The sequence below is a fragment of the Salvelinus alpinus genome, chromosome 26 (genome assembly GCF_045679555.1).
Source record: "Salvelinus alpinus chromosome 26, SLU_Salpinus.1, whole genome shotgun sequence".
In the NCBI taxonomy this organism is placed as follows: domain Eukaryota; kingdom Metazoa; phylum Chordata; class Actinopteri; order Salmoniformes; family Salmonidae; genus Salvelinus; species Salvelinus alpinus.
This window is the reverse complement of record NC_092111.1, coordinates 46209169-46281257: the sequence shown is the minus strand read 5'-3', so window position 1 is coordinate 46281257 and position 72089 is coordinate 46209169. Positions and strand designations below refer to the sequence as shown.

Genomic DNA, 72089 nt, shown 5'->3' with positions numbered 1-72089 from the left:
GGACCCTGGTAGTGCACTACTTTAGACCCTGGTAGTGCACTACTTTAGACCATGGACCCTGGTAGTGCACTACTTTAGACCAGGGACCCTGGTAGTACACTACTTTAGACCAGGGACCCTGGTAGTACACTACTTTAGACCAGGGACCCTGGTAGTACACTACTTTAGACCAGGGACCCTGGTAGTGCACTACTTTAGACCATGGACCCTGGTAGTACACTACTTTAGACCCTGGACCCTGGTAGTACACTACTTTAGACCCTGGTAGTGCACTACTTTAGACCAGGGACCCTGGTAGTACACTACTTTAGACCCTGGACCCTGGTAGTACACTACTTTAGACCAGGGACCCTGGTAGTGCACTACTTTAGACCATGGACCCTGGTAGTACACTACTTTAGACCAGGGACCCTGGTAGTGCACTACTTTAGACCATGGACCCTAGTAGTGCACTACTTTAGACCAGGGACCCTGGTAGTACACTACTTTAGACCAGGGACCCTGGTAGTGCACTACTTTAGACCATGGACCCTGGTAGTACACTACTTTAGACCCTGGTAGTACACTACTTTAGACCCTGGTAGTGCACTACTTTAGACCCTGGTAGTGCACTACTTTAGACCAGGGACCCTGGTAGTACACTACTTTAGACCAGGGACCCTGGTAGTGCACTACTTTAGACCATGGACCCTGGTAGTACACTACTTTAGACCAGGGACCCTGGTAGTGCACTACTTTAGACCATGGACCCTGGTAGTGCACTACTTTAGACCATGGACCCTGGTAGTACACTACTTTAGACCAGGGACCCTGGTAGTACACTACTTTAGACCATGGACCCTGGTAGTACACTACTTTAGACCCTGGTAGTGCACTACTTTAGACCATGGACCCTGGTAGTGCACTATTTTAGACCAGGGACCCTGGTAGTGCACTATTTTAGACCAAGGACCCTGGTAGTACACTACTTTAGACCAGGGACCCTGGTAGTGCACTACTTTAGACCATGGACCCTGGTAGTGCACTACTTTAGACCAGGGACCCTGGTAGTGCACTACTTTAGACCATGGACCCTGGTAGTACACTACTTTAGACCAGGGACCCTGGTAGTACACTACTTTAGACCATGGACCCTGGTAGTACACTACTTTAGACCATGGTAGTGCACTACTTTAGACCAGGGACCCTGGTAGTGCACTACTTTAGACCATGGACCCTGGTAGTGCACTACTTTAGACCAGGGACCCTGGTAGTACACTACTTTAGACCAGGGACCCTGGTAGTACACTACTTTAGAGCAGGGACCCTGTTAGTACACTACTTTAGACCAGGGACCCTGGTAGTGCACTACTTTAGACCAGGAACCCTGGTAGTGCACTACTTTAGACCAGGGACCCTGGTAGTACACTACTTTAGACCAGGGACCCTGGTAGTGCACTACTTTAGACCAGGGACCCTGGTAGTGCACTACTTTAGACCAGGGACCCTGGTAGTGCACTACTTTAGACCAGGGACCCTGGTAGTACACTACTTTGGACCCTGGTAGTGCACTACTTTAGACCAGGGACCCTGGTAGTACACTACTTTAGACCAGAGACCCTGGTAGTACACTACTTTAGACCAGGGACCCTGGTAGTGCATTACTTTAGACCAGGGACCCTGGTAGTGCACTACTTTAGACCAGGGACCCTGGTAGTGCACTACTTTAGACCATGGACCCTGGTAGTACACTACTTTAGACCAGGGACCCTGGTAGTACACTACTTTAGACCATGGTAGTACACTACTTTAGACCATGGACCCTGGTAGTGCACTACTTTAGACCAGGGACCCTGGTAGTACACTACTTTAGACCCTGGTAGTACACTACTTTAGACCATGGACCCTGGTTGTACACTACTTTAGACCCTGGTAGTACACTACTTTAGACCAGGGACCCTGGTAGTACACTACTTTAGACCCTGGTAGTGCACTACTTTAGACCATGGACCCTGGTAGTGCACTACTTTAGACCATGGACCCTGGTAGTGCACTACTTTAGACCATGGACCCTGGTTGTACACTACTTTTGACCCTGGTAGTACACTACTTTTGACCCTGGTAGTACACTACTTTAGACCATGGACCCTGGTAGTACACTACTTTAGACCAGGGACCCTGGTAGTGCACTAATTTAGACCATGGACCCTGGTAGTGCACTACTTTAGACCAGAGACCCTGGTAGTACACTACTTTAGACCAGGGACCCTGGTAGTACACTACTTTAGACCAGGGACCATGGTAGTACACTACTTTAGACCAGGGACCCTGGTAGTGCACTACTTTAGACCCTGGTAGTGTACTACTTTAGACCATGGACCCTGGTAGTACACTACTTTAGACCAGGGACCCTGGTAGTGCACTACTTTAGACCAGGGACCCTGGTAGTACACTACTTTAGACCATGGACCCTGGTAGTACACTACTTTAGACCCTGGTAGTGCACTACTTTAGACCCTGGTAGTGTACTACTTTAGACCAGGGACCCTGGTAGTACACTACTTTAGACCATGGACCCTGGTAGTGTACTACTTTAGACCATGGACCCTGGTAGTGTACTACTTTAGACTAGGGACCCTGGTAGTGCACTACTTTAGACCATGGACCCTGGTAGTGTACTACTTTAGACCATGGACCCTGGTAGTGTACTACTTTAGACCATGGACCCTGGTAGTGCACTACTTTAGACCCTGGTAGTGCACTACTTTAGACCATGGACCCTGGTAGTGCACTACTTTAGACCAGGGACCCTGGTAGTACACTACTTTAGACCAGGGACCCTGGTAGTACACTACTTTAGACCAGGGACCCTGGTAGTACACTACTTTAGACCAGGGACCCTGGTAGTGCACTACTTTAGACCATGGACCCTGGTAGTACACTACTTTAGACCCTGGACCCTGGTAGTACACTACTTTAGACCCTGGTAGTGCACTACTTTAGACCAGGGACCCTGGTAGTACACTACTTTAGACCCTGGACCCTGGTAGTACACTACTTTAGACCAGGGACCCTGGTAGTGCACTACTTTAGACCATGGACCCTGGTAGTACACTACTTTAGACCAGGGACCCTGGTAGTGCACTACTTTAGACCATGGACCCTAGTAGTGCACTACTTTAGACCAGGGACCCTGGTAGTACACTACTTTAGACCAGGGACCCTGGTAGTGCACTACTTTAGACCATGGACCCTGGTAGTACACTACTTTAGACCCTGGTAGTACACTACTTTAGACCCTGGTAGTGCACTACTTTAGACCCTGGTAGTGCACTACTTTAGACCAGGGACCCTGGTAGTACACTACTTTAGACCAGGGACCCTGGTAGTGCACTACTTTAGACCATGGACCCTGGTAGTACACTACTTTAGACCAGGGACCCTGGTAGTGCACTACTTTAGACCATGGACCCTGGTAGTGCACTACTTTAGACCATGGACCCTGGTAGTACACTACTTTAGACCAGGGACCCTGGTAGTGCACTACTTTAGACCATGGACCCTGGTAGTACACTACTTTAGACCCTGGTAGTGCACTACTTTAGACCATGGACCCTGGTAGTGCACTATTTTAGACCAGGGACCCTGGTAGTGCACTATTTTAGACCAAGGACCCTGGTAGTACACTATTTTAGACCAGGGACCCTGGTAGTGCACTACTTTAGACCATGGACCCTGGTAGTGCACTACTTTAGACCAGGGACCCTGGTAGTGCACTACTTTAGACCATGGACCCTGGTAGTACACTACTTTAGACCAGGGACCCTGGTAGTACACTACTTTAGACCATGGACCCTGGTAGTACACTACTTTAGACCATGGTAGTGCACTACTTTAGACCAGGGACCCTGGTAGTGCACTACTTTAGACCATGGACCCTGGTAGTGCACTACTTTAGACCAGGGACCCTGGTAGTACACTACTTTAGACCAGGGACCCTGGTAGTACACTACTTTAGAGCAGGGACCCTGTTAGTACACTACTTTAGACCAGGGACCCTGGTAGTGCACTACTTTAGACCAGGAACCCTGGTAGTGCACTACTTTAGACCAGGGACCCTGGTAGTACACTACTTTAGACCAGGGACCCTGGTAGTGCACTACTTTAGACCAGGGACCCTGGTAGTGCACTACTTTAGACCAGGGACCCTGGTAGTGCACTACTTTAGACCAGGGACCCTGGTAGTACACTACTTTGGACCCTGGTAGTGCACTACTTTAGACCAGGGACCCTGGTAGTACACTACTTTAGACCAGAGACCCTGGTAGTACACTACTTTAGACCAGGGACCCTGGTAGTGCACTACTTTAGACCAGGGACCCTGGTAGTGCACTACTTTAGACCAGGGACCCTGGTAGTGCACTACTTTAGACCATGGACCCTGGTAGTACACTACTTTAGACCAGGGACCCTGGTAGTACACTACTTTAGACCATGGTAGTACACTACTTTAGACCATGGACCCTGGTAGTGCACTACATTAGACCATGGACCCTGGTAGTGCACTACTTTAGACCAGGGACCCTGGTAGTACACTACTTTAGACCCTGGTAGTACACTACTTTAGACCATGGACCCTGGTTGTACACTACTTTAGACCCTGGTAGTACACTACTTTAGACCAGGGACCCTGGTAGTACACTACTTTAGACCCTGGTAGTGCACTACTTTAGACCATGGACCCTGGTAGTGCACTACTTTAGACCAGGGACCCTGGTAGTACACTACTTTAGACTATGGACCCTGGTAGTGCACTACTTTAGACCATGGACCCTGGTAGTGCACAACTTTAGACCATGGACCCTGGTAGTACACTACTTTAGACCCTGGTAGTACACTACTTTAGACCAGGGACCCTGGTAGTGCACTACTTTAGACCATGGACCCTGGTAGTGCACTACTTTAGACCAGGGACCCTGGTAGTACACTACTTTAGACCAGGGACCCTGGTAGTACACTACTTTAGACCATGGACCCTGGTAGTGCACTACTTTAGACCAGGGACCCTGGTAGTGCACTACTTTAGACCAGGGACCCTGGTAGTACACTACTTTAGACCATGGACCCTGGTAGTACACTACTTTAGACCAGGGACCCTGGTAGTGCACTACTTTAGACCCTGGTAGTACACTACTTTAGACCATGGACCCTGGTAGTGCACTACTTTAGACCAGGGACCCTGGTAGTACACTACTTTAGACCAGGGACCCTGGTAGTGCACTACTTTAGACCAGGGACCCTGGTAGTGCACTACTTTAGACCATGGACCCTGGTAGTACACTACTTTAGACCCTGGTAGTGCACTACTTTAGACCAGAGACCCTGGTAGTGCACTACTTTAGACCAGGGACCCTGGTAGTACACTACTTTAGACCATGGACCCTGGTAGTACACTACTTTAGACCATGGACCCTGGTAGTACACTACTTTAGACCAGGGACCCTGGTAGTGCACTACTTTAGACCAGGGACCCTGGTAGTGCACTACTTTAGACCAGGGACCCTGGTAGTACACTACTTTAGACCAGAGACCCTGGTAGTACACTACTTTAGACCAGGGACCCTGGTAGTACACTACTTTAGACCAGGGACCCTGGTAGTACACTACTTTAGACCAGGGACCCTGGTAGTGCACTACTTTAGACCATGGACCCTGGTAGTACACTACTTTAGACCCTAGTAGTGCACTACTTTAGACCAGGGACCCTGGTAGTGCACTACTTTAAACCATTGACCCTGGTAGTACACTACTTTATGGAATGGACCCTGGTAGTGCACTACTTTAGACCATGGACCCTGGTAGTGCACTACTTTAAACCCTGGTAGTACACTACTTTAGACCAGGGACCCTGGTAGTGCACTACTTTAAACCATTGACCCTGGTAGTACACTACTTTATGGAATGGACCCTGGTAGTGCACTACTTTAGACCATGGACCCTGGTAGTGCACTACTTTAGACCCTAGTAGTGCACTACTTTAGACCAGGGACCCTGGTAGTGCACTACTTTAAACCATTGACCCTGGTAGTACACTACTTTATGGAATGGACCCTGGTAGTGCACTACTTTAGACCATGGACCCTGGTAGTGCACTACTTTAAACCCTGGTAGTACACTACTTTAGACCAGGGACCCTGGTAGTGCACTACTTTAGACCATGGACCCTGGTAGTGCACTACTTTAGACCAGGGACCCTAGTAGTACACTACTTTAGACCATGGACCCTGGTAGTGCACTACTTTAGACCATGGACCCTGGTAGTGCACTACTTTAGACCAGAGACCCTGGTAGTGCACTACTTTAGACCATGGACCCTGGTAGTGCACTACTTTAGACCCTGGACCCTGGTAGTACACTACTTTAGACCCTAGTAGTGCACTACTTTAGACCATGGACCCTGGTAGTACACTACTTTAGACCCTGGTAGTGCACTACTTTAGACCATGGACCCTGGTAGTGCACTACTTTTGACCCTGGTAGTACACTACTTTAGACCATGGACCCTGGTAGTACACTACTTTAGACCATGGACCCTGGTAGTACACTACTTTAGACCCTGGTAGTGCACTACTTAAGACCAGGGACCCTGGTAGTGCACTAATTTAGACCATGGACCCTGGTAGTGCACTACTTTAGACCAGAGACCCTGGTAGTACACTACTTTAGACCAGGGACCCTGGTAGTACACTACTTTAGACCAGGGACCCTGGTAGTACACTACTTTAGACCAGGGACCCTGGTAGTACACTACTTTAGACCAGGGACCCTGGTAGTGCACTACTTTAGACCATGGACCCTGGTAGTACACTACTTTAGACCATGGACCCTGGTAGTACACTACTTTAGACCCTGGTAGTGCACTACTTTAGACCCTGGTAGTGTACTACTTTAGACCAGGGACCCTGGTAGTACACTACTTTAGACCATGGACCCTGGTAGTGTACTACTTTAGACCATGGACCCTGGTAGTGTACTACTTTAGACTAGGGACCCTGGTAGTGCACTACTTTAGACCATGGACCCTGGTAGTGTACTACTTTAGACCATGGACCCTGGTAGTGTACTACTTTAGACCATGGACCCTGGTAGTGCACTACTTTAGACCCTGGTAGTGCACTACTTTAGACCATGGACCCTGGTAGTGCACTACTTTAGACCAGGGACCCTGGTAGTACACTACTTTAGACCAGGGACCCTGGTAGTACACTACTTTAGACCAGGGACCCTGGTAGTGCACTACTTTAGCCCATGGACCCTGGTAGTACACTACTTTAGACCCTGGACCCTGGTAGTACACTACTTTAGACCCTGGTAGTGCACTACTTTAGACCAGGGACCCTGGTAGTACACTACTTTAGACCATGGACCCTGGTAGTACACTACTTTAGACCAGGGACCCTGGTAGTACACTACTTTAGACCATGGACCCTGGTAGTACACTACTTTAGACCAGGGACCCTGGTAGTGCACTACTTTAGACCATGGACCCTAGTAGTGCACTACTTTAGACCAGGGACCCTGGTAGTACACTACTTTAAACCCTGGTAGTGCACTACTTTAGACCCTGGTAGTACACTACTTTAGACCATGGACCCTGGTAGTACACTACTTTAGACCAGGGACCCTGGTAGTGCACTACTTTAGACCATGGACCCTGGTAGTACACTACTTTAGACCCTAGTAGTGCACTACTTTAGACCAGGGACCCTGGTAGTGCACTACTTTAAACCATTGACCCTGGTAGTACACTACTTTATGGAATGGACCCTGGTAGTGCACTACTTTAGACCATGGACCCTGGTAGTGCACTACTTTAAACCCTGGTAGTACACTACTTTAGACCAGGGACCCTGGTAGTGCACTACTTTAAACCATTGACCCTGGTAGTACACTACTTTATGGAATGGACCCTGGTAGTGCACTACTTTAGACCATGGACCCTGGTAGTGCACTACTTTAGACCCTAGTAGTGCACTACTTTAGACCAGGGACCCTGGTAGTGCACTACTTTAAACCATTGACCCTGGTAGTACACTACTTTATGGAATGGACCCTGGTAGTGCACTACTTTAGACCATGGACCCTGGTAGTGCACTACTTTAAACCCTGGTAGTACACTACTTTAGACCAGGGACCCTGGTAGTGCACTACTTTAGACCATGGACCCTGGTAGTGCACTACTTTAGACCATGGACCCTGGTAGTGCACTACTTTAGACCAGAGACCCTGGTAGTGCACTACTTTAGACCATGGACCCTGGTAGTGCACTACTTTAGACCCTGGACCCTGGTAGTACACTACTTTAGACCCTAGTAGTGCACTACTTTAGACCATGGACCCTGGTAGTACACTACTTTAGACCCTGGTAGTACACTACTTTAGACCAGGGACCCTGGTAATACACTACTTTAGACCATGGACCCTGGTAGTACACTACTTTTGACCCTGGTAGTACACTACTTTAGACCATGGACCCTGGTAGTACACTACTTTAGACCATGGACCCTGGTAGTACACTACTTTAGACCAGGGACCCTGGTAGTGCACTAATTTAGACCATGGACCCTGGTAGTGCACTACTTTAGACCAGAGACCCTGGTAGTACACTACTTTAGACCAGGGACCCTGGTAGTACACTACTTTAGACCAGGGACCCTGGTAGTACACTACTTTAGACCAGGGACCCTGGTAGTACACTACTTTAGACCAGGGACCCTGGTAGTACACTACTTTAGACCAGGGACCCTGGTAGTGCACTACTTTAGACCATGGACCCTGGTAGTACACTACTTTAGACCATGGACCCTGGTAGTACACTACTTTAGACCCTGGTAGTGCACTACTTTAGACCCTGGTAGTGTACTACTTTAGACCAGGGACCCTGGTAGTACACTACTTTAGACCATGGACCCTGGTAGTGTACTACTTTAGACCATGGACCCTGGTAGTGTACTACTTTAGACTAGGGACCCTGGTAGTGCACTACTTTAGACCATGGACCCTGGTAGTGTACTACTTTAGACCATGGACCCTGGTAGTGTACTACTTTAGACCATGGACCCTGGTAGTGCACTACTTTAGACCCTGGTAGTGCACTACTTTAGACCATGGACCCTGGTAGTACACTACTTTAGACCATGGACCCTGGTAGTACACTACTTTAGACCAGGGACCCTGGTAGTACACTACTTTAGACCATGGACCCTGGTAGTACACTACTTTAGACCAGGGACCCTGGTAGTGCACTACTTTAGACCATGGACCCTAGTAGTGCACTACTTTAGACCAGGGACCCTGGTAGTACACTACTTTAAACCATTGACCCTGGTAGTACACTACTTTAGACCCTGGTAGTGCACTACTTTAGACCCTGGTAGTGCACTACTTTAGACCAGGGACCCTGGTAGTGCACTACTTTAGACCATGGACCCTGGTAGTACACTACTTTAGACCAGGGACCCTGGTAGTGCACTACTTTAGACCATGGACCCTGGTAGTACACTACTTTAGACCAGGGACCCTGGTAGTGCACTACTTTAGACCATGGACCCTGGTAGTACACTACTTTAGACCAGGGACCCTGGTAGTGCACTACTTTAGACCATGGACCCTGGTAGTACACTACTTTAGACCAGGGACCCTGGTAGTGCACTACTTTAGACCATGGACCCTGGTAGTACACTACTTTAGACCCTGGTAGTGCACTACTTTAGACCATGGACCCTGGTAGTGCACTATTTTAGACCAGGGACCCTGGTAGTGCACTATTTTAGACCAAGGACCCTGGTAGTACACTACTTTAGACCAGGGACCCTGGTAGTGCACTACTTTAGACCATGGACCCTGGTAGTGCACTACTTTAGACCAGGGACCCTGGTAGTGCACTACTTTAGACCATGGACCCTGGTAGTACACTACTTTAGACCAGGGACCCTGGTAGTACACTACTTTAGACCATGGACCCTGGTAGTACACTACTTTAGACCATGGTAGTGCACTACTTTAGACCAGGGACCCTGGTAGTGCACTACTTTAGACCATGGACCCTGGTAGTGCACTACTTTAGACCAGGGACCCTGGTAGTACACTACTTTAGACCAGGGACCCTGGTAGTACACTACTTTAGACCAGGGACCCTGGTAGTACACTACTTTAGACCAGGGACCCTGGTAGTGCACTACTTTAGACCAGGAACCCTGGTAGTGCACTACTTTAGACCAGGGACCCTGGTAGTACACTACTTTAGACCAGGGACCCTGGTAGTGCACTACTTTAGACCAGGGACCCTGGTAGTGCACTACTTTAGACCAGGGACCCTGGTAGTGCACTACTTTAGAACAGGGACCCTGGTAGTACACTACTTTGGACCCTGGTAGTGCACTACTTTAGACCAGGGACCCTGGTAGTACACTACTTTAGACCAGAGACCCTGGTAGTACACTACTTTAGACCAGGGACCCTGGTAGTGCACTACTTTAGACCATGGACCCTGGTAGTACACTACTTTAGACCAGGGACCCTGGTAGTGCACTACTTTAGACCCTGGTAGTGCACTACTTTAGACCAGGGACCCTGGTAGTGCACTACTTTAGACCAGGGACCCTGGTAGTGCACTACTTTAGACCAGGGACCCTGGTAGTGCACTACTTTAGACCAGGGACCCTGGTAGTGCACTACTTTAGACCATGGACCCTGGTAGTACACTACTTTAGACCAGGGACCCTGGTAGTACACTACTTTAGACCATGGTAGTACACTACTTTAGACCATGGACCCTGGTAGTGCACTACTTTAGACCAGGGACCCTGGTAGTACACTACTTTAGACCAGGGACCCTGGTAGTACACTACTTTAGACCCTGGTAGTACACTACTTTAGACCATGGACCCTGGTTGTACACTACTTTAGACCCTGGTAGTGCACTACTTTAGACCAGGGACCCTGGTAGTACACTACTTTAGACCCTGGTAGTGCACTACTTTAGACCAGGGACCCTGGTAGTGCACTACTTTAGACCAGGGACCCTGGTAGTACACTACTTTAGACCATGGACCCTGGTAGTGCACTACTTTAGACCATGGACCCTGGTAGTGCACTACTTTAGACCAGGGACCCTGGTAGTGCACTACTTTAGACCATGGACCCTGGTAGTGCACTACTTTAGACCAGGGACCCTGGTAGTACACTACTTTAGACCAGGGACCCTGGTAGTGCACTACTTTAGACCATGGACCCTGGTAGTACACTACTTTAGACCATGGACCCTGGTAGTGCACTACTTTAGACCCTGGTAGTACACTACTTTAGACCAGGGACCCTGGTAGTGCACTACTTTAGACCATGGACCCTGGTAGTGCACTACTTTAGACCAGGGACCCTGGTAGTACACTACTTTAGACCAGGGACCCTGGTAGTACACTACTTTAGACCATGGACCCTGGTAGTGCACTACTTTAGACCAGGGACCCTGGTAGTACACTACTTTAGACCATGGACCCTGGTAGTGCACTATTTTAGACCAGGGACCCTGGTAGTGCACTATTTTAGACCAAGGACCCTGGTAGTACACTACTTTAGACCAGGGACCCTGGTAGTGCACTACTTTAGACCATGGACCCTGGTAGTGCACTACTTTAGACCATGGACCCTGGTAGTGCACTACTTTAGACCATGGACCCTGGTAGTGCACTACTTTAGACCCTAGTAGTGCACTACTTTAGACCATGGACCCTGGTAGTACACTACTTTAGACCAGGGACCCTGGTAGTGCACTACTTTAGACCAGGGACCCTGGTAGTGCACTACTTTAGACCAGGGACCCTGGTAGTGCACTACTTTAGACCATGGACCCTGGTAGTACACTACTTTAGACCCTAGTAGTGCACTACTTTAGACCAGAGACCCTGGTAGTGCACTACTTTAGACCAGGGACCCTGGTAGTACACTACTTTAGACCAGGGACCCTGGTAGTACACTACTTTAGACCATGGACCCTGGTAGTGCACTACTTTAGACCAGAGACCCTGGTAGTGCACTACTTTAGACCATGGACCCTGGTAGTACACTACTTTAGACCAGGGACCCTGGTAGTGCACTACTTTAGACCAGGGACCCTGGTAGTGCACTACTTTAGACCAGGGACCCTGGTAGTACACTACTTTAGACCAGAGACCCTGGTAGTACACTACTTTAGACCAGGGACCCTGGTAGTACACTACTTTAGACCAGGGACCCTGGTAGTACACTACTTTAGACCAGGGACCCTGGTAGTGCACTACTTTAGACCATGGACCCTGGTAGTACACTACTTTAGACCCTAGCAGTGCACTACTTTAGACCAGGGACCCTGGTAGTGCACTACTTTAAACCATTGACCCTGGTAGTACACTACTTTATGGAATGGACCCTGGTAGTGCACTACTTTAGACCATGGACCCTGGTAGTGCACTACTTTAAACCCTGGTAGTACACTACTTTAGACCAGGGACCCTGGTAGTGCACTACTTTAAACCATTGACCCTGGTAGTACACTACTTTATGGAATGGACCCTGGTAGTGCACTACTTTAGACCATGGACCCTGGTAGTGCACTACTTTAGACCCTAGTAGTGCACTACTTTAGACCAGGGACCCTGGTAGTGCACTACTTTAAACCATTGACCCTGGTAGTACACTACTTTATGGAATGGACCCTGGTAGTGCACTACTTTAGACCATGGACCCTGGTAGTGCACTACTTTAAACCCTGGTAGTACACTACTTTAGACCAGGGACCCTGGTAGTGCACTACTTTAGACCATGGACCCTGGTAGTGCACTACTTTAGACCAGGGACCCTAGTAGTACACTACTTTAGACCATGGACCCTGGTAGTGCACTACTTTAGACCATGGACCCTGGTAGTGCACTACTTTAGACCAGAGACCCTGGTAGTGCACTACTTTAGACCATGGACCCTGGTAGTGCACTACTTTAGACCAGAGACCCTGGTAGTGCACTACTTTAGACCATGGACCCTGGTAGTTCACTACTTTAGACCAGGGACCCTGGTAGTACACTACTTTAGACCAGGGACCCTGGTAGTGCACTACTTTAGACCATGGATCCTGGTAGTACACTACTTTAGACCAGGGACCCTGGTAGTACACTACTTTAGACCAGGGACCCTGGTAGTACACTACTTTAGACCAGGGACCCTGGTAGTGCACTACTTTAGACCAGAGACCCTGGTAGTGCACTACTTTAGACCAGGGACCCTGGTAGTGCACTACTTTAGACCCTGGTAGTGCACTACTTTAGACCAGGGACCCTGGTAGTGCACTACTTTAGACCATGGACCCTGGTAGTACACTACTTTAGACCAGGGACCCTGGTAGTGCACTACTTTAGACCATGGACCCTGGTAGTACACTACTTTAGACCATGGACCCTGGTAGTACACTACTTTAGACCAGGGACCCTGGTAGTACACTACTTTAGACCAGGGACCCTGGTAGTGCACTACTTTAGACCAGGGACCCTGGTAGTGCACTACTTTAAACCATTGACCCTGGTAGTGCACTACTTTAGACCAGGGACCCTGGTAGTACACTACTTTAGACCATGGACCCTGGTAGTACACTACTTTAGACCCTAGTAGTGCACTACTTTAGACCAGGGACCCTGGTAGTACACTACTTTAGACCAAGGACCCTGGTAGTGCACTACTTTAGACCATGGACCCTGGTAGTACACTACTTTAGACCAGGGACCCTGATAGTACACTACTTTAGACCATGGACCCTGGTAGTACACTACTTTAGACCAGGGACCCTGGTTGTACACTACTTTAGACCAGGGACCCTGGTTGTACACTACTTTAGACCAGGGACCCTGGTAGTGCACTACTTTAAACCATGGACCCTGGTAGTGCACTACTTTAGACCAGGGACCCTGGTAGTACACTACTTTAGACCAGGGACCCTGGTAGTACACTACTTTAGACCAGGGACCCTGGTTGTACACTACTTTAGACCAGGGACCCTGGTAGTACACTACTTTAGACCAGGGACCCTGGTTGTACACTACTTTAGACCAGGGACCCTGGTAGTACACTACTTTAGACCAGGGACCCTGGTAGTGCACTACTTTAGACCAGGGACCCTGGTAGTACACTACTTTAGACCAGGGACCCTGGTTGTACACTACTTTAGACCAGGGACCCTGGTAGTACACTACTTTAGACCAGGGACCCTGGTTGTACACTACTTTAGACCAGGGACCCTGGTAGTGCACTACTTTAAACCATGGACCCTGGTAGTGCACTACTTTAGACCAGGGACCCTGGTAGTACACTACTTTAGACCAGGGACCCTGGTAGTGCACTACTTTAGACCATGGACCCTGGTAGTACACTACTTTAGACCAGGGACCCTGGTTGTACACTACTTTAGACCAGGGACCCTGGTAGTGCACTACTTTAAACCATGGACCCTGGTAGTGCACTACTTTAGACCAGGGACCCTGGTAGTACACTACTTTAGACCAGGGACCCTGGTAGTACACTACTTTAGACCAGGGACCCTGGTTGTACACTACTTTAGACCAGGGACCCTGGTAGTACACTACTTTAGACCAGGGACCCTGGTTGTACACTACTTTAGACCAGGGACCCTGGTAGTACACTACTTTAGACCAGGGACCCTGGTAGTGCACTACTTTAGACCATGGACCCTGGTAGTACACTACTTTAGACCATGGACCCTGGTAGTACACTACTTTAGACCAGGGACCCTGGTAGTACACTACTTTAGACCAGGGACCCTGGTAGTGCACTACTTTAGACCAGGGACCCTGGTAGTGCACTACTTTAAACCATTGACCCTGGTAGTGCACTACTTTAGACCAGGGACCCTGGTAGTACACTACTTTAGACCATGGACCCTGGTAGTACACTACTTTAGACCCTAGTAGTGCACTACTTTAGACCAGGGACCCTGGTAGTACACTACTTTAGACCAAGGACCCTGGTAGTGCACTACTTTAGACCATGGACCCTGGTAGTACACTACTTTAGACCAGGGACCCTGATAGTACACTACTTTAGACCATGGACCCTGGTAGTACACTACTTTAGACCAGGGACCCTGGTTGTACACTACTTTAGACCAGGGACCCTGGTTGTACACTACTTTAGACCAGGGACCCTGGTAGTGCACTACTTTAAACCATGGACCCTGGTAGTGCACTACTTTAGACCAGGGACCCTGGTAGTACACTACTTTAGACCAGGGACCCTGGTAGTACACTACTTTAGACCAGGGACCCTGGTTGTACACTACTTTAGACCAGGGACCCTGGTAGTACACTACTTTAGACCAGGGACCCTGGTTGTACACTACTTTAGACCAGGGACCCTGGTAGTACACTACTTTAGACCAGGGACCCTGGTAGTACACTACTTTAGACCAGGGACCCTGGTAGTACACTACTTTAGACCAGGGACCCTGGTTGTACACTACTTTAGACCAGGGACCCTGGTAGTACACTACTTTAGACCAGGGACCCTGGTTGTACACTACTTTAGACCAGGGACCCTGGTAGTGCACTACTTTAAACCAAGGACCCTGGTAGTGCACTACTTTAGACCAGGGACCCTGGTAGTACACTACTTTAGACCAGGGACCCTGGTAGTACACTACTTTAGACCAGGGACCCTGGTAGTACACTACTTTAGACCAGGGACCCTGGTTCTACACTACTTTAGACCAGGGACCCTGGTAGTGCACTACTTTAGACCAGGGACCCTGGTAGTACACTACTTTAGACCAGGGACCCTGGTAGTACACTACTTTAGACCCTGGTAGTACACTACTTTAGACCAGGGACCCTGGTAGTGCAGTACTTTAGACCAGGGACCCTGGTAGTACACTACTTTAGACCAGGGACCCTGGTAGTACACTACTTTAGACCAGGGACCCTGGTAGTGCACTACTTTAGACCAGGGACCCTGGTAGTGCACTACTTTAGACCATGGACCCTGGTAGTACACTACTTTAGACCAGGGACCCTGGTAGTGCACTACTTTAGACCATGGACCCTGGTAGTACACTACTTTAGACCATGGACCCTGGTAGTACACTACTTTAGACCAGGGACCCTGGTAGTACACTACTTTAGACCAGGGACCCTGGTAGTGCACTACTTTAGACCAGGGACCCTGGTAGTGCACTACTTTAAACCATTGACCCTGGTAGTGCACTACTTTAGACCAGGGACCCTGGTAGTACACTACTTTAGACCATGGACCCTGGTAGTACACTACTTTAGACCCTAGTAGTGCACTACTTTAGACCAGGGACCCTGGTAGTACACTACTTTAGACCAAGGACCCTGGTAGTGCACTACTTTAGACCATGGACCCTGGTAGTACACTACTTTAGACCAGGGACCCTGATAGTACACTACTTTAGACCATGGACCCTGGTAGTACACTACTTTAGACCAGGGACCCTGGTTGTACACTACTTTAGACCAGGGACCCTGGTTGTACACTACTTTAGACCAGGGACCCTGGTAGTGCACTACTTTAAACCATGGACCCTGGTAGTGCACTACTTTAGACCAGGGACCCTGGTAGTACACTACTTTAGACCAGGGACCCTGGTAGTACACTACTTTAGACCAGGGACCCTGGTAGTACACTACTTTAGACCAGGGACCCTGGTTGTACACTACTTTAGACCAGGGACCCTGGTAGTACACTACTTTAGACCAGGGACCCTGGTAGTACACTACTTTAGACCAGGGACCCTGGTAGTACACTACTTTAGACCAGGGACCCTGGTTGTACACTACTTTAGACCAGGGACCCTGGTAGTACACTACTTTAGACCAGGGACCCTGGTTGTACACTACTTTAGACCAGGGACCCTGGTTGTACACTACTTTAGACCAGGGACCCTGGTAGTACACTACTTTAGACCAGGGACCCTGGTAGTGCACTACTTTAGACCAGGGACCCTGGTAGTGCACTACTTTAAACCATTGACCCTGGTAGTGCACTACTTTAGACCAGGGACCCTGGTAGTACACTACTTTAGACCATGGACCCTGGTAGTACACTACTTTAGACCCTAGTAGTGCACTACTTTAGACCAGGGACCCTGGTAGTACACTACTTTAGACCAAGGACCCTGGTAGTGCACTACTTTAGACCATGGACCCTGGTAGTACACTACTTTAGACCAGGGACCCTGATAGTACACTACTTTAGACCATGGACCCTGGTAGTACACTACTTTAGACCAGGGACCCTGGTTGTACACTACTTTAGACCAGGGACCCTGGTTGTACACTACTTTAGACCAGGGACCCTGGTAGTGCACTACTTTAAACCATGGACCCTGGTAGTGCACTACTTTAGACCAGGGACCCTGGTAGTACACTACTTTAGACCAGGGACCCTGGTAGTACACTACTTTAGACCAGGGACCCTGGTTGTACACTACTTTAGACCAGGGACCCTGGTAGTACACTACTTTAGACCAGGGACCCTGGTTGTACACTACTTTAGACCAGGGACCCTGGTAGTACACTACTTTAGACCAGGGACCCTGGTAGTACACTACTTTAGACCAGGGACCCTGGTAGTACACTACTTTAGACCAGGGACCCTGGTTGTACACTACTTTAGACCAGGGACCCTGGTAGTACACTACTTTAGACCAGGGACCCTGGTTGTACACTACTTTAGACCAGGGACCCTGGTAGTGCACTACTTTAAACCATGGACCCTGGTAGTGCACTACTTTAGACCAGGGACCCTGGTAGTACACTACTTTAGACCAGGGACCCTGGTAGTACACTACTTTAGACCAGGGACCCTGGTTCTACACTACTTTAGACCAGGGACCCTGGTAGTGCACTACTTTAGACCAGGGACCCTGGTAGTACACTACTTTAGACCAGGGACCCTGGTAGTACACTACTTTAGACCCTGGTAGTACACTACTTTAGACCAGGGACCCTGGTAGTGCAGTACTTTAGACCAGGGACCCTGGTAGTACACTACTTTAGACCAGGGACCCTGGTTGTACACTACTTTAGACCAGGGACCCTGGTAGTACACTACTTTAGACCAGGGACCCTGGTTGTACACTACTTTAGACCAGGGACCCTGGTAGTGCACTACTTTAAACCATGGACCCTGGTAGTGCACTACTTTAGACCAGGGACCCTGGTAGTACACTACTTTAGACCAGGGACCCTGGTAGTACACTACTTTAGACCAGGGACCCTGGTTCTACACTACTTTAGACCAGGGACCCTGGTAGTGCACTACTTTAGACCAGGGACCCTGGTAGTACACTACTTTAGACCAGGGACCCTGGTAGTACACTACTTTAGACCCTGGTAGTACACTACTTTAGACCAGGGACCCTGGTAGTGCAGTACTTTAGACCAGGGACCCTGGTAGTACACTACTTTAGACCAGGGACCCTGGTAGTACACTACTTTAGACCAGGGACCCTGGTAGTGCACTACTTTAGACCAGGGACCCTGGTAGTACACTACTTTAGACCATGGACCCTGGTAGTAAAGTAGTGTAGGTCAGGGTTCCATAGCCGTAGGCAGAACAGTTGAAACTGGAGCAGCAGCATGACCAGGTGGACTGGGGGCAGCAAGGAGTCATCAGGCCAGGTAGTCCTGAGGCATAGTCCTAGGGCTCAGGTCCTCTGAGAGAAAGAGAGAGCGAGAGGGAGAGAGAGAAAGACAGAGCGAGAGAATTAGAGAGAACATACTTAAATTGACACAGGACACCGGATAAGACGGGAGAAATACTCCAGATTTAACAGACTGATCCTAGCCCCGCGACACAAACTATTGCAGCATAAATACTGGAGGCTGAGACAGGAGGGGTCGGGAGACACTGTGGCCCCATCCGATAATGCCCCTGGACAGGGCCAAACAGTCAGGACATAACCCCACCCACTTTGCCAAAGCATATTCCCCACACCACTAGAGGGATATCTTCAACCACCAACTTACCATCCTGAGACAAGGCCGAGTATAGCCCACGAAGATCTCCCCCACGGACGAACCTGAGGGGGGCGCCAACCCAGACAGGAAGATCACGTCAGTGACTCAACCCACTCAAGTGACGCACCCCTCCTAGAGACGGGATGGAAGAGCACCAGTAAGCCAGTGACTCAGCCCCTATAATAGGGTTAGAGGCAGAGAATCCCAGTGGAGAGAGGGGAACCGGCCAGGCAGAGACAGCAAGAGCGGATCGTTGCTCCAATGCCTTTCCGTTCACCTTCACACCCCTGGGCCAGACTACACGCAATCATAGGACCTACTGAAGAGATGAGTCTTCAATAAAGACTTAAAGGTCGAGACCGAGTCTGCGTGTCTCACATGGATAACTAGACCATTCCATTAGTAAAGATGTAGTAAATACATGTTGATGATTTCATTCCTGTGTTGTTTGTAACTACCCAGGTAGGTTGCAGGCACTAATTACAGTTTGAAGCTTTTTCTTGAGTGGGCAGCTTGATGAAAGCCAGTTAATATTTAAATCACACAGAAAATATACCTCTCTGTTGATATCACATATTATCAAGCATTTCATACGTTATCCAGATACTGACTGTTATCACTTGGTGGTCTATAGCAACTTCCCACCAGAATTGGCTTTAGGTGAGGCAGTTGAACCTGTAGCCATATTACTTCAACAGTATTTAACATGAGATCCTCTCTAAGCTTTACAGGAATGTGGTTCTGAATATTAACAGCAACACCTCCACCACTGGCATTTCTGTCTTTTCTGTAGATGTTATAACCTTGTATCGCTACCACTGTACCATCAAAGGTATCTAAGTGAGTTTCAGTATATAATTGTCATCTGTTACCAGGAAATTATTGATTTCATGAACCTTGTTTCTTAAGCTACATATGTTAACGTGGGATATTTTGAGCACTTTTCTTCTGGGATTCTTACATGATTTTATTGCTTTACTGGGAAGCTTAGCAGAGGTAGACATGCTCAGGTTATTTATGTTAGTGCAGGGTGAGCTGCGAACAGTGAACTTCCTACTAGGGCACACCGGCTTAGTGCTAACAGTATAAATCTAGTTCATAGGCACATGATTACTTCATACAATAGCTGTAAGATCAGCAGAGGCATTCAGGGCAGTTAGAGGGACATACATTAGGTGACTTACATTGTGTCTTCCAACACCCCTGGTGTAATGTACATGTGCTGAAGCATTATGACAACTTAGTGGTAGAGATGAACTGAGCTGGGCTTGGGTCACTGATAAGTCAGCATCATAATGGTAGAGATTAACTGAGCTGGGCTTGGGTCACTGATAAGTCATTGTCTCAACGCAGCCTTATAATGCTGTGAAAGGATCCAGGAACCCAAATTGTTTGGGTGGATCCCATCTTCCTTATAAAACAACCTTTGTTTCCAGAAGGTATCGAAATTGTCAATAAAGTTACTCCCATTGAGCTGCAATAATCACGTAGCCAGTTGTGAAGAGAAAGAATCCTGCTAAAGTATTCAATGCCACGATTGAGAGGACACAGGGCCAGATGTGATCGGAGAGTTCACGGGGCCAGATGTGATCGGAGAGGTCACGGGGCCAGATGTGATCAGATAGGACACGGGGCCAGATGTGATCAGAGAGGACACGGGGCCAGATGTGATCAGAGAGGTCACGGGGCCAGATGTGATCAGAGAGGGCACGGGGCCAGATGTGATCGGAGAGGGCACGGGGCCAGATGTGATCGGAGAGGGCACGGGGCCAGATGTGATCGGAGAGGTCACGGGGCCAGATGTGATCGGAGAGGTCACGGGGCCAGATGTGATCGGAGAGGTCACGGGGCCAGATGTGATCGGAGAGGTCACGGGGCCAGATGTGATCGGAGAGGTCACGGGGCCAGATGTGATCGGAGAGGTCACGGGGCCAGATGTGATCAGAGAGGTCACGGAGCCAGATGTGATCAGAGAGGGCACGGGGCCAGATGTGATCAGAGAGGGCACGGGGCCAGATGTGATCAGAGAGGGCACGGGGCCAGATGTGATCAGAGAGGGCACGGGGCCAGAGGTGATCAGAGAGGGCACGGGGCCAGATGTGATCAGAGAGGCCACGGGGCCAGATGTGATGAGTCTTTTATTAGTGTCTAGCAGGGAATCAACCAGCTCTTTAAAATAGAGTTTCAACTGTTCAGAGCTGCCCTTCATAATGTCATTAAAACCCACATGGACTACGATAGAATCAATGTCCATGTCCTGACCTAGTACATTCGGGTGCAGCTTAGTAATGTAATTTACTCAAGATCCAGGATAGGACATTGTTTTTGCACCAGGAACGGTCCCATTTCTTACCATGGAGCTGCCCAAAATCACGGCTGGCGAGAAGGACGAGGAAATCCTCCCACTCCCACGATTCACAGGATTCAGAAATCTCTTCATATACGGGTGAGAGGCAGGACAACTTGAGCCCGTTGCTCACGGTGCCTGGTGCTGGCCTCCGACAGATGGAAAAGCCCCACTCGATCCAGAGCAGGCACGGAAGGTTGCCTGCTCTGGATCGCCGTCGACTTAGAAATCATAGGAGTAGGATCGCCGTCGACTTAGAAATCATAGGAGTAGGCCCTGTGGCCGCAGATACAGGTACCCCCATCGCTGAAGGAAGATCAGGCTCCAGACACAGGTACCCCATCGCTGAAGGTGAGGAAGATCAGGCTCCAGACACAGGTACCCCCATCGCTGAAGGAAGACCAGGCTCCAGACACAGGTACCCCATCGCTGAAGGAAGACCAGGCTCCAGACACAGGTACCCCATCGCTGAAGGAAGATCAGGCTCCAGACACAGGTACCCCATCGCTGAAGGAAGACCAGGCTCCAGACACAGGTACCCCATCGCTGAAGGAAGACCAGGCTCCAGACACAGGTACCCCATCGCTGAAGGAAGATCAGGCTCCAGACACAGGTACCCCATCGCTGAAGGAAGATCAGGCTCCAGACACAGGTACCCCATCGCTGAAGGAAGATCAGGCTCCAGACACAGGTACCCCATCGCTGAAGGAAGACCAGGCTCCAGACACAGGTACCCCATCGCTGAAGGAAGACAAGGCTCCAGACACAGGTACCCCCATCGCTGAAGGTGAGGAAGACCAGGCTCCAGACACAGGTACCCCATCGCTGAAGGAAGATCAGGCTCCAGACACAGGTACCCCATCGCTGAAGGTGAGGAAGATCAGGCTCCAGACACAGGTACCCCATCGCTGAAGGAAGATCAGGCTCCAGACACAGGTACCCCATCGCTGAAGGAAGATCAGGCTCCAGACACAGGTACCCCATCGCTGAAGGAAGATCAGGCTCCAGACACAGGTACCCCATCGCTGAAGGTGAGGAAGATCAGGCTCCAGACACAGGTACCCCCATCGCTGCAGGAAGATCAGGCTCCAGACACAGGTACCCCATCGCTGCAGGAAGACCAGGCTCCAGACACAGGTACCCCATCGCTGAAGGAAGATCAGGCTCCAGACACAGGTACCCCATCGCTGAAGGAAGATCAGGCTCCAGACACAGGTACCCCATCGCTGAAGGAAGACCAGGCTCCAGACACAGGTACCCCATCGCTGAAGGAAGATCAGGCTCCAGACACAGGTACCCCATCGCTGAAGGAAGACCAGGCTCCAGACACAGGTACCCCATCGCTGAAGGAAGACCAGGCTCCAGACACAGGTACCCCCATCGCTGAAGGTGAGGAAGATCAGGCTCCAGACACAGGTACCCCCATCGCTGAAGGAAGATCAGGCTCCAGACACAGGTACCCCCATCGCTGAAGGAAGACCAGGCTCCAGACACAGGTACCCCCATCGCTGAAGGTGAGGAAGACCAGGCTCCAGACACAGGTACCCCCATCGCTGAAGATGAGGAAGATCAGGCTCCAGACACAGGTACCCCATCGCTGAAGGAAGATCAGGCTCCAGACACAGGTACCCCATCGCTGAAGGAAGACCAGGCTCCAGACACAGGTACCCCATCGCTGAAGGAAGACCAGGCTCCAGACACAGGTACCCCATCGCTGAAGGAAGACCAGGCTCCAGACACAGGTACCCCATCGCTGAAGGAAGACCAGGCTCCAGACACAGGTACCCCCATCGCTGAAGGTGAGGAAGATCAGGCTCCAGACACAGGTACCCCCATCGCTGAAGGAAGATCAGGCTCCAGACACAGGTACCCCCATCGCTGAAGGAAGACCAGGCTCCAGACACAGGTACCCCCATCGCTGAAGGTGAGGAAGACCAGGCTCCAGACACAGGTACCCCCATCGCTGAAGATGAGGAAGATCAGGCTCCAGACACAGGTACCCCATCGCTGAAGGAAGATCAGGCTCCAGACACAGGTATCCCATCGCTGAAGGAAGACCAGGCTCCAGACACAGGTACCCCATCGCTGAAGGAAGACCAGGCTCCAGACACAGGTACCCCATCGCTGAAGGAAGATCAGGCTCCAGACACAGGTACCCCATCGCTGAAGGAAGATCAGGCTCCAGACACAGGTACCCCATTGCTGAAGGAAGACCAGGCTCCAGACACAGGTACCCCATCGCTGAAGGAAGACCAGGCTCCAGACACAGGTACCCCCATCGCTGAAGGTGAGGAAGACCAGGCTCCAGACACAGGTACCCCATCGCTGAAGGAAGATCAGGCTCCAGACACAGGTACCCCATCGCTGAAGGTGAGGAAGATCAGGCTCCAGACACAGGTACCCCATCGCTGAAGGAAGATCAGGCTCCAGACACAGGTACCCCATCGCTGAAGGAAGATCAGGCTCCAGACACAGGTACCCCATCGCTGAAGGTGAGGAAGATCAGGCTCCAGACACAGGTACCCCCATCGCTGCAGGAAGATCAGGCTCCAGACACAGGTACCCCATCGCTGCAGGAAGATCAGGCTCCAGACACAGGTACCCCATCGCTGAAGGAAGATCAGGCTCCAGACACAGGTACCCCATCGCTGAAGGAAGTTCAGGCTCCAGACACAGGTACCCCATCGCTGAAGGTGAGGAAGATCAGGCTCCAGACACAGGTACTCCATCGCTGAAGGAAGATCAGGCTCCAGACACAGGTACCCCATCGCTGAAGGAAGATCAGGCTCCAGACACAGGTACCCCATCGCTGAAGGTGAGGAAGATCAGGCTCCAGACACAGGTACCCCCATCGCTGCAGGAAGATCAGGCTCCAGACACAGGTACCCCATCGCTGCAGGAAGATCAGGCTCCAGACACAGGTACCCCATCGCTGAAGGAAGATCAGGCTCCAGACACAGGTACCCCATCGCTGAAGGAAGTTCAGGCTCCAGACACAGGTACCCCATCGCTGAAGGAAGACCAGGCTCCAGACACAGGTACCCCATCGCTGAAGGAAGATCAGGCTCCAGACACAGGTACCCCATCGCTGAAGGAAGACCAGGCTCCAGACACAAGTACCCCATCGCTGAAGGAAGACCAGGCTCCAGACACAGGTACCCCCATCGCTGAAGGTGAGGAAGATCAGGCTCCAGACACAGGTACCCCCATCACTGAAGGAAGATCAGGCTCCAGACACAGGTACCCCCATCGCTGAAGGAAGACCAGGCTCCAGACACAGGTACCCCCATCGCTGAAGGTGAGGAAGACCAGGCTCCAGACACAGGTACCCCCATCGCTGAAGATGAGGAAGATCAGGCTCCAGACACAGGTACCCCATCGCTGAAGGAAGATCAGGCTCCAGACACAGGTACCCCATCGCTGAAGGAAGACCAGGCTCCAGACACAGGTACCCCATCGCTGAAGGTGAGGAAGACCAGGCTCCAGACACAGGTACCCCCATCGCTGAAGATGAGGAAGATCAGGCTCCAGACACAGGTACCCCCATCGCTGAAGGAAGATCAGGCTCCAGACACAGGTACCCCATCGCTGAAGGAAGACCAGGCTCCAGACACAGGTACCCCATCGCTGAAGGTGAGGAAGATCAGGCTCCAGACACAGGTACCCCCATCGCTGAAGGAAGATCAGGCTCCAGACACAGGTACCCCATCGCTGAAGGAAGACCAGGCTCCAGACACAGGTACCCCATCACTGAAGGTGAGGAAGATCAGGCTCCAGACACAGGTACCCCATCGCTGAAGGAAGACCAGGCTCCAGACACAGGTACCCCATCGCTGAAGGAAGACCAGGCTCCAGACACAGGTACCCCATCGCTGAAGGAAGACCAGGCTCCAGACACAGGTACCCCCATCGCTGAAGGAAGACCAGGCTCCAGACACAGGTACCCCATCGCTGAAGGTGAGGAAGATCAGGCTCCAGACACAGGTACCCCATCGCTGAAGGTGAGGAAGATCAGGCTCCAGACACAGGTACCCCATCGCTGAAGGAAGATCAGGCTCCAGACACAGGTACCCCCATCGACGAAGGGGCAGGAAGATCAGGCTCCAGGATGGTGAAACTATTAGTTGTTTGTATCCCCTCCCGGTCTCTCGTTGGGAGTGTAGACTGCTTTATGGGAGGCCGCTGTCTTCGTCTTCCACGACTCGTGACATGCGACCATCGTTGATTGTCATGATTCTCTTGCTGTGCTCCATCGACTCCGCCATCAGATGGGGGAGGAGAGGCAGGAGATGGCTCCCGTGGCGAACAAACTCTAGGCATCCAACAAGTGTGTGAGCGGTAGTGTGTGAGTGGACAAATACACAATAAACAACAGAATCTGAATATAAAATATATATTTTATAACATTTCTCCACATACATATTTACATGTTTTTACAATGAATCATATTTTCTCTTTAACCTATGTGGTTAAGCCTTGAGAATGTGTCACAAATACTTCATTCACAGTGCACTATAAACAATGTCCACGCGTGTCAGTTAAAGTCTTGAATGAATACGTGGTTCACCCTACGTCAAACAGCTTTTCAGAAGATCAAACAAAACAACAGATAATGAAAAGTCTTGCCCAAAAAAACCAATAGTTGATTGTAGATTAATTTGGCCAAACGTCATTGAGGAAACACTAAATGGGCCACAACAGACGAGAAGAGAATGACTGCTAGACTGAACATTAAAGAGAGGGAACATCACTGTCATGTGGAGAATGACTGCCAGACTGAACATTAAAGAGAGGGAACATCACTGTCATGTGGAGAATGACTGCTAGACTGAACATTAAAGAGAGGGAACATCACTGTCATGTGGAGAATGACTGCTAGACTGAACATTAAAGAGAGGGAACATCGCTGTCATGTGGAGAATGACTGCTAGACTGAACATTAAAGAGAGGGAACATCACTGTCATGTGGAGAATGACTGCTAGACTGAGCATTAAAGAGAGGGAACATCACTGTCTTAGTCTGCATCACAAATGGAACCCTACTCCCTATGTAATTCATTACTGTTGACCAGGGCCCATATGGCTGTGGGGCCCTACAGAGGTAATAGGCTGCCAAATGGACAGACTAACCAGGGCGATGGAGCCACTGAACCTCAGATTTGAATGGAGAAAGAGCAGTAATCACAGTACAGCACAGTACTCAGGGTAGAAATAGTCAGTTCAGGACTCAGGGTAGAAATAGTCTGTTCAGGACTCAGGGTAGAAATAGTCTGTTCAGGACTCAGGGTAGAAATAGTCCGTTCAGGACTCAGGGTAGAAATAGTCCGTTCAGGACTCAGGGTAGAAATAGTCCGTTCAGGACTCAGGGTAGAAAAATGCCGTTCAGGACTCAGGGTAGAAATAGTCAGTTCAGGACTCAGGGTAGAAATAGTCAGTTCAGGACTCAGGGTAGAAATAGTCAGTTCAGGACTCAGGGTAGAAATAGTCAGTTCAGGACTCAGGGTAGAAATAGTCAGTTCAGTAGTCAGGGTAGAAATAGTCAGTTCAGTAGTCAGGGTAGAAATAGTCCGTTCAGTAGTCAGGGTAGAAATAGTCAGTTCAGTAGTCAGGGTAGAAATAGTCAGTTCAGTAGTCAGGGTAGAAATAGTCAGTTCAGTACTCAGGGTAGAAATAGTCAGTTCAGTACTCAGGGTAGAAATAGTCAGTTCAGGACTCAGTGTAGAAATAGTCAGTTCAGGACTCAGGGTAGAAATAGTCAGTTCAGTACTCAGGGTAGAAATAGTCAGATGTCAGTTCAGTACTCAGGGTAGAAATAGTCAGATGTCAGTTCAGTACTCAGGGTAGAAATAGTCAGATGTCAGTTCAGTACTCAGGGTAGAAATAGTCAGTTCAGTACTCAGTGTAGAAATAGTCAGTTCAGGACTCGGGGTAGAAATAGTCAGTTCAGGACTTGCGGTAGAAATAGTCAGTTCAGGACTCGCGGTAGAAATAGTCAGTTCAGGACGCAGGGTAGAAATAGTCAGTTCAGGACTCAGGGTAGAAATAGTCAGTTCAGGACTCAGGGTAGAAATAGTCAGTTCAGGACTCAGGGTAGAAATAGTCAGTTCAGGACTCAGGGTAGAAATAGTCCGTTCAGGACTCAGGGTAGAAATAGTCAGTTCAGGACTCAGGGTAGAAATAGTCCGTTCAGGACTCAGGGTAGAAATAGTCAGTTCAGTACTCAGGGTAGAAATAGTCAGTTCAGTACTCAGGGTAGAAATAGTCAGTTCAGGACTCAGGGTAGAAATAGTCAGTTCAGTACTCAGGGTAGAAATAGTCAGTTCAGGACTCAGGGTAGAAATAGTCAGTTCAGGACTCAGGGTAGAAATAGTCAGTTCAGTACTCAGGGTAGAAATAGTCAGTTCAGGACTCAGGGTAGAAATAGTCAGTTCAGTACTCAGGGTAGAAATAGTCAGTTCAGGACTCAGGGTAGAAATAGTCAGTTCAGGACTCAGTGTAGAAATAGTCAGTTCAGGACTCAGGGTAGAAATAGTCAGTTCAGTACTAAGGGTAGAAATAGTCAGATGTCAGTTCAGTACTCAGGGTAGAAATAGTCAGTTCAGTACTAAGGGTAGAAATAGTCAGATGTCAGTTCAGTACTCAGGGTAGAAATAGTCAGATGTCAGTTCAGTACTCAGGGTAGAAATAGTCAGATGTCAGTTCAGTACTCAAGGTAGAAATAGTCAGATGTCAGTTCAGTATTCAGGGTAGAAATAGTCAGTTCAGTACTCAGGGTAGAAATAGTCAGTTCAGTACTCAGGGTAGAAATAGTCAGTTCAGTACTCAGGGTAGAAATAGTCAGATGTCAGTTCAGTACTCAGTGTAGAAATAGTCAGATGTCAGTTCAGTACTCAGGGTAGAAATAGTCAGTTCAGTACTCAGGGTAGAAATAGTCAGATGTCAGTTCAGTACTCAGGGTAGAAATAGTCAGTTCAGTACTCAGGGTAGAAATAGTCAGTTCAGTACTCAGTGTAGAAATAGTCAGATGTCAGTTCAGAAATAGTCAGATGTCAGTTCAGGACTCAGGGTAGAAATAGTCAGTTCAGTACTCAGTGTAGAAATAGTCAGATGTCAGTTCATGACTCAGGCTAGAAATATACACTTTCCCACACCTCTATTAGCCCCTGAGTTTCTACTCTGTTGTTCCCTCAGCTATTTACCAAAACAGTGTCAGGGTGTCGGTTTGAACAGCAGATTGTATCTTTAGTCTACTCTAGTAAAACATCATCATGTGATGGTGAGCTGGTTTTTAGCACCAAATTACTTATTGTGAACACACACAACGCACAATGATGGTTGAGTACTTCACACAATTCCCTTAATCTAACACATAGATGAAACACTACAGTACTTTGAGTTACAAACTTGTGTCTGAGGTACATACACAACAGTATACGACCAATATCCAATAACAAATCAAAATAAAATGTAAACCCTCTTGAAGGTAACATTTGAGCATGTTTAGTTCCGATTCCACTCGAGGGGCTGAGTCACGTTGATACATCCCATCAATCAACAGAACAGATCATCCTCCTCTTCCACATCACAGGAAGGCACTGTCTGTTCCACTGAGCCCACTTCCTGTTCACTGTCCCCTGTTTCCTGTGCGTTGTCGGCAGTGGTGTGGAACCACGGATGGATAAGCACCTCGGCGGCAGTCAGTCTGTCCCATGGTTCTTTCCTCAGCAGGGATCGCAGCAGGCACTTGGCCCGGGGAGAGAGGCCCTCGGGTAGGCAGCAATGGCCCCGGCGGATCTTGGAGAAGAGGGTAGCTGGGTCTGGGTCGTGGAAAGGGTAGCGTCCCACCAGCATAGTGTAGAGCATCACCCCTAGGGACCAGACGTCCGCCTGCTTCCCTGAGTAGGAGCTGGAGCCGTTCAGGATCTCTGGGCTGATGTAGGCTGGGCAGCCGTAGGTGTCTGACGTGGAGTCATCATCTCCTTCTAGAACCCTGCAGTCCTCCAGGCCTTCCAGCTTCACATGGGTCCTACAGGACAGAAAGAGCATGGGTTGGTTATTAACAGAGAGGGCGAAGCAAGAGGCTCCACTCACATCAAAATCTGTCCACGTGAGAATACAGCGATAAGCAGACCAAGAGGGTATTTTTTTGTATGGAGGTCTATGAGAAAGTGTCGGATTTGCTCAACAAGAATTGTGCTTGCTAATTCGCTAAGTGAGACTTATTTGATCGAATATAAGTTCCGTAATGTTTAGGTTGTTACGAATGTACTGATAAAAGTGGATGCACGTGCCATCTCGGCAACTTTGAGAAATCTATTTTATATTGGAGTCTGTTGTTCACATGCGTATCTGCCCTCTCACTGGCTAGAATGTTCCCACCTGACCTCGCTTCCTCCCACCTGGTCTCGCTTCCTCCCACCTGGTCTCGCTTCCTCCCACCTGACCTCGCTTCCTCCCACCTGACCTCGCTTCCTCCCACCTGACCTCGCTTCCTCCCACCTGACCTCGCTTCCTCCCACCTGCCTTTCTGCCGTTGCGACAACGACTCACGTTGTTTGAGACCATCTCGTCATTATATAACATATCTCTGATATTAGAAATTGGACGGTAGATCCGAAGTCAGAACGATCACCAGTCACACTTTATTTGGATAGTCCGGATTTTCCATCTGTAGATGCTCTACAGATGGTCATACTATCACCAAACTATCTGTCGATAAGCAACTGCTTGCTAATGTTAGGATTATGGTTAGACTAAGGGTTAGGTTTAGTGCTAGGGTAAGGATTAAGTTTAGGATAAGGGTTAAGGTTAGGGTAAGGGTTAGGTTTAGTGCTAGGGTAAGGATTAAGTTTAGGATAAGGGTTAAGGTTAGGGTTAGAGCTAGATACTATATATACAAAAGTATGTTGATACCCCTTCAAATTAGTGGAGTTGACTATTTCAACCATACCCGTTGCTGACAGGTGTATAAAATCAAGCACACAGCCATGCAATCTCCATAGTAACAGGTGGCAGTAGAATGGCATTACTGAAGAGCTCAATGACTTTCAACGTGGCACCATCATAGGATGCCACTTTTCTAACAAGTCAGTTTGTCAAATATCTTCCCTGCTAGAGCTGCCCCCGGTCAACTGTAAGTGCTGTTATTGTAAAGTGGAAACATCTAGGAGCAACAACAACTCAGCCGCTAAGTGGTAGGCTACAAAAGCTGTCCTTGGTTGCAATACTCACTACCGAGTTCCAAACTGCCTCTGGAAGCAACATCAGTACAATAACTGTTCGTCTGGAGCTTCATGAAATGGGTTTCCATGGCCGAGCAGACGCACACAAGCCTAAGATCACCATGCGCAATGCCAAGTGTTGTCTGGAGTGGTGTAAAGCTCGCCACCATTAGACACTGGAGCAGTGGAAACGTATTCTCAGGAGTGAAGAATCACACTTCACCATTCAGTCCGACGGACAAATCTGGGTTTGGCGGATGCCAGGAGAACACTACCTGCCCCAATGCATAGTGCCAACTGTAAAGTTTGGTGGAGGAGGAATACTGGTCTGTGGCTGTTTTTCATGGTTTGGGCTAGACCCCTTAGTTCCAGTGAAGGCAAATCTTAAATCTACAGCACACAATGACATTCTAGACGATTCTGTGCTTCCAACTTTGTGGAAACAGTTTGGGGAAGGCCCTTTCCTGTTTCCACATGACAATGGCCCTCATGCACAAAGCGAGTTCCTAACAGAAATGGTTTGTCAAGATCGATGTGGAAGAACTTGACTGGCCTGCGCAGAGCCCTCAACCCCATCGAACACCTTTGGGATGAATTGGAACGCCAACCGTAAGCCAGGCCTAATCGCCCAACATCCGTGCCCGACCTCACTAATGCTTTTTTGTTTTAATGGAAGCAATGTTCCAACACCTAGTGGAAAGCCTTCCCAAAAGAGTGGAGGCTGTTATAGCAGCAATGTTCCAACATCTAGTGGAAAGCCTTCCCAGAAGAGTGGAGGCTGTTATAGCAGCAATGTTCCAACATCTAGTAGAAAGCCTTCCCAGAAGAGTGGAGGCTGTTATAGCAGCAATGTTCCAACATCTAGTGGAAAGCCTTCCCAGAAGAGTGGAGGCTGTTATAGCAGCAATGTTCCAACATCTAGTAGAAAGCCTTCCCAGAAGAGTGGAGGCTGTTATAGCAGCAATGTTCCAACATCTAGTGGAAAGCCTTCCCAGAAGAGTAGAGGCTGTTATAGCAGCAATGTTCCAACATCTAGTAGAAAGCCTTCCCAGAAGAGTGGAGGCTGTTATAGCAGCAATGTTCCAACATCTAGTGGAAAGCCTTCCCTGAAGAGTGGAGGCTGTTATAGCAGCAATGTTCAACACCTAGTGGAAAGCCTTCCCAGGAGAGTGGAGGCTGTTATAGCAGCAATGTTCCAACATCTGGTGGAAAGCCTTCCCAGAAGAGTGGAGGCTGTTATAGCAGCAATGTTCCAACATCTAGTGGAAAGCCTTCCCAGAAGAGTGGAGGCTGTTATAGCAGCAATGTTCCAACATCTAGTGGAAAGCCTTCCCAGAAGAGTGGAGGCTGTTATAGCAGCAATGTTCCAACACCTAGTGGAAAGCCTTCCCAGAAGAGTGGAGGCTGTTATAGCAGCAATGTTCCAACATCTAGTGGAAAGCCTTCCCAGAAGAGTGGAGGCTGTTATAGCAGCAATGTTCCAACATCTGGTGGAAAGCCTTCCCAGAAGAGTGGAGGCTGTTATAGCAGCAATGTTCCAACATCTAGTGGAAAGCCTTCCCAGAAGAGTGGAGGCTGTTATAGCAGCAATGTTCCAACATCTGGTGGAAAGCCTTCCCAGAAGAGTGGAGGCTGTTATAGCAGCAATGTTCCAACATCTGGTGGAAAGCCTTCCCAGAAGAGTGGAGGCTGTTATAGCAGCAATGTTCCAACATCTAGTGGAAAGCCTTCCCAGAAGAGTGGAGGCTGTTATAGCAGCAATGTTCCAACACCTAGTGGAAAGCCTTCCCAGAAGAGTGGAGGCTGTTATAGCAGCAATGTTCCAACATCTAGTGGAAAGCCTTCCCAAAAGAGTGGAGGCTGTTATAGCAGCAATGTTCCAACATCTAGTGGAAAGCCTTCCCAGAAGAGTGGAGGCTGTTATAGCAGCAATGTTCCAACACCTAGTGGAAAGCCTTCCCAGAAGAGTGGAGGCTGTTATAGCAGCAATGTTCCAACATCTAGTGGAAAGCCTTCCCAAAAGAGTGGAGGCTGTTATAGCAGCAAAGGGGGGACCAACTCCATATTAATGCCCATGATTTTGGAATGAGATGTTGGACAAACAGGTTTCCACATAGTTTTGGTGTAGTTAGTTGGAATATTACTGATAGTCTGTAGAATATCTATAGATGGACAAATAAAGTGTTACCTGCTCCTTAATGTAGGGGGAGGACATCTTAGGTGTAACACCAGAAACAATTGTGAAATTAAAGATATAGGCCAAGGATTCTGCAATTCAGTGCCTTGCAAAAGTATTCATCCCCGTTGGCGTTTTTCCTATTTTGTTACATGACAACCTGTAATTTAAATGGATTTTTATTTGGATTTCATGTAATGAACATACACAAAATAGTCCTAATTGGTGAAGTGAAATGAAAAAAAATACTTATGAATAAATTACAAAATAATTAAAACAGAAAAGTGGTGTGTGCATATGTATTCACCCCGTTGCTATGATGCCCCTAAATAAGATCTGGTGCAACCAATTATCTTCAGAAGTGACATAGTTAGTTCCCTACACAGGGCCTATAGGGCTCTGGTCAAAAGTAGTGCACTATACAGTATACTGTATATAGAGAATAGAGTGCCATTTGTAACTTAGTCAATATCCGCGCCTCTTGTAACCCAAGAAAGACCATGTAGAGTATGGGCTTCCAACAGTGGCTAACAGTTACTGGTCTGTCTGAAAGAGACAAACAGCCCTGGTGCATAGCGACAGAGAGAAAGTAGGTGAGTCATCTCCAGGTGGAGTGGTAGAGATTTGTCCTCTCTCTTCCCCCTTCCCCTCCTCTGCTCTCTCTTCCCCCTTCCCCTCCACTCTCTTCCTTTTTTCTCCTATCCTCCCCTCCCTTCCTCTCTTCCTCCCCTCCCCTCCTCTCCTCTCTTCCTCCCCTCCCATCTCTTCCTCTCATCCCCTCCTCTCTTCCCCTCCCCTCCTCTCCTCCCCTCCCCTCCCCTCCCCTCCCCTCCCCTCCTCTCCTATCTCTCTCTTCCTCCCCTCCTCTCTTCGCCTCCCCTCTCTTCCTCCCCTCCTCTCCTCTCCTCTCTTCCTCCCCTCCCATCTCTTCCTCTCATCCCCTCCTCTCTTCCCCTCCCCTCCTCTCCTCCCCTCCCCTCCCCTCCTCTCCTATCTCTCTCTTCCTCCCCTCCTCTCTTCCCCTCCCCTCTCTTCCTCCCCTCCTCTCTTCCCCTCCCCTCCTCTCCTCTCTCTTCCTCCTCTCTTCTCCTTTTAATTATGATGGTTCATTTACATTTACATTTACATTTACATTTAAGTCATTTAGCAGACGCTCTTATCCAGAGCGACTTACAAATTGGTGCATTCACCTTATGATATCCAGTGGAACAACCACTTTACAATAGTGCATCTAACTCTTTTAAGGGGGGGGGGCGGTTAGAAGGATTACTTTATCCTATCCTAGGTATTCCTTAAAGAGGTGGGGTTTCAGGTGTCTCCGGAAGGTGGTGATTGACTCCGCTGACCTGGCGTCGTGAGGGAGTTTGTTCCACCATTGGGGTGCCAGAGCAGCGAACAGTTTTGACTGGGCTGAGCGGGAACTGTACTTCCTCAGAGGTAGGGAGGCGAGCAGGCCAGAGGTGGATGAACGCAGTGCCCTTGTTTGGGTGTAGGGCCTGATCAGAGACTGAAGGTACGGGGGTGCCGTTCCCCTCACAGCTCCGTAGGCAAGCACCATGGTCTTGTAGCGGATGCGAGCTTCAACTGGAAGCCAGTGGAGAGAGCGGAGGAGCGGGGTGACGTGAGAGAACTTGGGAAAGTTGAACACCAGACGGGCTGCGGCGTTCTGGATGAGTTGTAGGGGTTTAATGGCACAGGCAGGGAGCCCAGCCAACAGCGAGTTGCAGTAATCCAGACGGGAGATGACAAGTGCCTGGATTAGGACCTGCGCCGCTTCCTGCGTTACGGTTCATGTGATGGATGGGCATTCCTGCTGTTAGAATAAAGACTGGGGTATTCTGTAATCAATCATGTGATAATACATCAACTCAGATCTGCCTGTGCACTTCAATATAATCAATGTATGAAGTACAGTTGAAGTCGGAAGTCATTAAAACTCATTTTTCAACCACTTCACAAATATCTTGTTAAAAAACTATAGTTTTGGCTAGTCGGTTAGGACATCTACTGTGTTCATGACACAAGTCATTTCCCCAACAATTGTTTAGACAGATTATTTCACTTATAATTCAATGTGTCACAATTCCAGTGGGTCAGAAGTTTACATACACTAAGTTGATAGCTTGGAAAATTCCAGAAAATGATATCGTGGCCTTATAGGTTTCTAATAGGCTAATTGACGTAATTTGAGTCAATTGGAGGTGTACCTGTGGATGTATTTCAAGGCCTACCTTCAAACTCAGTGCCTCTTTGCTTGACATCATGGGAAAAACCAAAGAAATCATCCAAGAATTTCCAACCGCCTGAAGGTACCACGTTCATCTGTACAAACAATAGTACGCAAGTATAAACACCATGGGACCACGCAGCTGTCAAAAAGTATCTATACCCACAGTAAAATATCGACATAACCTGAAAGGCCACTCAGTAAGGAAGAAGCCACTGCTCCAAAACCGCCATCAAAAAGCCAGACTACGGTTTGCAACTGCACATGGGGACAAAGATCGTACTTTTTGGAGAAATGTCCTCTGGTCTGATGAAACAAAAATAGATCTGTTTGGCCATAATGACCATCGTTATGTTGGAGGAAAAAGGACAGGCTTGCAAACCGAAGAACACCATCCCAACCGTGAAGCACGGGGGTGGCAGCATCATGTTGTGGGGGTGCTTTGCTGCAAGAGGGACTGGTGCACTTCACAAAATAGATGGTATCATGAGGGAGGAAAAGTATGTGGGTATATTCAAGCAATATCTCAAGACATCAGTCAGGAAGTTTAAACTTGGTTGCAAATGGGTCTTCCAAACGTACAATGACCCCAAGCATACTTCCAAAGATGTGGCAAAATGGCTTAAGGACAACAAAGTCAAGGTATTGGAGTGGCCATCACAAAGCCCTGACCTCAATCCCATAGAAAATGTGTGGGCAGAACTGAAAAAGCATGTGCGAGCAAGGAGGCCTAAAAACCTGACTCAGTTATACCAGCTCTGTCAGGAGGAATGGGCCAAAATTCACCCAACTTATTGTGGAAAGCTTGTGGAAGGCTACCAGAAACGTTTGACCCAAGTTAAACAATTTAAAAGCAATGCTACCAAATACTAATTGAGTGTATGCAAACTTCTGACCCACTGGGAATGTGCTGAAATAAACAATTCTCTCTACTATTATTCGGACATTTCACATTCTTAAAATAAAGTGGTGATCCTAACTGACCTAAGACAGGGAATTCTACTAGGATTAAATGTCAGGAATTGTGAACAACTGAGTATAAATGTATTTGGCTAAGGTGTATGTAGACTTCCGACTTCAACTGTAATGTTGTGGGGAGAGGAGAGCAGTGGGGAGAGGAGAGCAGTGGGGAGAGGAGAGCAGTGGGGAGAGGAGAGCAGTGGGGAGAGGAGAGGAGAGCAGTGGGGGAGAGGAGAGCAGTGGGGGAGAGGAGAGCAGTGGGGAGAGGAGAGGAGAGCAGTGGGGAGAGGAGAGGAGAGCAGTGGGGAGAGGAGAGCAGTGGGGAGAGGAGAGCAGTGGGGAGAGGAGAGGAGAGCAGTGGGGAGAGGAGAGGAGAGCAGTGGGGGAGAGGAGACCAGCGGGGAGAGGAGACCAGCGGGGAGAGGAGACCAGCGGGGAGCGGAGACCAGCGGGGAGCGGAGACCAGCGGGGAGAGGAGACCAACGGGGAGAGGAGACCAGCGGGGAGAGGAGACCAGCGGGGAGAGGAGACCAGCGGGGAGAGGAGAGGAGACCAGCGGGGAGAGGAGAGGAGAGCAGCGGGGAGAGGAGAGGAGAGCAGCGGGGAGAGGAGAGCAGCGGGGAGAGGAGAGCAGTGGGGAGAGGAGAGGAGAGCAGTGGGGAGAGGAGAGCAGTGGGGAGAGGAGAGGAGAGCAGTGGGGAGAGGAGAGCAGTGGGGAGAGGAGAGCAGTGGGGAGAGGAGAGGAGAGCAGTGGGGAGAGGAGAGGAGAGCAGCGGGGAGAGGAGAGCAGCGGGGAGAGGAGAGGAGAGCAGCGGGGAGAGGAGAGCAGCGGGGAGAGGAGAGGAGAGCAGCGGGGAGAGGAGACCAGCGGGGAGAGGAGAGGAGAGCAGCGGGGAGAGGAGACCAGCGGGGAGAGGAGACCAGCGGGGAGAGGAGACCAGCGGGGAGAGGAGACCAGCGGGGAGAGGAGAGCAGCGGGGAGAGGAGAGCAGCGAGGAGAGGAGAGCAGCGGGGAGAGGAGAGCAGCGGGGAGAGGAGAGCAGCGGGGAGAGGAGAGCAGCGGGGAGAGGAGAGCAGTGGGGGAGAGGAGACCAGCGGGGAGAGGAGACCAGCGGGGAGAGGAGAGCAGCGGGGAGAGGAGAGCAGCGGGGAGAGGAGAGCAGCGGGGAGAGGAGAGCAGCGGGGAGAGGAGAGCAGTGCTATGTAAAAATGTACTGTCACAAATCGCAGGATGGTCAAGCCGTCATCTATGTCAAATCAGTCTGGTGGGTCAGCCTGCTCGCCTGGTGTGTGTGTGTGTGTGTGTGTGTGTGTGTGTGTGCGTGCATTTGTGTCGGGCCTGGCAGCAGAGTGTCACAATGTCAACAGCCAACAGCCACTTAAGTCTAGCTTGCTAATATTATCTCTGTGCAAGGTTGGCTGTGTCTCCGTTCATGATCTCCAACTTTCGCTTAGCGCCTCTCTTCCACCCTCACTCTCTCCCTTCCACCCTCACTCTCTCCCTTCAACCCTCACTCTCTCCCTTCCACCCTCACTCTCTCCCTTCTACCCTCACTCTCTCCCTTCCACCCTCACTCTCACCCACCCTCCGACCCTCCCTTCTACCCTCACTCTCTCCCATCCTCACTCTCTCCCATCCTCCGTCCCTCCCTTCCACCTTCACTCTCTCCCTTCCACCCTCACTCTCTCCCTTCCACCCTCACTCTCACCCACCCTCCGACCCTCCCTTCTACCCTCACTCTCTCCCATCCTCACTCTCTCCCATCCTCCCTCCCTCCCTTCCACCCTCACTCTCTCCGACCCTCACTCTCTCCTTTCGACCCTCACTCTATCCCATCCTCCGTCCCTTATTTCCACCCTCACTCTCTTCCACCCTCACTCTCTCCCATCCTCCGCCCCTCCCTTCCACCCTCACTCACTCTCTCCCACCCTCACTCTGTCCTTTTGACCCTCACTCTATCCCATCCTCCGTCCCTTATTTCCACCCTCATTCTTTCCCACCCTCACTTTCTCCCATCCTCAGTCCCTCCCTTCTACCCTCACTCTCTCCCATCCTCCGTCCCTCCCTTCCACCCTCACTCTCTCCCATCTCCCATCCTCCGTCCCTCCCTTCCACCCTCACTCTCTCCCATCCTCCGTCCCTCCCTTCCACCCTCACTCTCTCCCATCCTCCGTCCTTCCCTCCCTTCCACCCTCACTCTCTCCCATCCTCCGTCCCTCCCATCCTCCGTCCCTCCCTTCCACCCTCACTCTCTCCCATCCTCCGTCCCTTATTTCCACCCTCACTCTCTTCCACCCTCACTCTCTCCCATCCTCCGCCCCTCCCTTCCACCCTCACTCTCGCCCATCCTCCGTCCCTCCCTTCCACCCTCACTCTCGCCCATCCTCCGCCCCTCCCTTCCACCCTCACTCTCGCCCATCCTCCGTCCCTCCCTTCTACCTTCACTCTCTCCCACCCTCACTCTCTCCCACCCTCACTCTCTCCCATCCTCACTCTCTCCCATACTCACTCTCGCCCTTCCTCCGTCCCTCCCTTCTACCCTCACTCTCTCCCACCCTCACTCTCTCCCACCCTCACTCTCTCCCATCCTCCGTCCCTCCCTTCCACCCTCACTCTCTCCCATCCTCCGTCCCTTATTTCCACCCTCACTCTCTCCCATCCTCCGTCCCTCCCTTCCACCCTCACTCTCTCCCATCCTCCGTCCCTTATTTCCACCCTCACTCTCTTCCACCCTCACTCTCTCCCATCCTCCGCCCCTCCCTTCCACCCTCACTCTCTCCCTTCCACCCTCACTCTCTCCCATCCTCACTCTCTCCCATCCTCCGTCCCTCCCTTCCACCCTCACTCTCTCCCACCCTCCGCCCCTCCCTTCCACCCTCACTCTCTCCCACCCTCCGCCCCTCCCTTCCATCCTCACTCTCTCCCATCCTCTGTCCCTCCCTTCCACCCTCACTCTCTCCCACCCTCCGTCCCTCCCTCCCCCCTCCCTCTCTCCCACCCTCCGCCCCTCCCTTCTACCCTCACTCTCTCCCACCCTCACTCTCTCCCACCCTCACTCTCTCCCATCCTCCGTCCCTCCCTTCCACCCTCACTCTCTCCCATCCTCCGTCCCTTATTTCCACCCTCACTCTCTCCCATCCTCCGTCCCTCCCTTCCACCCTCACTCTCTCCCATCCTCACTCTCTCCCACCCTCCGTCCCTCCCTCCCCCCTCCCTCTCTCCCACCCTCCGCCCCTCCCTCCCCCCTCCCTCTCTCCCACCCTCCGTCCCTCCCTCCCCCCTCCCTCTCTCCCACCCTCCGCCCCTCCCTCCCTCCTCAGTGCAGTGGAGTGACTCATCCCCTTTTCAGCCGTATTGCTATCAGAGAGACTTGAGCAGAGCGACTCCAGCTTCTCACACAACAACACAACACCACAACACAACAACACAACACAACACAACACAACACAAGCATTGCTGTTGAAACTCTGCACGAATCAGTTCTACCACATTAGAGGCTGCTGCCTATAGGCATTGACTAGGAATCACTGGCCACATTAAGGAATGGAACACGAGTCACTTTAATAATGTTTACATATCTGGCATTACTCATCTCATATGTACGTACTGTTTTCTAAACTATTATACGGTATCGTAGTCCGTTCCGCTCTGACATCGCTCGTCCATATGTATATAGTCTTCATTCATTCCTTACTTAGATTTGTGTTATATGTTGTGTAATTTGTTAGATGTTACTTGTTAGATATTACTGCACTGTTGGAGCTAGGAACACAAGCATTTCGCTACACCCACAATAACATCTGCTAAATGTGTTTGTGACAAATAACATTTGATTTGATTTCTATTAAGAGAGGAGAGGACTATGGGAAAAAGGAGGTGTTCCACAGTAAGACATTGAGGCTGTCTGTAGGAGGGAGGAGGGGGAGGAGGTGTTCTACAGTAAGACATTGAGGCTGTCTGTATGAGGGAGGAGGGGGAGGAGGTGTTCCACAGTAAGACATTGAGGCTGTCTGTAGGGGGGGGAGGGAGAGGAGGGGGAGGAGGTGTTCTACAGTAAAGACATTGAGGCTGTCTGTAGGGGGAGGAGGGGGAGGAGGGGGAGGAGGTGTTCTACAGTAAAGACATTGAGGCTGTCTGTAGGGGGAGGAGGGGGAGAAGGGGGAGGAGGTGTTCTACAGTAAGACATTGAGGCTGTCTGTAGGGGGAGGAGGGGGAGGAGGTGTTCTACAGTAAAGACATTGAGGCTGTCTGTAGGGGGAGGAGGGGGAGGAGGTGTTCTACAGTAAGACATTGAGGCTGTCTGTAAGGGGAGGAGGGGGAGGAGGGGGAGGAGGTGTTCCACAGTAAGACATTGAGGCTGTCTGTAGGGGGAGGAGGGGGAGGAGGTGTTCTACAGTAAGACATTGAGGCTGTCTGTAGGGGAGGAGGGGGAGGAGGTGTTCTACAGTAAAGACATTGAGGCTGTCTGTAGGGGAGGAGGGGGAGGAGGTGTTCTACAGTAAAGACATTGAGGCTGTCTGTAGGGGAGGAGGGGGAGGAGGGGTTCTACAGTAAGACATTGAGGCTGTCTGTAGGGGAGGAGGGGGAGAAGGTGTTCTACAGTAAGACATTGAGGCTGTCTGTAGGGGAGGAGGGGGAGGAGGTGTTCTACAGTAAGACATTGAGGCTGTCTTTAGGGGGAGGAGGTGTTCTACAGTAAAGACATTGAGGCTGTCTGTAGGGGAGGAGGGGGAGAAGGTGTTCTACAGTAAGACATTGAGGCTGTCTGTAGGGGGAGGAGGGGGAGGAGGTGTTCTACAGTAAGACATTGAGGCTGTCTGTAGGGGGAGGAGGGGTTCTACAGTAAGACATTGAGGCTGTCTGTAGGGGGAGGAGGGGGAGGAGGTGTTCTACAGTAAAGACATTGAGGCTGTCTGTAGGGGGAGGAGGGGGAGGAGGTGTTCCACAGTAAAGACATTGAGGCTGTCTGTAGGGGGAGGAGGGGAAGGAGGGGGAGGAGGGGAAGGAGGGGGAGGAGGTGTTCTACAGTAAAGACATTGAGGCTGTCTGTAGGGGGAGGAGGGGGAGGAGGTGTTCTACAGTAAAGACATTGAGGCTGTCTGTAGGGGGAGGAGGGGGAGGAGGTGTTCCACAGTAAAGACATTGAGGCTGTCTGTAGGGGGAGGAGGGGAAGGAGGGGGAGGAGGGGAAGGAGGGGGAGGAGGTGTTCTACAGTAAAGACATTGAGGCTGTCTGTAGGGGGAGGAGGGGGAGAAGGGGGAGGAGGGGGAGGAGGTGTTCCACAGTAAAGACATTGAGGCTGTCTGTAGGGGGAGGAGGGGAAGGAGGGGGAGGAGGGGAAGGAGGGGGAGGAGGTGTTCTACAGTAAAGACATTGAGGCTGTCTGTAGGGGGAGGAGGGGGAGAAGGGGGAGGAGGGGGAGGAGGTGTTCCACAGTAAAGACATTGAGGCTGTCTGTAGGGGGAGGAGGGGGAGGAGGTGTTCCACAGTAAGACATTGAGGCTGTCTGTAGGGGAGGAGGGGGAGGAGGTGTTCCACAGTAAGACATTGAGGCTGTCTGTAGGGGGAGGAGGGGGAGGAGGTGTTCCACAGTAAGACATTGAGGCTGTCTGTAGGGGGAGGAGGGGGAGGAGGTGTTCCACAGTAAAGACATTGAGGCTGTCTGTAGGGGAGGAGGGGGAGGAGGGGTTCTACAGTAAGACATTGAGGCTGTCTGTAGGGGAGGAGGGGGAGGAGGTGTTCTACAGTAAGACATTGAGGCTGTCTGTAGGGGAGGAGGGGGAGGAGGGGTTCTACAGTAAAGACATTGAGGCTGTCTGTAGGGGGAGGAGGGGGAGGAGGTGTTCTACAGTAAGACATTGAGGCTGTCTGTAGGGGGAGGAGGGGGAGGAGGTGTTCCACAGTAAAGACATTGAGGCTGTCTGTAGTGGAGGAGGGGGAGAAGGGGTTCTACAGTAAGACATTGAGGCTGTCTGTAGGGGGAGGAGGGGGTGGAGGTGTTCTACAGTAAGACATTGAGGCTGTCTGTAGGGGAGGAGGGGGAGGAGGGGTTCTACAGTAAGACATTGAGGCTGTCTGTAGGGGAGGAGGGGGAGGAGGTGTTCTACAGTAAGACATTGAGGCTGTCTGTAGGGGAGGAGGGGGAGGAGGTGTTCTACAGTAAGACATTGAGGCTGTCTGTAGGGGAGGAGGGGGAGGAGGGGTTCTACAGTAAGACATTGAGGCTGTCTGTAGGGGGAGGAGGGGGAGGAGGTGTTCTACAGTAAGACATTGAGGCTGTCTGTAGGGGGAGGAGGGGGAGGAGGTGTTCTACAGTAAGACATTGAGGCTGTCTGTAGGGGGAGGAGGGGGAGGAAGGGTTCTACAGTAAGACATTGAGGCTGTCTGTAGGGGGAGGAGGGGGAGGAGGTGTTCCACAGTAAAGACATTGAGGCTGTCTGTAGGGGAGGAGGGGTTCTACAGTAAGACATTGAGGCTGTCTGTAGGGGGAGGAGGGGAGGAGGTGTTCTACAGTAAGACATTGAGGCTGTCTGTAGGGGGAGGAGGGGGCGGAGGTGTTCTACAGTAAGACATTGAGGCTGTCTGTAGGGGGAGGAGGGGGAGGAGGTGTTCTACAGTAAGACATTGAGGCTGTCTGTAGGGGGAGGAGGTGTTCTACAGTAAGACATTGAGGCTGTCTGTAGGGGGAGGAGGTGTTCCACAGTAAAGACATTGAGGCTGTCTGTAGGGGAGGAGGGGGAGGAGGGGGAGGAGGTGTTCTACAGTAAAGACATTGAGGCTGTCTGTAGGGGGAGGAGGGGGAGGAGGTGTTCCACAGTAAAGACATTGAGGCTGTCTGTAGGGGGAGCAGGGGAAGGAGGGGGAGGAGGTGTTCCACAGTAAAGACATTGAGGCTGTCTGTAGGGGGAGGAGGGGAAGGAGGGGGAGGAGGGGAAGGAGCGGGAGGAGGTGTTCTACAGTAAAGACATTGAGGCTGTCTGTAGGGGGAGGAGGGGGAGAAGGGGGAGGAGGGGGAGGAGGTGTTCCACTGTAAAGACATTGAGGCTGTCTGTAGGGGGAGGAGGTGTTCCACAGTAAGACATTGAGGCTGTCTGTAGGGGAGGAGGGGGAGGAGGTGTTCCACAGTAAGACATTGAGGCTGTCTGTAGGGGGAGGAGGGGGAGGAGGTGTTCCACAGTAAGACATTGAGGCTGTCTGTAGGGGGAGGAGGGGGAGGAGGTGTTCCACAGTAAAGACATTGAGGCTGTCTGTAGGGGAGGCGGGGGAGGAGGTGTTCTACAGTAAGACATTGAGGCTGTCTGTAGGGGGAGGAGGGGGAGGAAGGGTTCTACAGTAAGACATTGAGGCTGTCTGTAGGGGGAGGAGGGGGAGGAGGTGTTCCACAGTAAAGACATTGAGGCTGTCTGTAGGGGAGGAGGGGTTCTACAGTAAGACATTGAGGCTGTCTGTAGGGGGAGGAGGGGGAGGAGGTGTTCTACAGTAAGACATTGAGGCTGTCTGTAGGGGAGGAGGGGGAGGAGGGGTTCTACAGTAAGACATTGAGGCTGTCTGTAGGGGAGGAGGGGGAGGAGGTGTTCTACAGTAAGACATTGAGGCTGTCTGTAGGGGAGGAGGGGGAGGAGGTGTTCTACAGTAAGACATTGAGGCTGTCTGTAGGGGAGGAGGGGGAGGAGGGGTTCTACAGTAAGACATTGAGGCTGTCTGTAGGGGGAGGAGGGGGAGGAGGTGTTCTACAGTAAGACATTGAGGCTGTCTGTAGGGGGAGGAGGGGGAGGAAGGGTTCTACAGTAAGACATTGAGGCTGTCTGTAGGGGGAGGAGGGGGAGGAGGTGTTCCACAGTAAAGACATTGAGGCTGTCTGTAGGGGAGGAGGGGTTCTACAGTAAGACATTGAGGCTGTCTGTAGGGGGAGGAGGGGGAGGAGGTGTTCTACAGTAAGACATTGAGGCTGTCTGTAGGGGGAGGAGGGGGAGGAGGTGTTCTACAGTAAGACATTGAGGCTGTCTGTAGGGGGAGGAGGGGGAGGAGGTGTTCTACAGTAAGACATTGAGGCTGTCTGTAGGGGGAGGAGGGGGAGGAGGTGTTCTACAGTAAGACATTGAGGCTGTCTGTAGGGGGAGGAGGTGTTCCACAGTAAAGACATTGAGGCTGTCTGTAGGGGAGGAGGGGGAGGAGGGGGAGGAGGTGTTCTACAGTAAAGACATTGAGGCTGTCTGTAGGGGGAGGAGGGGGAGGAGGTGTTCCACAGTAAAGACATTGAGGCTGTCTGTAGGGGGAGGAGGGGAAGGAGGGGGAGGAGGTGTTCCACAGTAAAGACATTGAGGCTGTCTGTAGGGGGAGGAGGGGAAGGAGGGGGAGGAGGGGAAGGAGGGGGAGGAGGTGTTCTACAGTAAAGACATTGAGGCTGTCTGTAGGGGGAGGAGGGGGAGAAGGGGGAGGAGGGGGAGGAGGTGTTCCACAGTAAAGACATTGAGGCTGTCTGTAGGGGGAGGAGGGGGAGAAGGGGGAGGAGGGGGAGGAGGTGTTCCACAGTAAAGACATTGAGGCTGTCTGTAGGGGGAGGAGGGGGAGGAGGTGTTCCACAGTAAGACATTGAGGCTGTCTGTAGGGGGAGGAGGGGGAGGAGGTGTTCCACAGTAAGACATTGAGGCTGTCTGTAGGGGGAGGAGGGGGAGGAGGTGTTCCACAGTAAAGACATTGAGGCTGTCTGTAGGGGAGGAGGGGGAGGAGGGGTTCTACAGTAAGACATTGAGGCTGTCTGTAGGGGAGGAGGGGGAGGAGGTGTTCTACAGTAAGACATTGAGGCTGTCTGTAGGGGAGGAGGGGGAGGAGGTGTTCCACAGTAAGACATTGAGGCTGTCTGTAGGGGGAGGAGGGGGAGGAGGTGTTCCACAGTAAGACATTGAGGCTGTCTGTAGGGGGAGGAGGGGGAGGAGGTGTTCCACAGTAAAGACATTGAGGCTGTCTGTAGGGGAGGAGGGGGAGGAGGGGTTCTACGGTAAGACATTGAGGCTGTCTGTAGGGGAGGAGGGGGAGGAGGTGTTCTACAGTAAGACATTGAGGCTGTCTGTAGGGGAGGAGGGGGAGGAGGGGTTCTACAGTAAAGACATTGAGGCTGTCTGTAGGGGGAGGAGGGGGAGGAGGTGTTCTACAGTAAGACATTGAGGCTGTCTGTAGGGGGAGGAGGGGGAGGAGGTGTTCCACAGTAAAGACATTGAGGCTGTCTGTAGTGGAGGAGGGGGAGGAGGGGTTCTACAGTAAGACATTGAGGCTGTCTGTAGGGGGAGGAGGGGGAGGAGGTGTTCTACAGTAAGACATTGAGGCTGTCTGTAGGGGAGGAGGGGGAGGAGGGGTTCTACAGTAAGACATTGAGGCTGTCTGTAGGGGAGGAGGGGGAGGAGGTGTTCTACAGTAAGACATTGAGGCTGTCTGTAGGGGAGGAGGGGGAGGAGGTGTTCTACAGTAAGACATTGAGGCTGTCTGTAGGGGAGGAGGGGGAGGAGGGGTTCTACAGTAAGACATTGAGGCTGTCTGTAGGGGGAGGATGGGGGGGGGAGGTGTTCTACAGTAAGACATTGAGGCTGTCTGTAGGGGGAGGAGGGGGAGGAGGTGTTCTACAGTAAGACATTGAGGCTGTCTGTAGGGGGAGGAGGGGGAGGAAGGGTTCTACAGTAAGACATTGAGGCTGTCTGTAGGGGGAGGAGGGGGAGGAGGTGTTCCACAGTAAAGACATTGAGGCTGTCTGTAGGGGAGGAGGGGTTCTACAGTAAGACATTGAGGCTGTCTGTAGGGGGAGGAGGGGGAGGAGGTGTTCTACAGTAAGACATTGAGGCTGTCTGTAGGGGGAGGAGGGGGAGGAGGTGTTCTACAGTAAGACATTGAGGCTGTCTGTAGGGGGAGGAGGGGGAGGAGGTGTTCTACAGTAAGACATTGAGGCTGTCTGTAGGGGGAGGAGGGGGAGGAGGTGTTCTACAGTAAGACATTGAGGCTCTCTGTAGGGGGAGGAGGTGTTCCACAGTAAAGACATTGAGGCTGTCTGTAGGGGAGGAGGGGGAGGAGGGGTTCTACAGTAAGACATTGAGGCTGTCTGTAGGGGAGGAGGGGGAGGAGGTGTTCTACAGTAAGACATTGAGGCTGTCTGTAGGGGAGGAGGGGGAGGAGGTGTTCTACAGTAAGACATTGAGGCTGTCTGTAGGGGAGGAGGGGGAGGAGGGGTTCTACAGTAAGACATTGAGGCTGTCTGTAGGGGGAGGAGGGGGAGGAGGTGTTCTACAGTAAGACATTGAGGCTGTCTGTAGGGGGAGGAGGGGGAGGAGGTGTTCTACAGTAAGACATTGAGGCTGTCTGTAGGGGGAGGAGGGGGAGGAAGGGTTCTACAGTAAGACATTGAGGCTGTCTGTAGGGGGAGGAGGGGGAGGAGGTGTTCCACAGTAAAGACATTGAGGCTGTCTGTAGGGGAGGAGGGGTTCTACAGTAAGACATTGAGGCTGTCTGTAGGGGGAGGAGGGGGAGGAGGTGTTCTACAGTAAGACATTAAGGCTGTCTGTAGGGGGAGGAGGGGGCGGAGGTGTTCTACAGTAAGACATTGAGGCTGTCTGTAGGGGGAGGAGGGGGAGGAGGTGTTCTAAAGTAAGACATTGAGGCTGTCTGTAGGGGGAGGAGGTGTTCTACAGTAAGACATTGAGGCTGTCTGTAGGGGGAGGAGGTGTTCCACAGTAAAGACATTGAGGCTGTCTGTAGGGGGAGGAGGGGGAGGAGGTGTTCTACAGTAAAGACATTGAGGCTGTCTGTAGGGGGAGGAGGGGGAGGAGGTGTTCCACAGTAAAGACATTGAGGCTGTCTGTAGGGGGAGGAGGGGAAGGAGGGGGAGGAGGTGTTCCACAGTAAAGACATTGAGGCTGTCTGTAGGGGGAGGAGGGGAAGGAGGGGGAGGAGGGGAAGGAGGGGGAGGAGGTGTTCTACAGTAAAGACATTGAGGCTGTCTGTAGGGGGAGGAGGGGGAGAAGGGGGAGGAGGGGGAGGAGGTGTTCCACAGTAAAGACATTGAGGCTGTCTGTAGGGGGAGGAGGGGGAGGAGGTGTTCCACAGTAAGACATTGAGGCTGTCTGTAGGGGAGGAGGGGGAGGAGGTGTTCCACAGTAAGACATTGAGGCTGTCTGTAGGGGGAGGAGGGGGAGGAGGTGTTCCACAGTAAGACATTGAGGCTGTCTGTAGGGGGAGGAGGGGGAGGAGGTGTTCCACAGTAAAGACATTGAGGCTGTCTGTAGGGGAGGAGGGGGAGGAGGGGTTCTACAGTAAGACATTGAGGCTGTCTGTAGGGGAGGAGGGGGAGGAGGTGTTCTACAGTAAGACATTGAGGCTGTCTGTAGGGGGAGGAGGGGGAGGAAGGGTTCTACAGTAAGACATTGAGGCTGTCTGTAGGGGGAGGAGGGGGAGGAGGTGTTCCACAGTAAAGACATTGAGGCTGTCTGTAGGGGAGGAGGGGTTCTACAGTAAGACATTGAGGCTGTCTGTAGGGGGAGGAGGGGGAGGAGGTGTTCTACAGTAAGACATTGAGGCTGTCTGTAGGGGAGGAGGGGGAGGAGGTGTTCCACAGTAAAGACATTGAGGCTGTCTGTAGGGGGAGGAGGTGTTCTACAGTAAGACATTGAGGCTGTCTGTAGGGGGAGGAGGGGGAGGAGGTGTTCCACAGTAAAGACATTGAGGCTGTCTGTAGGGGAGGAGGGGTTCTACAGTAAGACATTGAGGCTGTCTGTAGGGGGAGGAGGGGGAGGAGGTGTTCTACAGTAAGACATTGAGGCTGTCTGTAGGGGGAGGAGGGGGAGGAGGTGTTCTACAGTAAGACATTGAGGCTCTCTGTAGGGGGAGGAGGGGGAGGAGGTGTTCTACAGTAAGACATTGAGGCTGTCTGTAGGGGGAGGAGGGGGAGGAGGTGTTCTACAGTAAGACATTGAGGCTGTCTGTAGGGGGAGGAGGTGTTCCACAGTAAAGACATTGAGGCTGTCTGTAGGGGAGGAGGGGGAGGAGGGGGAGGAGGTGTTCTACAGTAAAGACATTGAGGCTGTCTGTAGGGGGAGGAGGGGGAGGAGGTGTTCCACAGTAAAGACATTGAGGCTGTCTGTAGGGGGAGGAGGGGAAGGAGGGGGAGGAGGTGTTCCACAGTAAAGACATTGAGGCTGTCTGTAGGGGGAGGAGGGGAAGGAGGGGGAGGAGGGGAAGGAGGGGGAGGAGGTGTTCTACAGTAAAGACATTGAGGCTGTCTGTAGGGGGAGGAGGGGGAGAAGGGGGAGGAGGGGGAGGAGGTGTTCCACAGTAAAGACATTGAGGCTGTCTGTAGGGGGAGGAGGGGGAGAAGGGGGAGGAGGGGGAGGAGGTGTTCCACAGTAAAGACATTGAGGCTGTCTGTAGGGGGAGGAGGGGGAGGAGGTGTTCCACAGTAAGACATTGAGGCTGTCTGTAGGGGAGGAGGGGGAGGAGGTGTTCCACAGTAAGACATTGAGGCTGTCTGTAGGGGGAGGAGGGGGAGGAGGTGTTCCACAGTAAGACATTGAGGCTGTCTGTAGGGGGAGGAGGGGGAGGAGGTGTTCCACAGTAAAGACATTGAGGCTGTCTGTAGGGGAGGAGGGGGAGGAGGGGTTCTACAGTAAGACATTGAGGCTGTCTGTAGGGGAGGAGGGGGAGGAGGTGTTCTACAGTAAGACATTGAGGCTGTCTGTAGGGGAGGAGGGGGAGGAGGTGTTCCACAGTAAGACATTGAGGCTGTCTGTAGGGGGAGGAGGGGGAGGAGGTGTTCCACAGTAAGACATTGAGGCTGTCTGTAGGGGGAGGAGGGGGAGGAGGTGTTCCACAGTAAAGACATTGAGGCTGTCTGTAGGGGAGGAGGGGGAGGAGGGGTTCTACGGTAAGACATTGAGGCTGTCTGTAGGGGAGGAGGGGGAGGAGGTGTTCTACAGTAAGACATTGAGGCTGTCTGTAGGGGAGGAGGGGGAGGAGGGGTTCTACAGTAAAGACATTGAGGCTGTCTGTAGGGGGAGGAGGGGGAGGAGGTGTTCTACAGTAAGACATTGAGGCTGTCTGTAGGGGGAGGAGGGGGAGGAGGTGTTCCACAGTAAAGACATTGAGGCTGTCTGTAGTGGAGGAGGGGGAGGAGGGGTTCTACAGTAAGACATTGAGGCTGTCTGTAGGGGGAGGAGGGGGAGGAGGTTTTCTACAGTAAGACATTGAGGCTGTCTGTAGGGGAGGAGGGGGAGGAGGTGTTCCACAGTAAGACATTGAGGCTGTCTGTAGGGGGAGGAGGGGGAGGAGGTGTTCCACAGTAAAGACATTGAGGCTGTCTGTAGGGGGAGGAGGGGGAGAAGGGGGAGGAGGGGGAGGAGGTGTTCCACAGTAAAGACATTGAGGCTGTCTGTAGGGGGAGGAGGGGGAGGAGGTGTTCCACAGTAAGACATTGAGGCTGTCTGTAGGGGAGGAGGGGGAGGAGGTGTTCCACAGTAAGACATTGAGGCTGTCTGTAGGGGGAGGAGGGGGAGGAGGTGTTCCACAGTAAGACATTGAGGCTGTCTGTAGGGGGAGGAGGGGGAGGAGGTGTTCCACAGTAAAGACATTGAGGCTGTCTGTAGGGGAGGAGGGGGAGGAGGGGTTCTACAGTAAGACATTGAGGCTGTCTGTAGGGGAGGAGGGGGAGGAGGTGTTCTACAGTAAGACATTGAGGCTGTCTGTAGGGGAGGAGGGGGAGGAGGTGTTCCACAGTAAGACATTGAGGCTGTCTGTAGGGGGAGGAGGGGGAGGAGGTGTTCCACAGTAAGACATTGAGGCTGTCTGTAGGGGGAGGAGGGGGAGGAGGTGTTCCACAGTAAAGACATTGAGGCTGTCTGTAGGGGAGGAGGGGGAGGAGGGGTTCTACGGTAAGACATTGAGGCTGTCTGTAGGGGAGGAGGGGGAGGAGGTGTTCTACAGTAAGACATTGAGGCTGTCTGTAGGGGAGGAGGGGGAGGAGGGGTTCTACAGTAAAGACATTGAGGCTGTCTGTAGGGGGAGGAGGGGGAGGAGGTGTTCTACAGTAAGACATTGAGGCTGTCTGTAGGGGGAGGAGGGGGAGGAGGTGTTCCACAGTAAAGACATTGAGGCTGTCTGTAGTGGAGGAGGGGGAGGAGGGGTTCTACAGTAAGACATTGAGGCTGTCTGTAGGGGGAGGAGGGGGAGGAGGTGTTCTACAGTAAGACATTGAGGCTGTCTGTAGGGGAGGAGGGGGAGGAGGTGTTCTACAGTAAGACATTGAGGCTGTCTGTAGGGGAGGAGGGGGAGGAGGTGTTCTACAGTAAGACATTGAGGCTGTCTGTAGGGGAGGAGGGGGAGGAGGTGTTCTACAGTAAGACATTGAGGCTGTCTGTAGGGGAGGAGGGGGAGGAGGGGTTCTACAGTAAGACATTGAGGCTGTCTGTAGGGGGAGGATGGGGGGGAGGTGTTCTACAGTAAGACATTGAGGCTGTCTGTAGGGGGAGGAGGGGGAGGAGGTGTTCTACAGTAAGACATTGAGGCTGTCTGTAGGGGGAGGAGGGGGAGGAAGGGTTCTACAGTAAGACATTGAGGCTGTCTGTAGGGGGAGGAGGGGGAGGAGGTGTTCCACAGTAAAGACATTGAGGCTGTCTGTAGGGGAGGAGGGGTTCTACAGTAAGACATTGAGGCTGTCTGTAGGGGGAGGAGGGGGAGGAGGTGTTCTACAGTAAGACATTGAGGCTGTCTGTAGGGGGAGGAGGGGGAGGAGGTGTTCTACAGTAAGACATTGAGGCTGTCTGTAGGGGGAGGAGGGGGAGGAGGTGTTCTACAGTAAGACATTGAGGCTGTCTGTAGGGGGAGGAGGGGGAGGAGGTGTTCTACAGTAAGACATTGAGGCTGTCTGTAGGGGGAGGAGGTGTTCCACAGTAAAGACATTGAGGCTGTCTGTAGGGGAGGAGGGGGAGGAGGGGGAGGAGGTGTTCTACAGTAAAGACATTGAGGCTGTCTGTAGGGGGAGGAGGGGGAGGAGGTGTTCCACAGTAAAGACATTGAGGCTGTCTGTAGGGGGAGGAGGGGAAGGAGGGGGAGGAGGTGTTCCACAGTAAAGACATTGAGGCTGTCTGTAGGGGGAGGAGGGGAAGGAGGGGGAGGAGGGGAAGGAGGGGGAGGAGGTGTTCTACAGTAAAGACATTGAGGCTGTCTGTAGGGGGAGGAGGGGGAGAAGGGGGAGGAGGGGGAGGAGGTGTTCCACAGTAAAGACATTGAGGCTGTCTGTAGGGGGAGGAGGGGGAGAAGGGGGAGGAGGGGGAGGAGGTGTTCCACAGTAAAGACATTGAGGCTGTCTGTAGGGGGAGGAGGGGGAGGAGGTGTTCCACAGTAAGACATTGAGGCTGTCTGTAGGGGAGGAGGGGGAGGAGGTGTTCCACAGTAAGACATTGAGGCTGTCTGTAGGGGGAGGAGGGGGAGGAGGTGTTCCACAGTAAGACATTGAGGCTGTCTGTAGGGGGAGGAGGGGGAGGAGGTGTTCCACAGTAAAGACATTGAGGCTGTCTGTAGGGGAGGAGGGGGAGGAGGGGTTCTACAGTAAGACATTGAGGCTGTCTGTAGGGGAGGAGGGGGAGGAGGTGTTCTACAGTAAGACATTGAGGCTGTCTGTAGGGGAGGAGGGGGAGGAGGGGTTCTACAGTAAGACATTGAGGCTGTCTGTAGGGGGAGGAGGGGGAGGAGGTGTTCTACAGTAAGACATTGAGGCTGTCTGTAGGGGGAGGAGGGGGAGGAGGTGTTCTACAGTAAGACATTGAGGCTGTCTGTAGGGGGAGGAGGGGGAGGAAGGGTTCTACAGTAAGACATTGAGGCTGTCTGTAGGGGGAGGAGGGGGAGGAGGTGTTCCACAGTAAAGACATTGAGGCTGTCTGTAGGGGAGGAGGGGTTCTACAGTAAGACATTGAGGCTGTCTGTAGGGGGAGGAGGGGGAGGAGGTGTTCTACAGTAAGACATTGAGGCTGTCTGTAGGGGGAGGAGGGGGAGGAGGTGTTCTACAGTAAGACATTGAGGCTGTCTGTAGGGGGAGGAGGGGGAGGAGGTGTTCTACAGTAAGACATTGAGGCTGTCTGTAGGGGGAGGAGGGGGAGGAGGTGTTCTACAGTAAGACATTGAGGCTGTCTGTAGGGGGAGGAGGTGTTCCACAGTAAAGACATTGAGGCTGTCTGTAGGGGAGGAGGGGGAGGAGGGGGAGGAGGTGTTCTACAGTAAAGACATTGAGGCTGTCTGTAGGGGGAGGAGGGGGAGGAGGGGGAGGAGGTGTTCCACAGTAAAGACATTGAGGCTGTCTGTAGGGGGAGGAGGGGAAGGAGGGGGAGGAGGTGTTCTACAGTAAAGACATCGAGGCTGTCTGTAGGGGGAGGAGGGGAAGGAGGGGGAGGAGGTGTTCTACAGTAAAGACATTGAGGCTGTCTGTAGGGGGAGGAGGGGGAGAAGGGGGAGGAGGGGGAGGAGGTGTTCCACAGTAAGACATTGAGGCTGTCTGTAGGGGGAGGAGGGGGAGGAGGGGGAGGAGGTGTTCCACAGTAAAGACATTGAGGCTGTCTGTAGGGGGAGGAGGTGTTCCACAGTAAGACATTGAGGCTGTCTGTAGGGGGAGGAGGGGGAGGAGGTGTTCCACAGTAAAGACATTGAGGCTGTCTGTAGGGGGAGGAGGGGGAGAATAGCATATGACCAATAAACTCTGATTAGATTCATATGAAGTAATTCTGAATGTAGTAAACAGGAGGAGGGGGAGAAGGGGTGAACAGGTAACTGTGAAACACAAATAACACTGTATTTAGCCATTAACCCCAATTACACCGTGAAACCAAATACTTTCCAGAAACATGTACGACCCCCTTATAATGCCTTATCATCCCCTCCTCTGCCCAGCCTGTCTTGCTGGGTGCACTACGTGTCTCTACTATCATACCACTGACATCAATCAAGGGCCCTTTCACACTACACAGCCAAGCTGAGCCAAGCTGAGTCAAGCTGAGTCAAGCTGAGTCAAGCTGAGTCAAGCTGAGTCAAGCTGAGTCGAGCTGTGCCAAGCTGAGTTGAGCTGACCCAAGCTGAGCCAAGCTGTGCCAAGCTGACCCAAGCTGAGTCGAGCTGAGCCGAGCTGACCCAAGCTGAGTCAAGCTGAGCCGAGCTGTGCCAAGCTGAGCCGAGCTGTGCCGAGCTGTGCCAAGCTGTGCCGAGCTGTGCCAAGCTGTGCCAAGCTGAGCCAAGCTGTGCTGTGCTGGCAAGGTTACATATTCACCATAAGTGCTGGGATGGTCAAAAGAAAGGCAATATCTGACCCAGCTTGGTATGGTTTGGGTTGACAGGATATTGTATGAAAACGGCACACGTGTCATCTCACCTTTTCCTGTCGGAGAAGACAAATTTGCGTAGCTTCAGGTCTCCTAATACGATGCTATGCTGGTGACAGTGGGCCACGGCCGACGCCACCTGGTGAAAGAGATGTGCCGCCCGCCCCTCGTCCAAACGCTTGCAGCTCTTAACGAAGGTGTGCATGTCCCCGTGGTCCTTCTCTAGGAAGACATATGCCCAGCGCTCCCCCAGGACAATGTCTCGGATACGGCGGATGTTCCTGTGGACCGGCAGGATGCGGTAGGCCCGGAGCTTCTCCTGGTACAGACCCATGTCAAACACCTGTGAGAACAGAGAGAGGGATCTATCAGGGTGGATTCAGATGTATCAGCTTAGAGTTTGGCCCCATTGGTGTGAGTCAATACGTATTATAATCGTCTAACAAATCCAATCCATTGAAAACAACTGATTTCTAATGTTTAGTGTTTAAACCTGTAGGCTCAGTGTGGGCTCAGCTTATTTATGAGAGTTTTGTCCCCAAGGGGTGGAGAGAGCGGACTTCCACCAATAATAACATTTGTTTGTTATTTAATGTGTTAAAATTAGGGGACGCAGGTCTCCCAAACTACACCTGGTTTTAATCTAATCTGTGATCAAGGTTGGTCTTTATTTAAAGCACCTGGAACAGGAGAATGATGACTCTACATTTCCACTCCAATGTTTGCATATCATATTTCACCCATGGTGTGGCGTATTCTACTGACGTGAATGCAAATGAGAGGAGTTGATAAACAGTGGAGAGGGTGTGATGTGTGACATCATCAGCTACATAACCTTGGCCACCTTTCATTAGAGTTTATGTTAAGTAGGCTTTTACCGTATTATTAGGCTTTTACCGTATTATTAGGCTATTACCGTGTTATTAGTTTTTATCGTATTATTAGGCTTTTACCGTATTATTAGGCTATTACCGTATTATTAGTTTTTATTGTATTATTAGGTTATTACTGTGTTATTAGTTTTTATCGTATTATTAGGCTATTACCGTATTATTAGGCTATTACCGTATTATTCGGCTATTACCATATTATTCGATTTATATCGTACTATTAGGCTATTACCGTATTATTCGATGTATATCGTACTATTAGGCTTTTAACATATAATTAGGACATTATTGTATGATTAAGCTTTTATTGTTAGGCTTTTACCGTATCATTAGACTATTACCATATTATTAGGTTTTTACCATATTATTAGTATTTTACCGTATTATTTGTCTATTACTGTATTACTGACTTTATTATTAGGATTTTACTGTATTATTAGGCTATCACCTTATTATTACTCAATGTGCAAAAGGCGCAAGGAGTATTTGGATCATTGGCCACTGCTCATCAATGCATAACATAATGAATAAATTAATGATTTCAGATGATTTAAATAGGCTACTGATACATTATTATTTCAGTTAAAACGTTGTATAATGACACCAAAGGGTTCATGAAGACTAGGCTTCATGTGAGGTTGTGTGCTGTTGAGCAACACACCACATCTCAGAAACAGTCATTCATTCAAAGAAATTGCACAATGAATGGTTATGGTCTTTGGACTTACCTTGCACACCAGCGCGTCTCCGGTGTCAATGTTGAGTGCGCTGTGCATCCTGTCCTGATCAGCCATATGTAGGAGCAGAAACTGGCCTATCCGGCACGGACCTTGATGGGTCGGGCCACTCAAGGGGACCGGGGACAGCAGTGACCCTGGCGAGCTACCGAGGAGCCCCGCGTCACCCGGAGACTCACTCAGCCTGGCGCATTTGGACACCAGCTCTTCACCCGTTTCTGAGTCCTCCCGTTTCTGTCCGACTCTTCTCGTGCGAATGCATGGGACCGGGTTGCTCCACTTAACGTTTATCATTCTAATAGAGCAAATTATCACTCTGCAAACGAGAATCAAATGAACCGTGTATTGTATCCAAATCAGATTACTTTTAAGATTAATGGCAAATTGTGCTTTTCATTATTGTAGCTTCCTATGCGCGTGGAGCAGCTGCTGTCCCAACGCTTTTCATCAAACTGCAACTCTTACTTCTCAGGTTTAAATCTATTTGTATGCTGCATCAAGAATCTGGTCGTGGAATGTATCCTTCCGTGTCAAATCTGGTCGTGGAATGTACAGTTTCCGTGTCAAACCCTGTCGTCGCTTTTTGGGGACAGCCCCAGTCCAGTCAGTCCCCAAAAGGGTCTCCCAAAGGTCCGTCTGGACTGGAGAGAGGATGTCCAGAGAGATCGCGTTGTACTTTCTGGTGTGTGATTCTACCCGCTGTACGGAGAGAGACAGACAGTCTAGCTGTAGCGCAGAGCAGAGAAAGCTACAGCTGATTCCAAAGCCTTACGCTCAGTCGACCAGCGCCGCAGGAACTCCGCCCGGTTCAGCCTCCTCTTGAATGACACATGCAGCCTCTGGCGACGATTGAGCAATTCACACACACCACACACACCACACACACCACACACACCACACACACCACACACACCACACACACACACACGCATTACACAGGCCGATAACACACAGCCTGCTTTGACCCTGTTATTACACAGGCCCATAACCCATCATCATAAATTAATGTGGGTCATATAGCCTACAGTTGGCCTACTATGACAAGGCGACAAGGTCTCAATAAATAGTTAATCTGAACCAAATAGTCTTACTATTGGCGATAGGTAGCCTAGAGGTTAAGAGCATTGGGCCAGTAACCGATAGGTTGCTGGTTTGAATCTGTGAGCTGACTAGGTGAAAAATCTGCTGATGTGCCCTTGAGCAAGGGCTTAACCCTAATTGCACCTATAAGTTGCTCTGGTTAAGAATGTCTGCTAAATCAGTGGTTTCCAAACTGTGGGATGTGTTATGTGTCGTCGCACCCCATCTGGCTTTCAACTTACTCTTGAAAGTTGTAATAGTAGAATGCTCAAGGTGCAATTTCTAAATTGGATAGTGAATCATCAGTTTTTCTCTTGTCATGTCAGTCATTACAGACCTTAGAGAGCTATTTATAACCTGTCAGAAATGTCCAGATCAACTAGTCAACGTTTTTTAGCCCATAGATTTTGTAGTAATGTTGGAATCACTCCAATATCACATGAATACACATTAGACATGGCAAAATGTGTAGAATGGCAGGAAAATGTGCTTTAAACCTGCACATTTCTCTCCACCAACAAGAAGGGTGTGAACAGTTTGTGTCATGAACAGTGATGGTGCCCAGAGACATATTTAATATTTTATTTTTTTAACGAGGCAAGTCAGTTATGAACAAATTCTTATTTACAATGACAACCTAACCCTGATGCCGCTGGGCCAACTGTGCACAGCCCTATGGGACTCCCAATCACGGCCCGTTGTGATACAGCCTGGAATCGAACCAGGGTCTGTAGTGACGCCTCTAGCACTGAGAAGGCAGTACCTTAGACAGGTGCGCCACTCGGGAGACCAAATAGACGTTGAGCGGGATATTCCCCAATGCTGGAAGGGGAGCCCTGAGTGAAAATGGTAGGGAACCCCTGTGCTAAATGACTAAAATCTAAATGTACCATGAAAAGACTCAATACTCTAGCAGGGATTTACCATAGTAGAAACCTTAGCATTATCTAAAGGTATTTAGCAGCAGAACATGTTTTCCCTGCCGTGCATGTTAGTTGTGTTCGTGACTCACCTCCATAAAGGTTGAGTGGTGGCAGTGGAGGCCTATAGTCTGACTCAAGCATTCACATAAACTGCAGGCCGTCTCGTAAACAAGACGATAGCTGGATCACAGAGAGGGAGAGACAGTGTATTCCAAATCAGCCAGGGCTTAGCCAACCAAAACCGCAAAGAACAAATCATGCTAAAACAATGGCTACAACACCATCACATATTTTCACACAAGTAGTCAGATAGCAAAGGGAATAGTCAGCACCATTTTTTTGTTTTTTTACTGTTGACTGTAAAGTTAAAGTGAGAGTCAGAGGCTGTATCACAAATGGCATCCAATCTATCCTATACAGTGCACTACTTTTGTTAAGAAGTTATATAGGGAATAGGGTGCTATTTGAGAACAGGGTGCTAATTTTCCGCCTGTATGAGTGATGATTCATTGTGAATGGAGAAAGACAAAAGAGATGGGGCAATCCTCCCACCATAGCAATGAGAGGTGCTGAACATAGCATAGCATAACATAGCATAGCATAACATATCATAATGTAACATAGCATAACATAGCAGAACATAGCATAGCATAACATAGCATAATGTAACATAGCATAACATAGCAGAACATAGCATAGCATAACATAGCATAGCATAACATATCATAATGTAACATAGCATAACATAGCAGAACATAGCATAGCATAACATAGCATAATGTAACATAGCATAGCATAACATAGCAGAACATAGCATAGCATAACATAGCATAGCATAACATATCATAATGTAACATAACATATCACATAGCATAACATAGCATAACATAGCATAGCATAACATAGCATAGCGTAACATATCATAATGTAACATAGCATAACATAGCATAGCGTAACATAGCATAACATAGCATAGCATAACATGTCATAATGTAACATAGCGTAACATAGCATAACGCAACATAGCATAACGTACCATAAATCATCTGTAAAATGGTATAGAATCAGCTCTTTCGAAGACGCTTGGACCTTCTTTTTTTATATTTTTAGTGGTATTGTTAACAAACGCCCCCATAAAGAAAATGAGAATTAAAAACAGGTTCAGCCCCTGGTTCGACCATGATCTTGCAGAGTTACTCCACCTCAAGAATTGCATTTGGCGAAAGGCTCAGCACACTCATACTCATACTGACTGGCTCTCGTTCAGGCAAATTAGAAATTAGTGCACTCAGGCTATCCAGAAGGTCAAAGTTAGTTACTTTAAGGAGCAGTTCTCTCTCTGTGGATCTAACCCCAAGAAGTTCTGGAAAACTGTTAGATCTGGAGAATAAACCCTCCTCCTCACAGCTGCCCATGTCCCTTAATGTTGATGATGTGGTTGTTACTGACAAGAAGCACACGGCTGAGCTCTTTAATCACCACTTCATTAAGTCAGGGTTCCTATCTGACTCAGCCATGCCTCCTTGCCCGTCCAACATTTCCTCATCTCCCACCCCTTCTAATGCGACTAGCCCCGATGCTTCTCCCTCTTTTTCCCCCTGCCCCGCTACAAATTTTCTCCCTGCAGGCAGTCTCTGAGTCCGAGGTGCTAAAGGACCTCCTTAAACTTCTTGGCGCTACGGATCCCGTTACCGGGATCATTTTCCTAAACAACCACTGAATTGCAGAGCGCCAAATTCAAAAATAATCCTAAAAATATTTAGAATCATGGAATCACAAGTGAAATATACCAAAACACAGCTTAGGTTGTTGTTAATCCACCTATCGTGTCAGATTTTGAAAATATGCTTTACAGCGAAAGCAATCCAAGCATTTGTGAGTGTATCAGTCAATGCTAGAACAGTTAGCCTTAAATTAGCTTGGTCACTAAAGTCAGAAAAGCAATAAAATTAATCGCTTACCTTTGATAATCTTCGGATGTTTGTACTCATGAGACTCCGAGTTACACAATAAATGTTATTTTGTTTCGATAAATATTAGTTTTATAACAAAAAAACGCCATTTGGGTTGCGCGTTATGTTCAGAAAACCACAGCCTCGTTCCGTTCCTGAAAGGCAGAAGAAAATTCCAAAAAGTATCCGTAATGTTCGTAGAAACATGTCAAACGTTTAAAAAAAAAATCAATCCTCAGGTTGTTTTTAACATACATAATCGATAATATTTCAACCGGACGATAACCTACTCAATAAAAGAGAGAAAGAAAATGTCGAGCTACCCCTCTCACGCGCAGGAACTAATCAAAGGACACCTGACTCGTTTTGAAAAATCTCGCTCATTTTTCAAAATAAAAGCCTGAAACTATGTTTAAAGCCTGGTCACAGCCCGAGGAAGCCATTGGAAAAGGAATCTGGTTGATACGCCTTTAAATGGAGGAGGGGCAGGCAACAGAACAGGGATAAAAAAAAGAAGAAGCACTTCCGGGTTGGATTTCCTCAGGTTTTCGCCTGCAGAATCAGTTTTGTTATACTCACAGACAATATTTTGACAGTTTTGAAAACTTTGGAGTGTTTTCTATCCTAATCTGTAAATTATATGCATATTCTACGATCTGGGCCTGAGAAATAGCCCGTTTACGTTGGGAACGTTATATATATATATATAAAAAAAACGCCCCTAGCGTCAAGAAGTTAAACTTGACCCCCAAAAAACATCTAGGTCAGATGGTTTAGACCCTTTCATCTTTAAGGTTGCTGCCCCTATCTTTGACAAGCCTATCTCCAACTTTTTTTAACCTGTCTCTCCTTTCTGGGGAGGTTTCCATTGCTTGGAAGGCAGCCACGGTTCATCCTTTATTTAAAGGGGGAGATCAAGCTGATCCTAACTGTAACAGGCCTATTTCTATTTTTGCCCTGTTTATCAAAAGTTTTGGAAAAACTTGTTAATAATCAACTGACTGGCTTTCTTGATACCTTTAGTATTCTCTCTGGTCTGCAATCTGGTTTCCGCTCAGGTTATGGATGTGTCACTGCAACCTTAAAGGTCCTCAATGATGTCACCATTGCTCTTGATTCTAAGCAATATTGTCCTGCTATTTTTATTGACTTTGCCAAAGCTTTTGATACGGTAGACCATTTCATTCTTGTGTGCCTGCTAAGGAGTATTGGTTTCTCTGAGGGGTCTTTGGGCTGGTTTGCTAACTACCTCTCTCAAAGAGTGCAGTGTATAAAGTCAGAATATCTGCTGTCTCAGCCATTGCCTGTCACCAAGGGAGTACCCCAAGGCTCGATCCTAGGCCCCACGCTCTTCTCAATTTACATCAACAACATAGCTCAGGCAGTAGGAAGCTCTCTCATCCATGTATATGCAGATGATACAGTGTTATACTCATCTGGCCCCTCCCAGGATTTTGTGTTAAACGTTCTGCAACAAATCTTTTTTAGTGTCCAACAAGCTTTCTCTCCCCTTAACCTTGTTCTGAACACCTCCAAAACAAAGGTCATGTGGTTTGATAAGAAGAAGCCCCTCTCCCCACAGGTGTGATTATTATCTCTGAGGGTTTAGAGCTTGAGGTAATCACCTCATACAAGTACTTGGGAGTATGGCTAGACGGTACACTGTCCTTCTCTCAGCACATATCAAAGCTGCAGGCTAAAGTTAAATCTAGACTTGGTTTCCTCTATCGTAATCGGTAGCCAAGTTAACTGGTAGTCTCTAGGGGGGTGCCACAGGGTTCAATTCCGGGCTGACTCTTTTCTCTGTATATATCAACGATGTCGCTCTTGCTGCGGGTGGTTCCTTGATCCACCTCTACGCAGACGACACTATTCTGTATACTTCTGGTCCTTCTTTGGACACTGTGTTAATTAACTAGCCTCCAAATTAGCTTCAATGCCATACAACACTCTTTCCGTGGCCTCCAACTGCTCTTAAACGCTAGTAAAACTAAATGCATGCTTTTCAACCGATCGCTGCCCGCACCCACCCACCCGACTAGCATCACTACTCTGGACGGTTCTGACTTAGAATATGTGGACAACTACAAATACCTAGGTGTCTGGCTAGACTGTAAACTCGCCTTCCAGACTCACATTAAGCATCTCCAATCCAAAATTAAATCTAGAATCGGCTTCCAATTTTGCAACAAAGCATCCTTTACTCATGCTGCCAAAACATACCTTCGTAAAACTTACCATCCTACCAATCCTCGACTTCGGCGATGTCATTTATAAAATAGCCTCCAATGCTCTACTCAACAAATTGGATTCAGTCTATCACAGTGCCATCCGTTTTGTCACCAAAGCCCCATATATTACCCACCACTGCGACCTGTACGCTCTCGTTGGCTGGCCCTCGCTTCATACTCGTCGCCAAACCCACTGGCTCCAGGTCATCTACAAGTCTCTGCTAGGTAAAGCCCCGCCTTATCTCAGCTCACTGGTCACCATAGCAGCACCCACCCGCAGCACATGCTCCAGCAGGTATATCTCTCACTGGTCAACCCCCAAACCCAATTCCTCCTTTGGCCGCCTTTCCTTCCAGTTCTCTGCTGCCAATGACTGGAACGAACTGCAAATATCACTGAAGCTGGCGACTCATATCTCCCTCACTAACTTTAAGCACCAGCTGTCAGAGCCGCTCACAGATCACTGCACCTGTACATAGCCCATCGGTAAACAGCCCATCCAACTACTTCATCCCCATACTGTATTTATTTATTTATCTTGCTCCTTTGCACCCCAGTATCTCTACTTGCACATTCATCTTCTGCACATCTACCATTCCAGTGTTTAATTGCTATATTGTAATTACTTCGCCACCATGGCCTATTTATTGCCTTACCTCCATTATCTTACCTCATTTGCACTCACTGTATATATACTTTTCTTTTTTTCTACTGTATTATTGACTGTATGTTTGTTTATTCCAAGTGTAACTCTGTGTTGTTGTATGTTTCGAACTGTTTTGCTTTATCTTGGCCAGGTCGCAGTTGTAAATGAGAACTTGTTCTCAACTAGCCTACCTGGTTAAATAAAGGTTAAATAATAACATTTTAAAAAGCCATTTGATTAACTATTCAGTAGTCTTCCGGCTTGAGGGTCAATGAAAATAGTCCAGGCAGCCATTTGTGTCACGGCCGTCGAATGAACTGGACCAAAGCGCAGCGTGGTGAGCGTACATTTTCCCTTTATTTAAAAGTGACGCCAACAAAAACAATAAACCATACTTAAGGGCAATGCCACAAACAAAGACAACTACCCCTAACCCTAACCAACACAGAAAGGAGGGAAAAGGGCTACCTAAGTATGGTTCCCAATCAGAGACAACGATAGACAGCTGCCTCTGATTGAGAACCACACCCGGCCAAAACAAAGAAATACAAAAACATAGAAAATAGAACATAGAATGCCCACCCAAATCACACCCTGACCAAACCCAAAATAGAGACATAAAAAGCTCTCTAAGGTCAGGGCGTGACAGTACCCCCCCACACAGGTGCGGACTACGGCCGCAAAACCTAAACCTATAGGGGAGGGTCCGGGTGGGCATCTATCCGCGGTGGCGGCTCTGGTGCGGGACGTAGACCCCGCTCCACCTCTGGCTCACCTCACTTTGGTGGCGCCTCCGGTGCGGGGACCCCCGTCGCCGGCCCCGGACTGGGGACCCTCGTAGCCGGCCCCGGACTGGGAACCCTCGTTGCGGGCCCCGGACTGGGCACCCTCGTTGCGGGCCCCCGGACTGGGGACCCTCGTTGCGGGCCCCGGACTGGGCACCCTCGTTGCGGGCCCCGGACTGGGGACCGTCGCTGGAGGCTCCGGACTGGAGACCGTCGCTGGAGGCTTCGGACTGGAGACCGTCGCTGGAGGCTCCGGACTGGATACCGTCGCTGGAGGCTCCGGACTGGAGACCGTCGCTGGAGGCTCCGGACTGGAGACCGTCGCTGGTGGCTCCGGACTGGAGACTCTCGCTGGAGGCTCAGGACTGGAGAACGTCGCTGGAGGCTCCGGAATGGAGACCGTCGCTGGAGGCTCCGGACTGGAGAAGATCGCTGGAGGCTCCGGACTGGAGACCATCGCTGGATGGAGACTCCGGACTGGAGACCGTCGCTGAAGACTCCGGACTGGGGACCCTCGCTGATAGGAGGAGACGTGGGGCTGCCACAGGGCCCACCAGGCTGGGGAGACATACATGAGGCCTGGTCCTTAGAGGAGGCACAGGATGAACCGGGCTGTGGGGGAGCACTGGAGATCTGGTGCTTACCACGTGCACCTCTCCTGGCGAACTGGGGATACCGTGCATAGAGCTGGCGCAGTATTACCCGGGCCGAAGAGACGCACCGACGACCAGGAGCACTGAGCCGGCACAATCCCTCCTGGCTGAATGCCAACTCTAGCACAGCAACTGCGGGGAGCTTGCAGAGAGGGCACCGGGCTATGAGAGCACACTGGAGACACACGGCGTAGAGCCGCATAACCTGGTGCCTGACTAGTCACTCTCTCCCCACGGTAAGCACGGGGAGTTGGCTCAGGTCTATAACCTGACCTATCCCTGTGTGCCTCCCCCCCCAAATTGTTTTTTGGGGCTGCCTCTCGTACCTGCTTCGCTGACTTGCCTCCTCATATCGCCGCCGCTCTGCTTTCGCTGCCTCCAGTTCCTCCCTTGGACGGCGATACTCCCCAGCCTGCCTCCAGGGTCCCTTACTGTCCAGGATCTCCTCCCATGTCCAGGAGTCCCTTTCACCACGCTGCTTGGTCCTTTGGTGGTGGGATGTTCTGTCACGGCCGTCGAAAGAACTGAACCAAAGCGCAGCGTGGTTAGCGTACATTTTCCCTTTATTTATAAATGACGCCAACAAAAACAATAAACAATACAAAACGACCGTGAAGCTTAAGGGCTATAGTGCCACAAACAAAGAAATACAAAAACATAGAATATAGAATGCCCACCCAAATCACACCCTGACCAAACCCAAAATAGAGACATAAAAAGCTCTCTAAGGTCAGGGTGTGACAATCTGATTATCTTATGGCTTGGCGGTAGAAGATGTTAGGGAGGCTTTTGTAACCAACACCGTTATTTGATGAATTTATTCATACTATTTAATCTTTTCATGAGATATAGCCCTGACAGAAATCTAGGATTGCTATCCAAGCCGGCTGGTCGTTTGTTCTCTCGGTTCGGTTGTCTGGTACGCGAGCCAGTCTTTTTGTTCCACATCTTTGGAGGCGAGTCGTTCATTCTAAATGTTCCATTCCATGATGGCTGACAATGGTCTTATCCGTTGCTTGCTAGCTAGCCAACTATGGCTAACACAGTCACATCAAACAGCGCAGCCAGAATAACAGCAAAGCAGCTGCATTTTTGTTTGTTTAAGCTGTTTTCTAGGGATTTTTTGGGGATACATCCATAGCAATGATGCGTGATTTCGACATAGAACATTTTCTCTCTCGCAGGGACACTTTTCAGAGGAGCCAACTAAACAAACAACATGATCACTCTTTACTCAATGTGTATTGACAGGAAACTAACTGCATTTTGTGTTTTTCTATTTAAATGTCTTCATATACATACAAATTATGCTGATTCATGATTTCGACTGGCTAAGAAAAGTTGCCAGCCTGTCTGTCTCGTACCAACATGTTCTTTACTATGGGACACTTCGAGATAGAATTTGAATTTTGAAACAATGTTCCAAATGTCGGAGAGACAGACAGCGAGGTTTATACAAATCTCTGCAGTTGAAAACCAGTCAGATTGAACAGGGTAAATAGGCATTTCAACGTTATAGCCTTAGCCCGTGGTAACTTGTGGAACGGACACCGGCTGGAACATGGGTTTAACCAATCAGCATCCAGGATAAGACCCACCCGTTGTATAACAACGCATAACATAGCATAAAATAACATAGCATAGCACAACACAACACACCGTACCGTAACAGGCATGGTCATTAAGAGTATTCTGACTTCCCGGAACACTTGACACATCAACAGTTGGTGGACCAGTCGTATGTTACAGCCTGGCTGTATTCTGACTTCCCTGAACACATCAACAGTTGGTGGACCAGTCGTATGTTACAGCCTGGCTGTATTCTGACTTCCCTGAACACTTGACACATCAACAGTTGGTGGACCAGTCGTATGTTACAGCCTGGCTGTATTCTGACTTCCCTGAACACATCAACAGTTGGTGGACCAGTCGTATGTTACAGCCTGGCTGTATTCTGACTTCCCTGAACACATCAACAGTTGGTGGACCAGTCGTATGTTACAGCCTGGCTGTGTTCTTCGCAAATGAAACCCTATTCCCTTTGTGGTGCACTACTTTAGACAAGGGCCAACAGGGCTCTGGTCAAAAGTAGTGCGCTATAAATGGAATAGGGTGCGATTTGGGATGCATACCCTGTATGCCTGCTCTGCTCTAGTCCAGACAAGGATGCAGTGTAAATTCCATAGAAATAATGTGTTGTTATGAGCAGCTATGCATACTCTCTGCGTCGTTCTCTATCCAGTGGTCTCCCCAGAAGGTGAGTCATTCTCTATCCAGTGGTCTCCCCAGAAGGTGAATCATTCTCTATCCAGTGGTCTCCCCAGAAGGTGAGTCATTCTCTATCCAGTGGTCTCCCCAGAAGGTGAGTCATTCTCTATCCTGTGGTCTCCCCAGAAGGTGAGTCATTCTCTGTGCAGTGGTCTCCCCAGAAGGTGAGTCATTCTCTATCCAGTGGTCTCCCCAGAATGTCAGTCATTCTCTGTCCAGTGGTCTCCCCAGAAGGTGAGTCATTCTCTATCCAGTGGTCTCCCCAGAAGGTGAGTCATTCTCTGTCCAGTGGTCTCCCCAGAAGGTGAGTCATTCTCTGTCCAGTGGTCTCCCCAGAAGGTGAGTCATTCTCTATCCAGTGGTCTCCCCAGAAGGTGAGTCATTCTCTGTCCAGTGGTCTCCCCAGAAGGTGAGTCATTCTCTATCCAGTGGTCTCCCCAGAAGGTAAGTCATTCTCTGTCCAGTGGTCTCCCCAGAAGGTGAGTCATTCTCTGTCCAGTGGTCTCCCCAGAAGGTGAGTCATTCTCTGTCCAGTGGTCTCCCCAGAAGGTGAGTCATTCTCTGTCCAGTGGTCTCCCCAGAAGGTGAGTCATTCTCTATCCAGTGGTCTCCCCAGAAGGTGAGTCATTATCTGTACAGTGGTCCCCCCAGAAAGTGAATCATTCTCTATCCAGTGGTCTCCCCAGAAGGTGAGTCATTCTCTATCCAGTGGTCTCCCCAGAAGGTGAGTCATTCTCTGTCCAGTGGTCTCCCCAGAAGGTGAGTCATTCTCTGTGCAGTGGTCTCCCCAGAAGGTGAGTCATTCTCTATCCAGTGGTCTCCCCAGAAGGTGAGTCATTCTCTATCCAGTGGTCTCCCCAGAAGGTGAGTCATTCTCTATCCAGTGGTCTCCCCAGAAGGTGAGTCATTCTCTATCCAGTGGTCTCCCCAGAAGGTGAGTCATTCTCTATCCAGTGGTCTCCCCAGAAGGTGAGTCATTCTCTATCCAGTGGTCTCCCCAGAAGGTGAGTCATTCTCTATCCAGTGGTCTCCCCAGAAGGTGAGTCATTCTCTATCCAGTGGTCTCCCCAGAAGGTGAGTCACCAAGCAGCTGACTGACGTGTGTTTGTCGTGCAGTGTAACAGGACTGACTGACGTGTGTGAACTACTTTTGACCAGAGCCACTCTAGATATGTATAGATAGTAGTAGACAGTAGTAGATAGTAGTAGACAGCAGACATTAGTAGACAATAAACAGTAGTAGACAGTAGACAGTAGTAGACAGTAGACAGTAGTCAGTAGTAGACACGAGACAGCAGACAGTAGTAGACAGTAGTAGACATTAGTAGACAGTAGACAGTAGTAGACAGTAGACAGTAGTAGACAGTAGACAGCAGTAGACAGTAGTAGACAGTAGACAGCAGTAGACAGTAGTAGAAACTAGACAGCAGACAGTAGTAGATAGTAGTAGACAGCAGACATTAGTAGACAATAAACAGTAGTAGACAGTAGTAGACAGTAGACAGTAGTAGACAGTAGACAGTAGTAGACAGTAGACAGTAGTAGACAGTAGTAAGTAGTCAGTAGTAGACAGTAGACAGTAGACAGTAGTCAGTAGTAGACACTAAACAGTAGTAGACAGTAGACAGTAGAAGACAGTAGACAGTAGTAGACAGTAGACAGTAGTCAGTAGTAGACACTAGACAGCAGACAGTAGTAGACAGTAGTAGAAAGTAGACAGAAGTAGACAGTAGTAGACAGTAGTAGACAGTAAACAGTAGTAGACAGTAGACAGTAGTAGACAGTAGTAGACAGTAATAGACAGTAGTAGACAGTAGTAGACAGTAGTAGACAGTAGTAGACAGAGACAGTAGTAGACACTAGTAGACAGAGACAGTAGTAGACACTAGTAGACAGTAGACACTAGTAGACAGTAATAGACAGTAGTAGACAGAGCCAGTAGTAGACAGTAGTAGACAGTAGTAGACAGAGACAGTAGTAGACAGTAGTAGACAGTAGTAGACAGTAGTAGACAGTAGTAGACAGTAGACACTAGTAGACAGTAATAGACAGTAGTAGACAGTAATAGACAGTAATAGACAGTAGTAGACAGTAGTAGACAGTAGTAGACAGTAGTAGACAGTAATAGACAGTAATAGACACTAGTAGACACTAGTAGACAGTAGTAGACAGTAGTAGACAGTAGTAGACAGTAGACACTAGTAGACAGTAATAGACAGTAGTAGACAGTAGTAGACAGTAGTAGACAGTAGTAGACAGTAGTAGACAGTAATAGACAGTAATAGACAGTAGTAGACAGTAGTAGACTCTAGTAGACTCTAGTAGACTCTAGTAGACAGTAATAGACAGTAATAGACAGTAATAGACAGTAGTAGACAGTAGTAGACAGTAGTAGACAGTAGTAGACAGTAGTAGACTCTAGTAGACAGTAGTAGACTCTAGTAGACAGTAGTAGACTCTAGTAGACAGTAGTAGACTCTAGACTCTAGTAGACAGTAGTAGACTCTAGTAGACAGTAGTAGACAGTAGACAGTAGTAGACAGTAGACAGTAGTAGACAGTAGACAGTAGTAGACAGTAGACAGTAGTAGACTCTAGTAGACAGTAGTAGACTCTAGTAGACAGTAGTAGACAGTAGACAGCAGTAGACAGTAGTAGAAACTAGACAGCAGACAGTAGTAGATAGTAGTAGACAGCAGACATTAGTAGACAATAAACAGTAGTAGACAGTAGTAGACAGTAGACAGTAGTAGACAGTAGACAGTAGTAGACAGTAGACAGTAGTAGACAGTAGTAAGTAGTCAGTAGTAGACAGTAGACAGTAGACAGTAGTCAGTAGTAGACACTAAACAGTAGTAGACAGTAGACAGTAGAAGACAGTAGACAGTAGTAGACAGTAGACAGTAGTCAGTAGTAGACACTAGACAGCAGACAGTAGTAGACAGTAGTAGAAAGTAGACAGAAGTAGACAGTAGTAGACAGTAGTAGACAGTAAACAGTAGTAGACAGTAGACAGTAGTAGACAGTAGTAGACAGTAATAGACAGTAGTAGACAGTAGTAGACAGTAGTAGACAGTAGTAGACAGAGACAGTAGTAGACACTAGTAGACAGAGACAGTAGTAGACACTAGTAGACAGTAGACACTAGTAGACAGTAATAGACAGTAGTAGACAGAGCCAGTAGTAGACAGTAGTAGACAGTAGTAGACAGAGACAGTAGTAGACAGTAGTAGACATTGTAGACAGTAGTAGACAGTAGTAGACAGTAGACACTAGTAGACAGTAATAGACAGTAATAGACAGTAGTAGACAGTAATAGACAGTAATAGACAGTAATAGACAGTAGTAGACAGTAGTAGACAGTAGTAGACAGTAGTAGACAGTAATAGACAGTAATAGACACTAGTAGACACTAGTAGACAGTAGTAGACAGTAGTAGACAGTAGTAGACAGTAGACACTAGTAGACAGTAATAGACAGTAATAGACAGTAGTAGACAGTAGTAGACAGTAGTAGACAGTAATAGACAGTAATAGACAGTAGTAGACAGTAGTAGACTCTAGTAGACTCTAGTAGACTCTAGTAGACAGTAATAGACAGTAATAGACAGTAGTAGACAGAGACAGTAATAGACAGTAATAGACAGTAGTAGACAGTAGTAGACAGTAGTAGACAGTAGTAGACAGTAGTAGACTCTAGTAGACAGTAGTAGACTCTAGTAGACAGTAGTAGACTCTAGTAGACAGTAGTAGACTCTAGACTCTAGTAGACAGTAGTAGACTCTAGTAGACAGTAGTAGACAGTAGACAGTAGTAGACAGTAGACAGTAGTAGACAGTAGACAGTAGTAGACAGTAGACAGTAGTAGACTCTAGTAGACAGTAGTAGACTCTAGTAGACAGTAGTAGACTCTAGACTCTAGTAGACAGTAGTAGACTGTCTACTAGTGGTCCCGTGTGGCTCAGTTGGTAGAGCATGGCGATTGCAACGCCAGGGTTGTGGGTTCATTCCCCACGGGGGGACCAGGATGAATATGTATGAACTTTCCAATTTGTAAGTCGCTCTGGATAAGAGCGTCTGCTAAATGACTTAAATGTAAAAATGTAAATGTAGACAGTAGTAGACAGTAGTAGACTCTAGTAGACAGTAGTAGACAGTAGTAGACTCTAGTAGACACTAGTAGACAGTAGACAGTAATAGACAGTAGACAGTAGTAGACTCTAGTAGACAGTAATAGACAGTAGTAGACATTAGACAGTGTGTTGTGTACAAGGTGTTGTAATATACAGTATACAGTTATAATTAAATCACCAGGAAACCTGCATTACTATTCATAATAGTCTGTTATAATAAAGGACGCAGTGATTTGTCATGCACTGATACCAACTCTCTCAGGGGAGTGTGTGTTTGTAGTTCTGTTTAAGTTTGACATATATCCAGACTCACATATACATGCATGGAGGCAGGCACGAACACAGACACACAAGACACTCAAGGAGAGGGTAGTGGAGTCATGACAACAACACACAGAGTGTTTATATTCAAAGACAGGTAGATTTCAGCTCTATCCTTGTCAATCCTTGTCTTCACCACTAGGCATGTAAAACCAAAAGGTTGCTGGTTCGACTCCCTGAGCCGACTAGGTGAAAAATCTGTCAATGTGCCCTTGAGCAAGGAACTTAACTCTGATTGCTCAAGTATGTCGCTCTGGATAAGTCTGCTGAATGACACGTGTGTGTGTGTGTGTGTGTGTGTGTGTGTGTGTGTGTGTGTGTGTGTGTGTGTGTGTGTGTGTGTGTGTGTGTGTGTGTGTGTGTGTGTGTGTGTGTGTGTGTGTGTGTGTGTGTGTGTGTGTGTGTGTGTGTGTGTGTGTGTGTGTGTGTGTGCGCACACGCAGGTTATCAGTGTCTCCAGTCTTCATTAACCGTCTATAATACTCCCCTGTGAGTTAAAGCAGGTACTTCCACACAGGTGTTGTTCCTGAGTTAATTAAGCAATGAACATCCCATCATGCTTAGGGTCTTGTAGGATATAAAAAATGCCCAGTTGCTCATTATTTTGACAACCACGGCTAGAAGAAAAGATATCAGGGGTCTCAAAGGAGCACAGGGGTTATGAAAGGTGTGTCTCAGTCGCCAGATCTCAAACCAATTGAAGACTTCTGGGAGATTCTGGACCGGCGCCTGAGACGGCGTTTTCCACCACCATCAACAAAACACCAAATGATGGAATTTCTTGTGGAAGAATGGTCTTGCATCACGCCAAGAGTTCCAGACACTTGTAGAATCTATACCAAGGCTCATTGAAGCGGTTCTGGCAGCTGGTTGTAACCCAACACCCTACTAAGACACTTTATTATCAGGTTTTATTTTGGTTTGCAGTTACCAGTTCCCTGTTCCCTGTTCCCAGTTCCCAGTTCCCAGTTCCCAGTTACAAGTTCCCTGTTCCCTGTTCCCAGTTCCCTGTTCCCAGTTCCCTGTACATAAATAATTAGCCTACATCTCAAAGTGTAGCCTGTATGTTCACATCGATGCTGACATGAGGGAGGCAGCAGAGAATGTAGCCAAACTTTTAATTACATAAATATAGGCTAAACGCCAGTCACGAAGGACAAATATATTGTAGGATAATTAACATTAACGTCTAAAAGCTTGATTCTGTTCACATACTCAAGGCACAGTTGTAGCAATTGATAATGTAATAAAATGCCAATAATGTAATAATTACCGATAATGTAATAATTACAGATAATATGATAATTACGGTTAATGCAAAAATGCTGATAATGTAATAAAATTCCAATAATGTAATACATACTGATAATGTAATAAATATGCTGAAACCATAACGTAATAATATTTTTGTGCATAATGTAATAATAAACATTATTATTATTATTAAATGATGTGCTGATTATGACATTATATTACATTATGAATTGGGTAAAAACAAATCCATGAATAGTGGTATAACTTTAACTAATTATTAAATATTCACTATTTCCTTTTATTTTCATGCATACCAAGTGTCCTGCTTCAGTAATAGCCAAAGCACATGTGAATCGCCCCCAATACACACCACTGATTCAGTGAATCAGTCAGTCAGTTGTTGAGTCTGTCTGTCTGCGTAAATGACAGAGAGTGTGTTTGTGTGTAGCACACAAGGTGTTGTGATGCATCTAGTGCTTCATTGCAATAGTTCGAGGGAAGGTGCATGCCTCTCACTTACAGACCAATGCTGCTGGCTAGCTCTTGTGGTAAACGGGGGGAAAAGCTCTGTGTGTAAGCCTTCCCTTGCCAGTAAACAGCCTCTCCTTCACCAAGGCCTCCTGTTGGAAACAAATGGTAACTGGGCATCCCCGCGGCACCAGGCTAACTTGGGAAGGGATCTTGGAGATCCTCAGAGTTGCGTTATGTGGACACACCCTGGCATCGGCAAACCACTGTGCCACTGTCTTGTGGGTAAATCTGGGAAGACAAAGGCTAGGAGAGCTCACCCTGAGAGAAAAGAAACGTGCTGGCGACGCTTGAAAGGCGGTCCTCCAACAGACTGGAGCCTCCTGCAGCTGTGGGGAGGTGATGGGTATCCTGGATTGTCTCC

The 72089-nt window shown here is 49.6% G+C and overlaps 1 protein-coding gene across 1 annotated transcript; it reads right to left on the bottom strand.

Moving 5' to 3' along the window:
- Window positions 1-27883: 27883 nt before the first annotated feature.
- On the bottom strand, window positions 27884-55848 carry LOC139555353 (tribbles homolog 2-like). The gene is made up of 3 exons (XM_071369073.1): window positions 54945-55848; window positions 53377-53669; window positions 27884-29431 (listed from the first exon to the last, which is right to left on the bottom strand). Exons 1-3 carry the CDS (start codon window positions 55245-55247, stop codon window positions 28957-28959), a joined length of 1071 nt encoding a protein of 356 aa, XP_071225174.1. The 5' UTR covers window positions 55248-55848; the 3' UTR covers window positions 27884-28956.
- Window positions 55849-72089: the final 16241 nt, after the last annotated feature.

Bases quoted from the DNA above. Each gene is read 5' to 3' on its own strand.
- LOC139555353 (XM_071369073.1), bottom strand. From the start codon at position 55,247: ATGATAAACGTTAAGTGGAGCAACCCGGTCCCATGCATTCGCACGAGA. The intron at 53,670-54,944 runs GTAAGTCCAAAG...CTGTTCTCACAG, and splicing joins GAGACGCGCTGGTGTGCAAG to GTGTTTGACATGGGTCTGTA. The intron at 29,432-53,376 runs GTGAGATGACAC...TCTGTCCTGTAG, and splicing joins GTCTTCTCCGACAGGAAAAG to GACCCATGTGAAGCTGGAAG.